The sequence below is a fragment of the Morus notabilis genome, unplaced genomic scaffold (assembly GCF_000414095.1).
Source record: "Morus notabilis unplaced genomic scaffold, ASM41409v2 Scaffold16, whole genome shotgun sequence".
Taxonomy (NCBI): Eukaryota; Viridiplantae; Streptophyta; class Magnoliopsida; order Rosales; family Moraceae; genus Morus; species Morus notabilis.
Genome location: NW_010367452.1, coordinates 739,531 through 807,361, shown reverse-complemented (window position 1 = coordinate 807,361; position 67,831 = coordinate 739,531). Strand labels below are relative to the sequence as shown.

General features: G+C 35.7%; 4 protein-coding genes across 6 annotated transcripts; 1 reads left to right on the top strand and 3 right to left on the bottom strand.

The window, feature by feature from the left end:
- Positions 1-17,436: 17,436 nt before the first annotated feature.
- On the bottom strand, positions 17,437-19,032 carry LOC112094363. Its single transcript, XM_024175012.1, has 3 exons — positions 18,868-19,032; positions 18,411-18,693; positions 17,437-18,128 (listed from the first exon to the last, which is right to left on the bottom strand). Exons 1-3 carry the CDS (start codon positions 19,030-19,032, stop codon positions 17,437-17,439), a joined length of 1,140 nt encoding a protein of 379 aa, XP_024030780.1.
- A 2,301-nt stretch (positions 19,033-21,333) lies between these two features.
- Positions 21,334-27,217, top strand: LOC21405124 (leucoanthocyanidin reductase). Its single transcript, XM_010112502.2, has 5 exons — positions 21,334-21,598; positions 22,735-22,869; positions 23,750-23,987; positions 25,682-25,885; positions 26,863-27,217. Exons 1-5 carry the CDS (start codon positions 21,413-21,415, stop codon positions 27,066-27,068), a joined length of 969 nt encoding a protein of 322 aa, XP_010110804.1. The 5' UTR covers positions 21,334-21,412; the 3' UTR covers positions 27,069-27,217.
- Positions 27,218-28,597: 1,380 nt separating this feature from the next.
- Positions 28,598-41,788, bottom strand: LOC21405123. 3 transcript variants are annotated; one of them, XR_002903489.1, is made up of 15 exons: positions 41,442-41,787; positions 40,286-40,376; positions 40,076-40,160; positions 39,693-39,777; positions 38,676-38,745; positions 37,371-37,440; positions 36,157-36,202; positions 35,807-36,056; positions 35,520-35,725; positions 35,229-35,303; positions 31,413-31,482; positions 31,157-31,237; positions 29,326-29,405; positions 28,983-29,214; positions 28,598-28,811 (listed from the first exon to the last, which is right to left on the bottom strand). XR_002903489.1 is itself a non-coding variant. In XM_024175003.1 (14 exons), the coding sequence occupies exons 1-14, from the start codon at positions 41,555-41,557 to the stop codon at positions 29,136-29,138; spliced, it is 1,389 nt and encodes a 462-aa protein (XP_024030771.1). In that variant the 5' UTR covers positions 41,558-41,788; the 3' UTR covers positions 28,598-29,135. The 3 variants fall into 3 exon arrangements, 2 of the variants coding, with proteins under 2 accessions (XP_024030771.1, XP_024030770.1); XM_024175003.1 differs by having other exon boundaries at positions 28,598-29,214; positions 39,693-39,762; positions 41,442-41,788; XM_024175002.1 differs by having other exon boundaries at positions 28,598-29,214.
- Positions 41,789-51,795: 10,007 nt separating this feature from the next.
- On the bottom strand, positions 51,796-63,198 carry LOC21405122 (DNA mismatch repair protein MSH2). The gene is made up of 13 exons (XM_024174999.1): positions 63,031-63,198; positions 62,853-62,902; positions 62,191-62,223; positions 60,353-61,426; positions 59,347-59,901; positions 59,163-59,273; positions 58,982-59,071; positions 58,808-58,879; positions 54,858-54,968; positions 54,101-54,227; positions 53,228-53,430; positions 52,827-52,979; positions 51,796-52,305 (listed from the first exon to the last, which is right to left on the bottom strand). The coding sequence occupies exons 1-13, from the start codon at positions 63,077-63,079 to the stop codon at positions 52,105-52,107; spliced, it is 2,829 nt and encodes a 942-aa protein (XP_024030767.1). The 5' UTR covers positions 63,080-63,198; the 3' UTR covers positions 51,796-52,104.
- Positions 63,199-67,831: the final 4,633 nt, after the last annotated feature.

Sequence of the window (67,831 nt, the reverse complement as noted above, 5' to 3'; positions counted from 1 at the left end):
ATATATATATATATATATATATATAGATAGATGATTTAGGGGGAAAAAAAGACTGTCTATTTACAATTGTGCATTATGTTTGTACCCCCGTTATCTTTCCTCCTTTTCTTTTTAGACTGAAATTCATGTGGATTATGCAATATGGCAATATCTATTTATATCGAACAAAATTCTCATAATTTTTCATCCGGTTCTTTTTACACTGAAATTGATGTGTTATATATGCAATTAACAAACTGTAGTCTAGTAGATTTATTCTTGAAGGAATTTTATGGTAACGTACAAAAACATATTCTAATGGTGCTACGTAATTCTGTACTATTAGATATCGTTAATAAGTTTCATTGCATTTTATACTATTTTTGTTCTAATATGATTTTGATAGTATTTGAAAGTAAAATAATAATAATACAACAACAATAATAATACAATATTAATAGAGTATTTTTTTTCTTTTCATATCCTACCACTTGATTACAATTGAATACAAGTAGCGTAAATAATTTGATGAAAAATGTCAAACTTACTGGAACAAGTTAAAAAACGTTAAAACAATGGTACATTTCAAATTAATTTTAAGATGTATCGTTCAAGCTAAACCTCAGTAAAAAAAAAAAAAAAAAAAAAAAAAAAAAAAAAAAAAACACAAAAAAAAAAAAAAAAAAAAAAAAAAAAAAAAAAAAAAAAAAAGAGACAATTTTAACCACAGCAGAGAGAAAAATTTATCAGTTTTTAACTGAGAAAAACTCAACAGAACTGAATTTTTTTTTTTTTTCATTCTCCTATGCTGCTTTTCTGTTGTTTTGATTTGAAATTTTGCATGGGCTTTTTCTGTGTTCTTGGCAGAGTGAATATTCTGGGTTCCATGCAAATTTTTTTAATAAAAAAAGGCATTTCCTCTCTATTGGTAATCTGCTTTCTATTGTGGTTGATTTATTGAATTTTTTTTAAATGCTTAAAATTTATTGTTATTTTGTATTAATTTTGGAATTTTTTTCTTTTACTAATGATTCTCGAATTTTCTATAAGTACTTTATTTCTTGCATCAGCTTATTCGTTTGTGCATAAAGAGATTTATATGTATATACTTGGATCTTCCCGTGGCTGATTTCTATAGGTAAATGTCAAATTTTTCTCCCCTCTAGAGATTTTTGTACGCACTGATTTCGTATATGAGTTTTGGCTAAATCAATCTCCTTTGCATTTACTGATTTGGTGATCTATAGTGATGATCTGTGATACCTAGGATGCTGATTTGTGCTCCTACATTGATTATTCGTATCGTTTTTTGTTGCAATGTTGGTGATTTTTTCCCCTTTTACTGTATGTAGAAAATCTGTGAAAAAAATGGATGTCTTTTTTTTTTTTTTTTTTCTTTTTTTAACTTTGTTTACTCTTCTCTTAACTGATTATCGTTTAGTTTTATTTTTTTTCCCGTCTTAACTTTAATCCTATACTACTTTTATCATTTTATTTAATTAAAATTTATTTCCCAGTCTTTGTGCACCGACTTTGAACTACTACACGTGATACTGTCATTGGTCATCTACTGTTCAGGTCTAATTTCTTGCTCTTTATATATATATATATATATATATATATATATATGAAATGTTGTTGTTGTCTATTAATTTGTTGTGAAAATTGTCCTTTTTTTTTCTTGCACTTGACATCTTTCCTTTTTTACTTCATCGTTGATCATTTACTGCTTTACTTTACCTTGGCCTATTTACTGCTCCATCATTTTAGCTCTATCTCTTTCACTTCTGTTTGGTTAGCTAATATTTCTTATTTAAGACAGTATTTACAGCATTTCAGGTACTATTAATAACTTTTGTCCAAATATTTTCAATATCCGTTGTTGATGTTGAATGTATTGGTTTATTGTAGTGCTATTACTTTGTGTTGTTTCTCATAGTGCTAGGAAAATTTTCTTTTCATTGTCAATAAATATTAGTAATCTACGATTATCTTTTTCTGTGTTGACATATTGACTTGTTGTTTATTTGTTTTATAGTGGTGTGTGTATATATATATATATATATACTTTTACTTAACATATTTTATCTTTATTTAGTTTGGGTACGTGGCAATGATGATTATAATCAGTTTTCACATGTTGAGTCTCATGTAATTTCTTCAAAAATTACTATGAATATATTTTCCTCATACTTTTACTTAACATATTTTATCTTTATTTAGTTTGGTACATGACAATGATGATTATAATCAGTTTTCACTTGTTTAGTCTCATGTAATTTCTTCAAAAATTACTATGAATATATTTTCCTTACTTGGACTCTGATTTTGTCTATACTTTTTGACTAAAACTATTTGAATATCTTCTTTTTTTTTTCTTTTTACTTACTCTAATATTTTTGGTTGGTCCACTTCATCTTGGCCTATTTACTGCTCGATCTTTTAAGCTCTCTCTCTTCACCTCTGTTTGATTGGTTGATATTCTCTATTTAAGGTTGTATTCACGGCGTTGTAGGTGCTATTAATAACTTTTGCCCATATCTTTTTAATATATGCTATTGATATTGAATGTATCGGTTTGTTGTGGTGCCATTATTTTGTGTTGTTTGTTATATATAGTGCTCAGATAAATTCTTTTTTATTGTTATGATTGTCTTAATCTGTGTTCTATTAGTACATAGTGATAACATATTGACATCATGTTCATTTGTTTCATAGTCATATATATATGCTTAGCATATTTTATTTTTACTTGGTTTTGGTATGTAGTAATGATTATAATCAGTTTTGAACTGTTGAGTTTCATGTAATTTGTCCAAAAATTGCCGTGAGTAAATTTTCTTTATTTGGATTCTGATTTTGTCTATCCTTTTTTACTAAAACTATTTGAATGTTTCTTTTTCCTTCTTTTAGTCCTTTTTAATTTAAGAGCATCGCATTTTAGATGCCTATTTGAGTTGAACTCAGATTTCATCTATCTCTCTTTACTAGGTTTTTTCACACTATTTTTCTCATGATCTTTTAAACTTGATTTTCAATACACAAACAACATGACTGTCACTATTTTGGTTTCTACTATTTCCTCTAATATTCATTTCTTTATTTTGAACTTCTGGTATTTCTGTTTTAACGATTTGATTCAAAATTTATTCCTCCATATAATATTTCTCATTATCTTACTTTTTCTTCATGTCTTAAGTTTTCAATTTAAACTGTCTTGTTTCCTTTTTTTTCCTGCACCATTTTTTCTCCTCTCTTTTTCCTATATTTTACAAGAGCTTTTGGGTTTTTTTTCCTGCTCTATGGTCTCACTGTACGTTTTTGTCCTTTATATTTCATTTCTTCCTTTGTTGTGAGCTTGAGCTTTTCTGGTCATTTTGATCCAAATGGAACCTCAGGATTCATTGGTTATTTGATGCCTACATTTTGCCCGCCTCTTCTACCTTATTTGGGTGAAGGTCTTAGGCTGATTGCTCATTTGATGTTGATGTTTTTTTTCTTCTCTTTTAATTCACCGGGTAATTTTTGGACAAGTTTATATTTTATTCCAATCATTTATTTTGTGTCACATATATATCATAATCTGTGTGGCGGATATAAAATCTGACTAATTTTTATACTTTTATGTAGTTGCCACTTATAGGCAGCCATAAAATGACTATAAAAACATAAGTCAGTTAATTTGCCACACATTACTAATAATATTTAATATCTGAGCCACAATCACTATATAAAAATATTACTATATTCATAATTTAATTTTTTCTACTGAATCTTTTTTATTCCTGATTTATTTATTTATATTTTTCCATTAGTTCACTTTTCGTTCTTTCCTTTTATGAAATTCATATAATAAAATTTTATTATAAAAAACTTTCAATCTGTTTGTTTATCTATGAAACAGGAAGCTGAAGATAGACAAATACAAACATGAATTTGTCTGTTTTGTATTATTTGTTCATGAATTTAATTCATGTATTATTCTAATCATATTAATTTGTTTTGTACATAATCATATTTAATATTGTAAATTCCAGATTTTTGTTATTGCAAATGTATGATCATTGTGGAAATTTTTATATTAGTTTATTTGGAATAAATTGTAACCGCAAATATGTAATTTCGTGAATTTGTTATTACAAAATCATTTATGTAATTATTTGTTGCCAATTTTAATATATTGTAAAAATGTACTGCAATTACAATAGAGTTTTATGTATGTATAGTTGGTTCAAGTTGCTGTTTTGTTTCCTTTTTTCCATTTCTCTCTTTACTTTTTGATCAAAAAATTTAAATGTTTATTTATGTGCTATAATTCATAATTTCTTCACATATTTTCTTTTTTTTTTCATTTTCTGTGGTTTCGTTAGTTATGTGAATATTCATCAATCTATATTTATATAGTTTTCTTAATAAAAAAATTAATTGAAGATATATAGAATATACTTTTCATAATTTATAAAAATAATAATACTGTTAAAATAAGAATTAATTAAGTAAAGTAAAAATAGTAGTAGAAAAGATGGATTTAAAGAAAATTTAGATTAAATTTATGTAGACAATTTATAACAAAACTAATACAAAATATCCTTAAAAAAAAGACTATTCTTCTTCATAATTAAAAAATTTTATGATCTTTTCATATAATTACTTTTACTTTTACCTAAACAGGTTTTCCCACCAAAGTCAACAAATTGAGTTCCTACCAGCATCAAGAACATCAATGCAAATGATTGAAGAACAAAAAACAAAAAACAGAAGAACGATCAATGAACTAAAAACATTGGATCCACAAAGTAACCAAGTTAGTATTATCCAATTTTTCCCCTCTTTTTTTAATCTCACTATTCAAACTAACAACTTTTCTTTATTCATTTAGGGTACCAAATTCACATTAAAAGCTGCAATAACTAGATTCTCAACGGATCAAGGCTGTTATTATAACTATTATCCTAGATGTTATCAGCAATTAAAATAAGCAGGTAGCGGTTGGTGATATGACCCGTCTCCATGGTAAAAATTACTAATAAATGATTATAAAATCTATTTACCCTTATTAGTTACAAGAAATAAATTAATGCATTAATTAACTATATAACAGGTACAAATTAAACACAGAAATTGAAGATAACACTGGAAACAAGAACATCATGATATTTGAAAAATCATCACAAGCATTGATTAAAAAACCGTGCTCCACATTAACAATTGATGAAGGATTTACTGATCTATCTGTAATTCCACCAACCATTGATCAATTAAAAAGACAAACAAAAATCTTACAGATTTATTTTTAATAAAGAGGAGCACAAATGTCTACAATTGTTTCCAAAATATTTGAAGATGTCCTCACAAACACCAATTGCGACAACAATAGATCCAAAACCATCAGATCTAAAAAGATTGACCGGCCAGTAAGATATATTTACAATTAAAATCTAATATTTTAAATGCATATCTTACCAACCCTTCATCATTTTAGTTCCGAATCTAAAACAACATATCCGTCCAGAAAACGTGGAAGAACCTTTAATATAACTACTTCTAATTTCTTTAATTTAGACTATATATAATTAAAGCTTTTTCAACCTCCCTAATCATTATCACTAATTTAAAAAAAAAAAATTGTATTTTGCAGTGACGAAGTCACTAATTTAAAAAAAAAAAATTGTATTTTGGGGAGAAAAAAAAAAAAAAAAAAAAAAAAAAAAAAAAAAAAAAAAAAACCAAGAAATGTAACACACTGTAAGAAACTTTTCACTAGAATTGTATATAAATATGTCTATATACATATGTATATATAAACTAATACTGCACCACAAAAATTTTAAACTTTTTATATAATATAATAATATTTTTCATAGCAACACACGGACACACGACTAGTTTTTACCTAAGCACATGTTCTGTCCGTTTAGCAAAGAGTTTTTACCATTTTTATCTTTAAAAGAAAAAAGAAAAAAACACTTTTCTTAGATAAATAAACCCACAAATCCACCACTCTTCGTCCTCAAATCCACTGCAAATTGGGAGAGTTTCTAGATTCGTCCTCTTATGTTTTTGCTGTTTCTATTTGGCTTTGGCACATATAATTGTTCTGGACAAATGATTTCTTTAGGAAGATTATTCATATGCAAATTCGTATATTTTTTGTGGCTGGGTTTCGAGTCTTGACCATGGTGCTTTGTTTCTAATGGAAGCAATAAAGTTCTTGATTGGAGACCGAGAAACAAAAAAAAAAAAAAAAAAAAAAAAAAAAAGCAACAAAAATTTCCCCTCTTAAGTTTTCCTGTAGATTAATGATTTCATTCGACCAAAACCCAGATCTGCACAAAAGGAGAGCAAAGCAGTCCGAAACCTATACAAAATAGGTGAACAACCAAATAGTCCAGACAAGATCCGGAGAAAAAAAAAGGTCCGCTAGTTTTAAAAAATGTTGTTGTCCTTAAAAGTAATTTTATTAATAACTAATTTCATAATACAAATTTTATTTAAAATGTGTGTAAAAAGTACGATGGTGCCAAGAAACACACTCAAAAATTAATTGGTTAATTAATATAAGTATTTCCTTTCTTCGTAGCCTCCTTAGTGGGAAAAAAAAAATTTATACTCTTAATGCATTTCCATGCCGAAGATATGTGTATTTTCATTTTTTCATATGGATTAGAGACATTCTCTCCTCCAAGATTTTTTTAACACGACACGTATTATAATCATAATATACCACTTTCTAGTTTTTGTTCTCGAATAATAATGGTTATTAGTGTTATCACATCCTCATTTTCTTCGTCATTTTAGAAATTTTGGGACCCATTAATAAAATGGGAAGAATCTAACTAAATTCTACTTGAAAGATAAATCTAATTCTATTAATATCACCGTACATTTAACACCACACAACACATTGATTGGGGAGGGATTTAAAATGGGCTATGAAATCACTTTCTAGTTTCTATAAAGAATGGTAAATTACCCTAGTTAGTACTACTGAAATAAGGAACTACAATTACGTCTATATTCTTCATCTGTCAAATTTATATTTTATATATATTTTAATTTTGATATGAAATCACTTTCTAGTTTCTACAAAGAATGGGTGTTCAAGATGATATATACGCGTGCAAACATCTAGACCTAATATGAATCGTGTAATGGAAGAGATATTAATTAACAAATAATAGAATAAGTCAATGAAATCCACAATATTGCCCGGCGTTAAACAATTTGGGTCCGTTTAGTTCGTTGATTTGAGTTTTTAATTCGAGACTTTATATGAGAATTTTTTACTGTAACACAAAAGTTAGATGTGACTGTTTCTGGGAGCTTTTTATTATAACAAAACTCAAATTTTAAACTCTAATCGGTGAAATGAATAAGGCCTTAATATCCTACAATCTTTTGATTAAATGTGCAAAATAATTTCAAAGTTTGAGTGCCTCATTTTCTAGCTGATCTAGCACGTAAGGTGGCGCTTTTGGTCGGGAAACAATTGCATTGACATCATCAACAGAGTTCTAGAAGGTAAATAGACTTTTGTTTACAATATATGAGAATTCTACGATACAAAATGGGAAGAAAAAAAATCCTAAAACGTCAAATTTATATTACGTTTTCTCCGTTTTATCTACTTTGTTATATATGTTTTAACATAATTTTGGCATGTGTAACATTTTAGAAACATGCATTATCTTTAATTTGAAAAAAACAAAAACATGCACTATTACTTAGGCCTTGTTGTGTTCGCCGATTCGAGTTTTCAATTCAAGTTGAGATGTTAATTTATATGAGAGCTTTTAACTGTAACAAAAAAGTTAGATGTGACTGTTTCTGAGAACTTTTAACTGTAGCAAAACTGAAATTGAAAACTAAAATCGGTGAAATAAATTAGGTTTTAGTAGAGAGCTCCTTATATATTATGCCATTTCTCACTATAGCTTAGTACATCAGTGCATTCATAAATATATATACACATATATACGTGGACATATTATGGTTATTATTGATGGTGTTTTTCTGACAACACGTTACTTACTTTCCAAAGACACTCTCAATAACACTCGCGATTTAACTGAAGATTAAAACTGGAAAATAATGTAAATGAGACAGATTTATAGTGATTCGGCAAGAACACTTTGCCTAATCCACTTGTGAATGCACTAATATCTTTTCAGATTACAAACCCTCTTGGAGTAATGAAATAGTGCGTAACCCCCTCTTCGATTTTCTTGGCTCTATTTATAGGCCTTTACATGTGATTATCCCTTCGCCGTTCCCAAGGAGGAAGCCATCTTCTGTCCCTCGATTTACGGGCGGGTAGGTGATTTTTCATGATGACAACCTCAGGAAATGCGGCTGATCCCTCTCATCTGCCGCCTGATTTCCTGACTTATGCAATGGCCGTTGGATCAATACGTCCTTCCCCGAGTTGATAAGACTGTTGATGGATTTAACTGGATACGCTGCCCCGACGCAGTGGCCTCCAGCAGTCGAGTCATGGTGGTCGACGCATCTCGTCGCATATGGTCTCTCGGCGTAAAGGCCACTTCAGCTACAGTCCACTCCCTCGACGCCAGCGACCGATCCTTGGCGGGGAATGCTTAGCGCTTGTCGTTTGATAGAGTGGTCGATTTCTCGACCATGGTGTAACAATTACCCCCTAGACTGGGACGTCATAGTGCGACTTTCCAGACTATACAACGTCGAGAGCGCCACGTGGGGAAAGCTTTTCGGCGGGTGAGTGCGGCCGCTTGTAGGTACAGTGCATCATTGCAGTTGGCTTCTTGGGCAGTGGAGCAGTCACGTCGATCGTGTCAACAGTCACATCCCCACTTCCCTGACACCACGTGGCACTGGAAGGATGAATCGTAGCCATCCGATTAAGCCCCTTTCCGTTGCTTTCTCCCTAACCGTCCGATCACGCCTTCTTGGATCCACCGTCGGATGGAACCGAATCGGATTCTACGGTTGAGATTTGGAGTCTTTTGGACTCCTCGAGGACCCCTGGGCTCCTCCTCAGGTGTATATATATGTGCTCATATCCGCAGCTCTCTGGTCACCAAGCCCTCAGGACGTCGTCACTCTGTCGGATTTTTGCTAAAACCTTTAGTCTATGTGCATCCTTCTGTGCCTCGCTCATTTTTGCTCTCCGATTCAAGCTCTCTTCGAATCCAGTAAGCCTTTATTCCCTTTGTTCTTTCTGCGGGTCTGGTTCCAGTGTCTGTAAAATCAGGCCCATACGCGTTATAAGGAGGGGAGATGCTTATGGCATAAATCTGCCTTTCTTTTGTATGGCTGTGAAGCCCGAGTGTCATATCATTGGCTCAGGGGCCTCTGGTCTAAACACTCATCTCTCCCCTTCATTCTGCACTGTTAGCCTCTCGACCACTAGGATCTGACCAAACCCCTCTTTCTTGTTTCCAGAACATGTTACCAAAACAGGTCAGGGGTCGAGAGGTCTCCACCTCCAGGGTAAGGGCCGACCCTGAAGAGATGGCCACATCCAGCTCATCCTCGGGTGACAGCAGGGATTCCTTACTCCGTCAAGTCGAGGACTACACCGAGGCTTCGGCCTCTGCCTCCCGGTCGGACGAGCTAATACTCCTTGATGACGAGGATATTGGCCTACAGGTCGGCCCTTCCGAAGGCCGCAGCCATGGGGTGGCGTCGACCAGTGGGCTAACAGGGATGGTCACGGATGTCAATCCGTCCAAGATTAGACCCCAGGCCGCGATGAGGGCCTTAATGACGCAGGAATCGACCCCCTGCATTTTTACCTGATTATCACGACTCCCAATGATCGGGTTCACGCGCCCCCACCCTGCCACATGACTGTATATACACGCTCTTTGAGCTTTGGACAGACCCTGCCCTTTCATCCCCTCGTGAAGGCCCTTTGCGGCCTTCACAGGATTTCTCCAGCACAGTTGTCTCCCAACTGCTGGATGACCATTAACTCCATGATAATTTTGTGGAGAAAATATTTGAACCTCGACCTAACCGTCGAGGATTTTTTGTACTGTTACGCCCTTAAGGCCTCCCCGAACCAACGGGGGTTTTTCTACTTGGCTGCCCATGCCAAGGCCAAGCCGCCTGTGCCCCCTGTGGTGGTCGAGAATACCTCCAGTTCGCACGGGTGGAAGCCCCAATTTTTCTTCGTCGAGGGCAATTTCAATTCCCACCCCCTCGACGGCAAGCGTCGTATGGGGACGCAGACAGTATTCAGCCAATGTTGTAGGTTATTCGCTCCCGCTAACCTGATAACGTTTGTTCTGCCTGTCGAGCCTTTCTCAAATTGTTGCTTCTTATTGTAAGTGACATCGTCCCTCGACCCCGACTCTCTGCGTCCGCCCTTGCGCACATCGAGGATATTCTTGTTCATCCTGAGGACCTCCGTCGAGCTTCGGTTCTCAACACAGCTGAGAACTGTCGACTATACGGCTTGTTTATGCTTCTCGACACCCCACTCTCCCCAGTTGTTCCTCTTGCTGATCTTCTCGGCCGTGAGTTGGGTTTTTCTCCCCCTCATTTTTTAAGCAAGAGTTAGGAAAAATGGGCGAGTAATCCTTAATTTAGCCTCTCTTTTCTTGCAGCCGCGCCGTCCGAAATGAGGTACACCATCCCGGGCAAGCAGAAGAAGAAGAGGAGGCGAGATCCCACCTTACTGCCGCTGAGCCAGCCGCGCGTCCAGGTCACTCCATCCCCTGGCATCACAGAGACTCCAGTCCGAGGGATGTTTGTAATCGAGCCCACGGTCAAGAGAGCAAGGGTCGAAGTGCCCCAGGCTCGTGCCGCCGTCGAGGGAACCTCGTCTGAGCCTTCCCGTAGCTCAGATAGGGGAAAAAGCATCGTGGCGTCTGTACTGGGGGATCCCTTGGTGATGCCAGGGTCGAAGATTAATGACCCTGACTTCGCCGCAGCTGACGTGGTCCCCCAGTACCTCGACGCTACTTTGCAGCTTCCTCCCCGCTTCAGCCTCCCGCTCCAGGCCATATATTCATACTTTGACCTGGATTCCTAGGGCCTCCATGCCGGGAAGGGCATCCTGGAGCATCAGCGCCTGACCGTGACGCGCCTGGTCTCGATAAGCTTGACTTGTTATCCCTCAACATTTACCGGTCGAGTGCCCAGTTTTAATGCCTTGGGACTTATTTTCCTGTTTGGGTTCTTCAGGCTCTTGAGATTGCGCTCCTAAACTACATGGAGCTGGAACCCCTGCTCGACCAGAACACAGCGTCGAGAACTTTAGCTGAGGAAGTTAAGGCCTTGCGCACTACTCGGGACGAGCTCTCCTTCAACCTGGACGCCGAGAAGGCCAAGGTCCAGTCCCTGGAAGAGATTATGGAGAAGGAGAAGGAGAAGAGCTTCCAGGCGGGGTGTTCCTTGGCAGTCCAGGAATACCTTGCATCTCCCGTCTTCGAGCAGAAGAAGGTGGAGGTGTTAGAGGAGTTCCTGAGGTCTGAGACGTACAATCGCGCCGTCGACACCCGCCTGGAGGCCTTCAAGTCGTCGTCAGAATTCCAACGTTTGGTCGACACACAGGTGGAGCAATTCAAGGCTTCAGGGGCTTTTGAAGGCCTCGTTACTCAGCGACTTGAGGCTTACAAGGCCTCCGCTGAGTTTGACGAGCTCCAATTGTCCTTGATGACATCTGCTGGTGACCAGATCCTCAACCGCTTCCGCAGAAAACGTCCAGATGTCAACCTGTCCTTCCTCGATGAGTCTGACAGTGAGGAGGTGGAGGTGGTCGATCTCAACCTAGAGGCTGGGAGCATTAATCAGATACAAGCAGACGCTGAGCAAACGCCCGGGAACGCTGAGCAGGCACCAGGAGATGGCGGCGAGTCGGCGCTGGGAGGAGGTGGCGAGAAGGCATCGGGGGATGGGGCTGAGCAGTGATGAGACCATCTGCTTTTCTTACATTTTCTTTTACTTTTTGAATGGCCATAAGGCCGAGACATTATTTGCTAGTCTATAACGACCATAAGGTCGAGACAAATATTTTTATTTATTTTTATACATATTCATGCTTGTTTTGCTCATTGTGTGCGTGGAGAATTTTTGGCTAAGTGTGGTTGGGATCTAGCTCGACCACCTTTGCAAGTTTTTTTTGGTGGTGGCGTCCCCACTTGCCAGAGCTCGACGTAGGCAATTTCTATTTATTCATTGCTTTAAGTACGGTTGGGCCAGAGCCCACCGACTTTGCAGGTTTTGGGGGGCCCTATTACCCCCTCGTCAAAAACAAAGTCTTGGACTTGTTTTTGACGCACCGTGGTCGACGTATCGACAACATTTAGTCGACGTATCGACATTTTTAGGTTGACGTATTGACATTTTTTTGGTCGACGTATCGACATTTTTTAGGTCGACGTATCGACATTTTGGTCGACGTATCGACATTTTTTGGTCGACGTATCGACACTTTGGTCGACGTATCGACATTGACAGCGGATGAGTGAACCCGTATGAGAATCAGTCGAGACGCAAAATAGAGTTGGCTAAGTAAACAATGCAATTTACTTCTATTTATGTAGGATTTACAAATCGATGCTCTTCACAAGGATAGGGAACACGCGGAAAGTGCTTAACTTAGCCTCCTTTTTTTTTTGGTTTGGTCGACGTACCTCGCAATCATTAGTAGTAGACCTTCAGCTGGTCCGCATTCCAAGTGTGCTTGAGGTCTCGACCACCAGGCTCTGCCGGTCAATACGGCCCGTTGGCCACAACTTCCTTTATTCTGTAGGGTCCTTCCCTAGTCGACCCCAAGGCACCAGAGTTCTTGGGCTTGGTGTTCGGGGTTACCACCCGCAGGACCAGATCTCCAACCCTGAAGCGCCTCGGATTGACTTTTTTTATTGTAGTACCTAGCAGTTCTGGCTTGGTACGCGGCGAGCCTCAGCTGCGCATCCGTGTGTCTTTCTTCCAGAAGGTCGAGCTCTAGGTTCATCAGCTCGGCGTTCCTGTCTTTCTCGTATCAAGCCATTCGGCAAGTCGGGATAGAGACCTCGACAGGGAGAACTACTTCGGCTCCATAGGCCATTGAGAAGGGGGTTTCCCCCGTGGTGGTCCTACTCGTTGTTCTGTAGGCCCACAAGACTTTCGGCAGCTCGTCTGCCCATTTTCCTTTATAGACGTCGAGCCTTCGATTAAGCGTTACCTTTATAATTTTGTTGACCACCTCGACCTGCCCGTTGAACTGTGGGTATACAACAGAGAAGAAGTTCTTATGAATTCCCAATAGTTCGTAAAATTTATTGGTGTTGTCGTTGTTGAACTGTCTCCCGTTGTCAGACACGAGAGAATGCGGTACACCAAACTGGCAAACTATGTTGTTCCATATGAAGTTAGTGCATTTCTCTTTTGAGATAGTCGTTAGTGGCTTGGCTTCCACCCATTTGGTAAAGTAGTCGACGGCGACAATGGCGAACTTATATCCTCCGGGGGTTTTGTGCAGGGGGCCAATAAGGTCAATCCCCTATTTAGCGAAAGGCCAGGGGGACACTATCGATGTGAAGTCCTCTGAGTGTAGTCGAGGGGTTGGGGCGTACCTTTGGCAGCTTTCACACTTCTTCGCATACTCGGCTGCATCCTTCTTGAGACTTGGCCAATAGTATCCCTGCCGTAGTATTTTGTATGCTAGGGACTGTCCCCTTGCGTGGTTTCCGCATATCTCATCGTGCACCTCCAAAAGCACCCTCATTGATTCTCCCTCGCCGAGGCACCTGAGCAGGGGCGTCGAGTACCCCCTTCGATAAAGAAGATTATCATGCATTGTGTATCTCGCCGCTTGATACTTCATCTTTTTTGCTGCTGCCTATCCTCGGGGAGTTCGCCGTCGACCAAGTATCGGATGATCGGGTCCATCTAGCCTGGCTGGTGGTCCACTGGCACGACCTCAGGCCTCTTCTCTGTGGTCGGGGCTTTCAAGACTTCTACGGGTACTAAGTTCAAGAGCTCGGCATCTTTCGATGTTGCCAACCTGGCGAGTGCGTCGACATTACTATTCTCTGCTCTCGGGACTTGCTGTAGATCATAGGCCATGAACTTCCCTATGGCCTCTTTGACCTTCTTTAGATAGGCAGCCATTTTCTCATCCCGGGTTTGGTACTGGCCCTTTACTTGGTTCACAATCAGCTATGAATCACTAAAGATATCTAACCTCCCTACTTTTAAGTACTCCGCCAACCGGAGTCCGGCCAGCAGTGCCTCGTATTCGGCTTCGTTATTGGACGCAGGGAATTCGAACCTAATGGCCGAAGTGATCTTGTGTCCCTCATGAGTGTGCAATACCAATCCTGCTCCACTACCGTTGTCGTTGGAGCTCCCGTCGACGTAAAGCTTTCATCGTGTTGGTGCATTAGCCTCCTCGGCTCCATCCGGCAACCCCGCGAACTCTGCCACGAAGTCCACTAGGGCTTGGCCTTTAATGGCAGCCCGCGGTTTGTAGTCAATATCAAATTGGCTAAGCTCTATGGACCATTTTAGAAGTTGGCCAGAAGTGTCGGGCTTTTGTAACACTTGCCTGAGAGGGTGATTGGTCAAGACCTGAACACTATGGGCCTGGAAGTAATGGCGCAACTTCCTCACTGTCACGACCAGCGCGAGGGCGAGCTTTTCTATCTGGGGATACCTCGTGTCAGCATCGAGTAGGCACTTGCTTGCATAATACACTTGTAATTGCACCTTATTCTCTTTGCGAATCAACACTGAGCTAACGGCGTGTTCCGAGACCGCCAGATACAGGCTCAGCACCTCTCTAGTCACCAGTTTGGATAGCAGAGGCGGTTTCCCAAGGTGTTCCTTCAATTGTAGGAACGCATGTTCACATTCCTCCGTCCATTGGAATGGCTTGCTTCCTCTCAGGGTGTCGAAGAATGGCATGCACTTATTCGTAGACTTCGAACTAAACCTGTTAAGCGCGGCCACACAGCTTGTCAGCTTTTGGACTTCCTTGGGCTTCCTTGGCGATTTCATGTCGAGGAGGGCCTAAATCTTTCCCAAATTGGCCTCAATCCCTCGACTATTCACCATGAAACCCAGGAATTTTCCCGACGCGACGCCGAACGCACACTTGTGGAGATTTAGCTTCATTTTGTATGTTCTGAGGACGCCGAACATTCTCCTGAGGTCCTCGACGTGGTCCTCAGCTTTCCTGCTCTTTACCAACATGTCGTTCACGTATACCTCTATTGATTTTCCTAATTGTCCCGCGAACATTTTATTGACGAGGCGTTGATAAGTTGCTCCCGCATTTTTTAGGCCGAAGGGCATGACTTTGTAACAGTAGAGGCCCCTGTCGGTGACAAATGTCATGTGCACTTCATCGTGGTCGAGCATAGGAATCTGGTTGTACCCGGAGTATGCATCCATGAAGCTCAGTAGTTCATGCCCCGCTGTGGCGTCGACCATCTGATCGATTCTTGGCAGCGGGAAGCTGTCCTTGGGACATGCTTTGTTCAGATCACTGAAGTCAACGCATGTTCGCCAATCCCCGTTGGGTTTCCGCACCAACACGGGATTTGACACCCATTCGGGGTATAGGACTTCTCGGATGAAGTTGTTCCTAATTAGCTTGTCGACGCTTTTGTCTTTTAGGCGGGCACTTCTCGTCGATGTTTAACATGTGACACATTATGTCGGGGTTTATCCCTTCCATATCTTCGTGCGTCCAAGCGAACACATCAAGGTTGCTTCTTAGGAACTCAACCAATCCTTTACGGGTCTGCCCCTCTAGCCCCGAGCCCACCTTCAGCCTCCTTGAAGGCTCTCTCTCATTGATGGGGACTTCGGTATATTCCTCAACCGGTCCCGATCCAGGCTCTTCCGTTGGGAGCCTCGGATCCAGGTCGAACCCTTCCGCTCTGGTCTCCACCATCCTCAATTCTCTTCGTACCTGTGTCGACTCCGCATAGTGGTGGACCGTCTCTGAATAAGTGAGCCTCGACTCGTACTAGTTTCCGTGGACCCTTCCGATCCCCATGGGAGTCAGAAACTTCATGGTTTGGTGGTTGATTAGTGTATGAAAATGCACCCTAAATACTGCTTTTGATTTATATAATATTAAAATATGTAAGCTTTAATTAAGCAATTCCATTATTTTTATTCATAATATTTTAATTGGAATTTGTCTAGTTTTTGCTTAATTATTTACAGATAAAAAGTAGTATAAAAAGCTACACTAAAATAAGCCATGAAAGCCATATTTTCAACAACACAGAGCCAAGCCGTTCAGCTAAGCCGAGTCAAAGCAGCCGAGCCAAGCCGCTACATCACTTTTCTCCATGTGGGCCCCAGCTCTTCCGCGCTTCCTGAATTTTCCTCGCGCGCGTCACTCGCACCGCCAGGCCACTAGAGCGCGTCATGTGCACGCACTATCTCTAGCGCATTCCAACTCAAATTCCGCGTGGCTCCCACACCTGCGACGCCAGCCTGCTTCTCCTTTCTGCAAGCACCAGCTGTCCTAGCGGGTCCCAGCTGTCCCCGCGATAGCCTTCTGCCAGCACACGCCAGCCACTCCGAGCGCGACACGTGGCGGCTCAATTCCCTGCCTCCAACCAAGCTTCGACACGTGTCCAGATGATGTGCTGAATCCGGATTTCTTCTCCTCAAATTACCAGATTTCTTCCCCAAATCAAATATATGATTTCTCCTAATTTATGTGTAATTTTATTTTATTTCCTTTTCTTTTATAATTTTCTAGTTTTACTATTTATTTCCTTATTTAACAGGCAACCTCTGAACACTATAAGTAGAGGGGTTAGCCTAAGGTTTTCAGGAGCTTTTAATATTCAGTTTTCTGTCGTCTTGCTGTCAGTCTCATATTTTCTCTCTAGAACTTGTGAGAATGTTTTGCAAGATAGGCTAGAGTTTTCTTAGTGAGGTTAGAGATGAACTTCTGTTGAGTGACCCAATTCGGGGTTTTGATTCCTTGTGTTGTAAAGTCCAACATCTGAATGAATTAAATCTCATCTATTTTTCTATTACTTTTTAAAATATTGTGTGCTAATTTTTATATAAGTTCAGTCACGCTTTTCTTATGTAATTATGTCACGCATTGTTTTGTCATTCAAATTATTTTACGAATTGTCTTTTACTGCAATATTATCGGATTGATATATTGTCAATTTTAGATAACTTGTAATAATAATATTTCTGGAGTCAACATACAGATTTAATTTATTCGGTTATTTAATATTGTGAATCAAAACTTGGATTGGTGAACGAAACATTAGGGATTCTCGACACCTTACCGTTTTTATTATTGAATTTTCTTCATACAAATTTCTTCCTTTTTATTTTATTTGCAACAAAATCTCAAAAACTCTTCATATTTCTTTAATTCACTTTTCTCTAACGCTCTTATTCTGTTAGTCATTCTTGTTATTTTGTTATCTCTCTGTGGATACGACCGCCCTTCTGTGCTACAATTGACCGCTTGTGAACATCACTTTTGGGCGTTAATCAGTGGTAAATGGATATGGCCGCCTTCAGTGCCCTCATCGTCGGGCGCCCTATGACCGCGTTGTATTGGTCACCTCCCTTCACTACTAAGAACTTCGACATGACAGTCGAGGTGTGTGGTTGGTCTCCAATGGTCATGGGCAGCTCTATCACCCCTTTAGGGATGACACTGTCCCCAGTGAAGCCATACAAGGGCTGTGCGCTGTTTTGCAGCCTTGCGCGGGGGATTCCCGTCTTGTCAAGGCAATCGGAGTACAAAATGTCCACCAAACTACCATTGTCGACCAGGATACGGCAAACCGTGTGGTTACCGATCATGGCCTCGACGACCAAAGCGTCACTTTGGGAGAAATGCACCCCATTCGCATTGGCCTCTGAGAAGGTGATCTCGGCCTCCTCGTATCGCGTTGTCTTGGCCTCACATCCGGAGACGTTCATGACCCTCCGGCTGAACTTTTCCTTTGCTTCTCGCACATAATCCTTCTGTGCACGATGAGAGGTGCCGCCGAGGTATGGCCCCCCAAATATCGTTCTTATGACGCTGACGGGCTCGGGCGGGTTGTCGTGCCTCTGCTCCTCTCGTCGGTTATTGTTGCGTCGGGTGTTGTTGTTCTGACGGTCGGCCTGGTACTCACTGAGCCTCCCTTCTCGGATCAACCTCTCAACCCCGTCCCTCAGGTCATAGCACTCAGCTGTAGTATGCCCACTCTCACTGTGAAACCGACAATACTTGTTTTGGTTTGTCCGCGCTGGGTCAGACTTCAGCGGAGTTGGTCGACGCAAGACTTAGAGGTGACTGATCTCGTGATAGACGTCCTCGATCCCCATAGTCAAGGGGGTATAGGCGTCATACCTCTGCGGCTTTGGTCGCTTATTTTCCCCCTGGCTCGTCGAGGCGCTACCACCCATGTTGCTTGGAGCGGGGTTATATCTCTATTCGGCTTGCACCGGAGGATGACCTCGACGCTTCTTACCGTTATTCTGATTGCTCGCCTGCCCTACCTCTTCCTTGACAGGGGCTGCCGCCTTACTCTTCAAGGCCTTCTTAGCCTCTTCGGTGTTGATGAATCCCTGTGCCCTTGTCAGGAATTCCTGGTAGGTATGGGGCGGTCTCCGATCGAGGTCTGTGCTGTAGGGGATATCCTTCTTCATGCTCAACAGTGCCCCCATCAGGGCTACCTCGTCGGATATTCCCTCTGTGGCGGTGACCTGTTCCCCGAACCGGGCTATCCAATCTTTCAGGGACTCGTTAGGCCCCTGGTACACACTTGACAGGTTTTGTTTAGGTGGGATATACTTTTTGATACCTATGAACTGAGTCAGGAAGGCGTTCTTCAAGTCATCCTAACTGGTGATGGAGTTCAGTTTTAAGGATCTGAACCATCTCCCGGCGGAATCTGAAAGGTGGTTCCTGAATGCTCGGCACATGACCTCCTCGGGGTATCCATGCAGGACCATATGCCCTGTGTAGACCTCCAGGTGGTCATCCGGGTCACTCCTCCCATCGTATAGCGGAATGGGGGGTGGTTTGTACCTATCTGGCAGTGGCACCCGAATAATGTTTTCTGTGAACGGGTGATCGTGGGATGTGTACATCTTGGCGTCGACATTGACCGCCTCGGCGACCTTTCCCACAACTTGTTCGAAGTTGTTTAATCGGCTCCCTATCTATTTTTTGAGCCTGGATATCTTCTCATCCAGGGCTTTATTCTCGGCCGTTAGCTCGTCTTCCCTGGCGCGATGGGCATCTCGGTCACGCCGAGCATTTAACTTTCCCCTGAGGTCTCTTCCGCATGCGGACGAGGATTCCACGGGGACGGCGTTCCTCCTGTTAGCATCGACCCGGGGCCGAGGAGGCGCGTCCTGGGTATTCACAGCTTGGGTTGCAACCCTCTCCTGAGGCGCGCCCTGATTATTCACGGCTTGGCCGTAGTCCTCTCCTGTGCTCTTCGCACGGATGAGGATTCCACGGGGACGGTGTTCCTCCTGTTAGCGTCAACCCGGGGCCGAGGAGGCGCGTCCTGGGTATTCACGGCTTAGGTTGCAGCCCTCTCCTGAGGCGCGCCCTGATTATTCACGGCTTGGGCCGTAGCCCTCTCTTGGGCTCTTCTCCTGGCCGCCCGCTGCCGGCTTCCCACAGACCTGTTTGACCTGGCTGGGCGGGGGCTGTTGGCCCCACTATCACCGACCCCATCGGCGTCACCACGTTGGTCACCAATCACTTGGTTCCCAACGGCGGCGTTCACCGGGTTCATCGGCGCATCCTCCAGCGGGGGCATCGAGTTTTGCCATTGGTGCCGCTCGGCGAGGGCTGTAGCCATCCTTTCCACGGCTGCAGCCAGTGTTTCGACCTGCTTCTGGAGCTGGTCAATACGGTCTGGGGGATTCCTAGCAGGCGACAGGGGTGGAGTCGTTGAGGTTCCTGCGGCGGCGGGAGCCTATCTTTCTGATTAGCTATCGTGCTGCGAGTGTTCTTCAAAGCCATGATTGTTGTTTCTCACTGGATTTGATTTCTGGGTTCAGCGGGCCCTCTTTCTAGTGCCAATTGTTGACGGTGTTTTTTCGACAACGCGTTACTTACTCTCCAAAGACACTCTCAATAACACTCGCGATTTAACTGAAGATTAAAATCGGGAAATAATGTAAATGAGACAGATTTATAGTGGTTCGGCAAGAACTCTTTGCATAATCTACTTGTGAATGCACTAATATCTTTTTAGATTACAAACCCTCTTGGAGTAATGAAATAGTGCGTAACCCCTTCTTCGGTTTTCTTGGCTATATTTATAGGCCTTTACATGTGATTATCCCTTCGCCATTCCCAAGGAGGAAGCCATCTTCCGTCCCTCGATTTACGGGTGGGTAGGTGAGTTTTCATGATAACAACCTCAGGAAATGCGGCTGATCCCTCTCATCTGCTGCCTGATTTCCTGACTCCTGCAGTGGCCGTTGGATCAATACGTCCTTCCCCGAGTTGATAAGACTGCTGATGGATTTGACTGGATACGCTGCCTCGACGCAGTGGCCTCCAGCAGTCGAGTCATGGTGGTCGACGCATCTCGTCGCATATGGTCTCTCGGCGTAAAGGCCACTTCAGCTGCAGTCCGCTCCCTCGACGCCAGAGACCGATCCTTGGCGGGGAGTGCTCGGCGCTTGTCGTTTGATAGAGTGGTCGATTCCTCGACCTAGTGTAACAGTTATTACTTAATTATATGCCGGCATAATCGATGTTTTTACTCTAAATCACTAATTAGCAAATCTATATTCTCTCGCTTTGTATATTCTCATTGTTCAAATTAATTTGGGCTTCTAGACGTTTTTTTCTTCATCATCTTCTAGACGATTTTAGTCGACGTTGTGAGAGTATGGTCGACTTGTACACATATAGAACTAGTCAATTTGGACTAAAACTCAATAGGCTTGACCCTTCTCTGCCACTAGATGGAGTGGGCGTATCAAAACTAAGCACGTACACCATCAAACCTAGCAGCCATGGTAATATTCAACACCTCATAAAGAAAAAAAATAAATTTTGACGGCATAAAATTCTCCTCTAAAATAGGAAAAGTACTAAGGACGTGACGCTACACAATAATAAATATGATTTACAGATGGGATCATTTTTAATTGAAAAATATTTGAGAACACTAGTAATGTTTAACAGCATAATTAATAAAAAATAAATTATCATATCTCTTAATAGTCAAGCGTTAGCATAGGTCATAACTCCATAAGATACAAAATCCCTTCTTTTCTTATTTGTTGGTTAGTTAAAGTGCCGGACAAGTCCAAACCAGCCCTTTTTTTCTTTTAGCCGCCTTCTCTTTCTACTTCTTTTATTCCCTCTGCATGTTCTGTTTATATTGACCACAAGCAAGTGTGAGTATAAATATAACTCAATATTGAAGGGAGGGAACAACACGCAAAGAAAGAGTGAAAGCAAACCAAAAGAAAAAAAAAAAAAAAAAGAGCAAACATGAGTGGCTTAGCTTCAACTCCTCGGACCTTGATCATCGGAGCCGGGTGCATGGGCCAGTTTGTTGCCGAAGCCTGCCTCGACGCCGGCATCCCCACCTATATTCTGATTCGGTCGACTCGTAACCCCCCTTCTAAAACGGAAACCATCAAGGCTTTGCAAAACAAAGGAGCTGTTATTGTACACGTACGTATGTCTAGTTCTTGTCATACATGCTCAATCTAATCTAATTATGTGTAAAAAAAGATGCAAAACATCTCATATTTTGTCTAAGTGAATTACATTGGTACCTAAAAATATCCTCTCACCCCGTTTGGTACGCATGATAGGACAATATTGAATAGAATAATTTTAAGGTAATGAATTGGAATATATAGGAAAGGATAGGATTAAATTTTAGTTTAATCCAATCCCATGTTTGGTGTTATTAGGATAGGGACTTTTTGTAAAAACTTTAATTAGAATTAAATTGCAATGTTTTTAAAATTTTAGGGGCAAAACTATAATTTTTGTAAAACATTTTAGACATATAAAATTGCATTTTGACCTCTAAATTTTTGAAAAATTACAATTGGATCCCAAATTTTATAAAAATTAGCAAATAGGTCCCTAATATTTTTGACAATAGCAACACCGTCTTCTAAAGGGATTTGAGCATGAGCTGGACAAAAGTTTATCCAATCCAGTCCTTTAAAAGGTTTACCAAACACAATATTAAAATTTAATTCTATCCAATCTTAAGCTCGAGGGAAACTGCCCCAAAGGCTCCTTACACTTTCACCCCTAATAAAAAAAAAAAAACTAGTTTTAAAAATCGGTCTCAGAGTACCGAAAGAAAGTTTCTTTAAAAGTGAAGGTATCATTTAAATATTATTAAAAATACGGGATACCAACGATATGTTTTGCTATAATAAAGGATACCAAAATGATTTTATCCCCAAAAAAGGGTTAATTTTAAAAATTCTTTTCTAATAATTAGTGTGTCACCCCAAATTCAAATTTCTTAATTACAGTTTCAATGTAAATTTTTTGGTAAAAACTTTAAAATGGAAATTAAGTTCTTTCTGTGATAACTTTAGTTTAATCAGAAGAAGAAAATAGAAATATATATATAAAATAAAAAATAAAAAATAAAAAATAAAAATAAAAAAACATCAATATGAAAAGAGAGAAAAATAATAGAAGCTCGTTGTGATTCTATTAGCTCAAAATTTTGGTTTAATTAAAGAAAATTTTCTTGAGTTCGTTGTTGTATATTTATATCTATATATTATATAATAATTTTATCATATGATTGCTTATAAATTGTAAATTATATTCAGGGTTGCATTGAAGACCAACCATTGCTGGAGAAAATTCTGAGAGAGCACAAGATTGAAGTAGTGATATCAACTGTTGTTTGCTTTTTGGAGCAGCTTCATTTAGTGGAAGCTATCAAAGCTGTGGGAACTGTTAAGGTATAACTATTAACTAGTGTGGCCTAGCCATTATTTGGAAAAAGGCAAAGTTTGTCATTAAAGTGCAATATTTTGGGGACAAAAAAGAACAAAAGATTTCCAAGGCTAGTATTTTTTTTCTTCTACTACTTTTTTTTTTTTTTTTTTTTTTGCTCTGGAAAAACAAATATGTCCAAGTTGGCTAGTTAATTAAGAGGAAAAGTTAGACAAAATCATGCTGAAATATAGAAAAAAAAATACAAATAGCAAAAGTTAAAATCATTAAAGAAATATTACTAGGTAATTTTACAGTATAGAACACAAATATCATTAAATTTTACGTATCATTATAGTTATTACTATGTAATTTTGCTATACCCAAAATATTTATAAAAAAAAATGTTATACTTCAACTCCACTCTTATAAACTTATATGACATGTAATTTGTACTTATTAAATACTCCCTATGGAAAAGTTCTCTTCTACCTTTTTGCAACTGAAAAGGGTAAATGCTATGTAAAACTTACTATTTGTGAGTCAACATGCATCTGTAAGGCCCAGTTTTTTGAGAAAGAAAATTGAAAATAAAATGTTTTAATCTATTAAAAGTTGACATATCACAGTGGGATTAAAACTCCATAGAAATGCTCTGTAAGAGATAGTCACGTACGTAGATTATATTTCTTACAAGAAACATTATTTTATCATTACTTTCTGTATTTATCGTCCTAGCTAGTAATTATTATCCGTAAAACACACAACATTCACATACATATATACATATTTCTATGTATATTTTTACATATAGGACGACTAATGTATATAACATATTTCTATATATATATATATATATATATATGAGAGGAGGTTTGTTTTTTTTTTTCCTGAAAATATGAGCAGAGGTTTTTACCATCCGAGTTTGGGCACGACGTAGACAGAGTGGATCCAGTGGAGCCGGCACTATCATTGTACAAGATAAAAAAGAAGGTGAGAACAGAAACCGAGAAGGCAGGAATCCCCTACACTTACATATGCTGCAACTCTATTGCTGGTTGGCCCTACCATGACAACGTCCATCCAAGTGAAGTTCTCCCACCCTTGGACGCGTTCAAAATCTACGGTGATGGCACTGTCAAAGGTAAAATTACCCTAGTTAGTACTACTGAAATAAGAAACTACAGATACGTCTACGTTTTTCAGCTATTAAATTTATATTTTATATATATTTTTTAATTTTGATATAATTTTGACCATATTCATCGATTATAAACGTGTACTAAGAAAAAACCTAATTGTAGGAGACAGATTGAGACAATCTATATTTAAAAATTTAAAGTCCTAAACATATGGTGCTATCTCTGAGGAAATTTCTGTGGTGTAAGTTATACAATAATGTTGGCCCACTTGTAAATATCCTTGGACTGAGAGCTACAATCCAATGGTTGCTAGAGTACTGCAGAAATGGGTGACCCTTCTTGTCTGATAAGTGACGAATAATTAAGGTGGAAAGTAGATTTTGGTATTTTATTTGGTCTTAATTAAAAAAAAAAAAAATACTTGAGACTATTCATAGAAGATAGATTCTATTTTTAAACCTATACTGTGGAATCCATTTTCTTTTTATTTTGTTGTACTCAACACCATTAGTACCCTCTTAACATTGTTTTATCCCAAAGTTTCTTAGGATCATTAATCATATCTATTGGATTTACATTATGATGCAGCATGTAAACTGGTATATTTACATTCAAATTTTAAGATGATTTGCTATTTGATAATTTTTTTTTTTTTCAGATTAGATTTGATTCTTTATTCAAATTAGATTTGATTTCGAAATTAGAATAGGGTTATTTTAAATTTCTATTTTAAAATTGGCTTAGTTTCCTTTATTTTAGTTTCTAAAATTAGATTGGGTTAGTTTCATTTATTTTGATGTTTGTATTGTCTATTTAAAGAGGATTGTAGCATTGTCATTTGCAGTTGATTGATTAGTAAAATTTCAGAAATTATTATCTTGCTTTGCTTATTTTTTTGCCTCGTTCATTTCACCGATTCGAGTTTTCAGTTTTAGGTTTCTACAGTAAAAAGTTCTCAGAAAACTTCACATCTAACTTTTTCTGATATATTAAAAAGCTCTTAAAAAATGTCACATCTCAGCTCGAATTGAAAACTTGAATCCGCGAAGTAAAAAGGCCTTTGTATTCTTTGAATCAACAAACTACTCGTACTCTCGTTTTTAGTATTGTCTACGCTTCTGCTACATCACATAAAATGTGGTCAGATATCAAAAAAGAATTATGCTGTTATACCTACTTATATACACCATCCAATTTATGTCATTCGGTTAAAGTCAACGGTAGAATTTTACTTTTAAATATCATTATTGATCAATTCCTTTGGTTTTTACTAAGCTGCCTTTTGTTTCAATTACATATTGCATGTAATACATTATTGCATAAACGATTTGATATCATAACGATGACATTATGTGATTGGACTAAAGTCGGTGATAATCACAACTCAACATGATGATACTTAAAATTGCTTTTGACCAAAGTTTTTCTTTATTATGTAAAAGTCATTTCATTCAGACATTAATGCTAGGGAAAACGGAAAAAGAAATTTGCTAATCACTAATCAATTAGATTGATTTAAGATAGTAATTAGATTGGTTTGGGACACACATTACGTTAGTTTCATCTCATTCTTGTTGTTGAGTTGTTACAAGTTACAAACTAGTACAGTTTTTCTTTTCCATTTATTTGGCTCATAAAATATGTTTGGCAAGTAATGATTTGTATTTTTATTATTATTATTATTATTTGAGCACAGCTTACTTCATTACGGGTTCTGACATTGGAAAGTTTACTGCAAAGGCGATAACGGATGAACGAGCAGTAAACAAAACAATTCATTTTCGACCGAAAAGCAACATGTTTAATGTGAACGAGCTTGCATCTTTGTGGGAGAAGAAGATTGGACGAACTCTCCCTAGAAAATTTATGACTGAGGAAGACCTTCTCACTGCTGTTAAAGGTCTCAAATCTCAACTTTATCAGTTTATCTTTACTTTATACATGCGTGTGTGTCGGTATGAGGTCCAATTTCTAAAATGGAGGGAAAAAAAAAAAACACCCATTGAAAAGCACAAATGAGAAAGTTAAAGCAGTAATTTTACTTTACGAAACTTAAAAATTTTGAAGCTAAACACACAAGTTAATTGTAGTAGGGTATATAAAGAAAAGTTTACGAGTAAGATACGGTTCTAAATCGTTAAATCACGTGAGAATCATATCAAATTAATAAGAGTATGATAAATTAATATAAATTGATAAAGATCTAACAGTTACAAAATGGAACTTACCGACAAAGTATTATTGCACGTCGTAGTACCTGAAAGTTCTCCCATTTTGAACAGTGCATCTTATTGTTCTATTTGACACAAACATAGATATTTGGTAGTTTAATTGAACAATGATTATAATGTAGCAAGTACATCAAAAGCAGGAGTGTCTTTTAAAACTTTAGTTCCTCTGATTCTTGCTACAAACATTTGCAACAAATGGCAAATCTAACTGTACACATCTCTATATTACCTTGAAAGGACAATTAACATTTCAAAATCTTAAAGACGTATATTTGTAATTTACACTCCAAATTTTAGCTGAAGAACCAAACACAAATGCCAATGTCATCAGAGCACAAGCCGACACTGATTAGCATATAACTACTTATATGTCTTTAGGACTTGAATTTGAATTTTTTTTTTTTTAGAGAAAACACTACAGTAAAAAATCTTAGGTTGTGAAAAGAATAAGGTTGAGAGCCCGTTTGTTTGATATACTTAAACTTAAATTATTGATTTTATTTTCCTCTCATAAAAAATTTAAATTTCAAATGTCAGAATCAATAATTATGATCAAATGTTAGAATCAAAAATCATAGTTTGAGTAGACCTTCTAAAACAAGCCCTGAGAAACTAATTCCTTTTTTCTGGCTTTCCAATTTTACAGAGCTACCACTTCCTGGAAACGTCGTTTCAGCTCTTACTCATGACATTTTCATCAAGGGTTGCCAAGTTAGATATTCATTGGACAAGCCCGCTGACATCGACGTGTGTTCTCTCTACCCGGACACGCCATTTCAATCCATGGATGAGTGCTTCGATGAGTTCATCGCAAAGTTTCCTGAAGCTTTGAGAGCTCCTTCTCACAACTAGACCAGAACTGGTCATAACATGAAGACTTTGAACACTAATTTGCTCGTACGAACAAATGAGGTTTCTATGTCTGTCTTGAATAAATTCACATGATGTATTTGCAGCTAATAGATAATTCTGTAACTCAAGTTTGAGTTAACCTTTCTTTAGCATGATTGAATCTCTAGTTTGGGATATTTAGCACAAGAGGAAAGACAATATAGGGGAGCTGCTGTGTGGAACAATTCCCCATATCCTAGGAAAATTAAAGAAACAAAGAAAGAAAAGACTCTTTCCTCAAAAGAGAATAATATTAATAACAAAAAAATTCGGCTCTTTGTAGTTTTGAGATGTTATTGTTGATGGAATACGGGAGGTACTTGTATTTCCTGTATCGTTTAAATACCAGCAGAATATTAATGGAATGGAAACCATCATGCTCTTACCATGTTATTTTTTCCATTACTCATCGTGTCCAAGTTCAAGGTAAACAAAAATTTAAAAAAAAAAAAAAAAAAAAAAAAAACAATTATATTAAGTACTAATACCCATGGCTGTTGAATTAGGGATTAAAAAAAAAATTGACCAAATTAGGAATCTGACTTTTTAACAGTCTAACCCTTGAACTCACTTATTTACTTTCGTGCCATTCTCACTTATTCACTTATTTACTTTTGGGTGTTATAGTGTTCAGGAAAAAGTATAGTTTGGCATTCCTCTAGATTTCCCGCTTTTTTAGTTTTGAAAAAAGAGAGAAATAAGTCAAGACTTGAGATAAATTAAAATTAATAGGCCAATAGTTTACATAAATTAATAAATAGGTCAAATTACTGTTTTCGTCCATAATTTATCTGGTTATGAACCATAACTTAATAAGTTATTACCCATAATTGTTCATAACTTGTCTGGCTATGAACTATAACTTAAAAAATTTATCCATAATTTATCTGTTTATAAACAATAACTTAACAAGTTATGGTCTATTAATTTCTATAACTAAAAATTAACCTATATACTTTCTTAAACTTTTCATATTGGCCTATTTTCTACTATTTCCCTTTTAATTTTATACAAATCTCAGCGTCAGCATGTTATGAGGATTATTGCTGTGTTCACCATGAAGCAAAAACAGAAGACACTGTCATTGTCATTTATGCAAAGACCATTCTCAAACCGTAAATTGCAAACTACAAATTCCAAATTTCTACCCTATTTCAAATGCCATCCTATAAATAATTCTGAAAAACCAATTTTCTTTAAAGTAGATCCCAGTCTGTGTCGTATAAGAAAAATACGTACGAGGCATAAGACTTTAATGTAGATTCAAAATTAGCATATGACAAATACTAGAACAAGCTTTGCTACGAAATTTGAATGAAACATTAGTTGGATGTATGAGAATATAATACAATGGTATGTGATGCAATGTCATCCGTACTGCTGTTTGATCTAACACATGTTTAGTACAAGTGAAGTTAACATGTTGGAGCAAAATGTCAAGTATATAATGTAGTCCACAAATAAAGTTAACTAAGAACATAGAAAAAACGGTGAGAAAATAAGTGCCCGTTGGGCTCATAGATTTGAATAGAAATTCAATTTTTTATGAGACAAACAATGTAGCATAAAGGTTTGAACTGTGGTTCAAACCCACAAAACAAACAGCATATAAGAAATGTGTATCCATGGAACAACTGATATCACTGCCTGGTACTCTCTACATCACCTCTCTGAAATTAGAGAATCAAAAACTTGCAGAGAAACCTAGAGATAAATCGTCATATAAACATAAAGATAGTTAATTGCATGGAAAAAACTTGCAACCTGCTATCAAATTACTTTACTTTCGTAATAGTTTAGATTATTTACAAATTATACTTTAAACGAGACAAAATCTACATCCTTTGTCCCCGACATAGTCAAAGCAACTGTTACCTGTACTTCCCATCCTTTGTCAATTTGTTCGAATAAGCAGTACTCATCACCATCACACAAGTATAGATGAACTATACCAAAACTTGTTCCATGTAAGGTTATTATACTCTTTGCACCAAAATCCTCGTCTCACAAAGCAGAGGTAGTTAAAACTTAAACATCATATACAGGTAATCTTTCCTCGATCGAAATACGGCATATTGGACACTTCTTACACTTCTCACAGCAGGTACTGCAACAACAAGGAAACTCAATAAGCATCACAGCGAAAGGGAAAAAACGGTGGCAAATTGAATGCCTGAGCTTCATAGCAGGTGCACTAAAATATAATACTAAATTGTACCTGCAAAGTACACGATGCCTACAAGGCAGCAGGACCACACTAATCTCTCTCTCAAAGCAAACCCTACACAAAACCTTTTCCTGACCAGCACAAAAGAGAGCATTTAGGAAGGATAGTTAATTTTTTACAGATGAGAATTAATTTAGGCGACAAAAGATCTCAAGCAAAGTTTAAGCCATCTTATCCAGTTTCTGTACAAAAGCAGACTGGCACTGGGCAAAAGGAAAAAGAAAATGACTGGTCAAAAACTGCTCAATTCCAAACTAAAACAGGCCCTCAAGATATTTAAGAATTTATAATTCTATATGCTTGTGTTTTGATTTTCACATGAGCACGGTATCGACCAACATACTAATGCATGTGAAGCTCGATGAATTACAAGAACTTTAAAATCTAACTCAAAAACGGAATAAACCTTTGCAGATGTTATTTTTATTGTTGTGCTGGGTTAAGTATCGATCTATACAAGCTGTGCTAGATAACATAGAGCCTTGTATTGTGCGATTTCTGTCAAACAGTAAAACCCTGATAATTTAACCACATTCCATCTCTTTTACCTACTAGTAGTTTTATATATCAAAAAGAGAAATAAATAAACACTTGCAGTCCTGCCGAAAAGATCCCAACTAACATGGTCCTACAGGCAAGCTAAAGCCTAGATTACAAAACTCCTAGTATGTTAATCATTGCTTCCACTATCACAACTACATTGTGTTAGACTCTAGACTTAATTAGTAAATTGTCATCCGTCCAGGATGTCATTCATGCGAATGTTTGTTATTATAGTTTTATATATCAAAAAGAGAAAAATAAATAAAAACTTGCAGTCCTGCCGAAAAGATCCCAACTAACATGGTCCTACAGGCAAGCTAAAGCCTAGATTACAAAACTCCTAGTATGTTAATCATTGCTTCCACTATCACAACTACATTGTGTTAGACTATAGACTTAATTAGTTAATTGTCATCCGTCCAGGATGTCATACATGCGAATGTTTGTTATTATAGTTTTATATATCAAAAAGAGAAAAATAAATAAAAACTTGCAGTCCTGCCGAAAAGATCCCAACTAACATGGTCCTACAGGCAAGCTAAAGCCTAGATTACAAAACTCCTAGTATGTTAATCATTGCTTCCACTATCACAACTACATTGTGTTAGACTATAGACTTAATTAGTTAATTGTCATCCGTCCAGGATGTCATTCATGCGAATGTTTGTTATTACTCTTCTAAGAGCCTATATCAATAATTATACAGCTCTAATGCTCCAACTTTTTCAGCAACTCCAGCTTTGTGTCTATGGAGTATGCACCAACATATCCAAGAAATGGATTCTAATAAATTAATGAAGTTCATAGTTTAGGTAAATCCTTTTAAAAGGTTTATAACTGAAATTATACCATCCAAAATTATTTGAAAACTCAGTTCTGAAAGATCCAGAATTCAAATTAAACCCTCCAAAGAGTCAAAAAAAAAAAAAAAAAAAAAACACTAAACTGGAGGAGCGTCTTGTCAGCGACTCAGGAAATCAAAGTAAATTGGTAATTACCATGTTAAACTAAGAGTCCTAGGTTTAGTTGGACTGACTGAAAATCGAATTACTCCGCAAAAGATTAAGTTTAAAACAAAACTCTCGACTATTTGACTTTGAACTAACCACGTGCCACGTGCAATTCAAAATAAAAATCAAAACAGCAATATTAAATTGAGAAACACAGCAACCAGGAGCAACAGCTTCCAACACAAGGTTGTTTAACTTGCAAATTCATAGATATATCCATGACAAGAAGAACAACTAGTAACAGATGAGAAATGATGAAAAAGAATTACATTTTGGAGTCTTTCAAACTCCTGCTGGCTGTATTTGGTGATTTCTGTCTGTTCCCCAAGAGCTGCTTGAAGTCTCCAGACCTGAGATATTAGATATTGTAGAAATACAATTGTTAACATATAAGATATTCTAGCATAACGGTTGTATAGCTTTTGAAAGCGGCCCACGCAGAATCTGAAGAAAAGAATAAACAACTAGAATCTTCAATAAGAACCAATAAACACAACATAAATGAAATAGAAAAAGTATAATCACCTCCTCAGCTAGATCCTTTTTAGGCATTTTCTTTACTATCTCAGGTGGATAACCACAGAAAGTGTTATATCTGCACGGTAGAAACCAAATATTAAAAAATTAACAAAATGCTTCTGCTAGGAACTTCTGATGATTTGCAAGATGCTGATGAGAGTGCTAGATCCTAAAAGCTAAAAAGTCACTGCTGACAGGTCTAACAACACCAACTATAAGATTAAGGTTGCGTTTGGTATGAGGGTTTAAATCAGGGTGGTTTTGATTTTAGAACCAAAACCATGATTCATGATTTGAACATGTGGTCCAAACCATGGTTCTGGAACCGGAATCAGAACTAGGGGTTTGAACCATTCAAAATCAAGAGGAGGGGGGTGGTTTTATTTTTGCGGTGGTTTTAGTTTAAAACATCACATCAGCGTCCAAAGCTTGAACCAGAACCATCCAAACTAAATAATGGCTTTCAAGAACCATTTTTTACTTTTTGCAAACAAACAAAGGTTGGAACTAGAATCATGGACTCCGGTTCTAGAACCCTCATACCAAACGCAACCTAAAGTTTTAAATTGCATATAAACCAATGAAGAAACATGCAAATTTCATATTAGTTCAACGAATCATTTACAAAAATGGAATTGATATTAAGTGTAAACTAAAAATATATATAATTCTTTTGATCAATACACAATGAACACAAATTGCTAACATCGATTAATGCATCACAACAGATAAAGCTTGCACAACATTCCAAGATGGTCTAGACTTGCTGCAAAAAGGCAACAATATTAAGTGATGAAATGATTACTTAAAAGCATTGTTTTTAATTGCATTCTTTTTTTTTTTTTTTTTTGGCATCAAGGCTTAAACCTCGGGGCCTTTTTTTAAAGGCTATGCCTCATTGCATTATCAGTTTTTGTGCTGGAAAAAAAATGCCCAAACCTGCTATAGTTTTTGACAATAGAAGTCCAAAACAACCACTATCAATTTCTAAGTAGAAACCAAAAAGAAAACCCATTTTTATGTTTCCGCTTTCCGTCCAGACTGCTCCTCTTGTTTCTGTTTTCTCTGCATCCTTCCATGCTGTTGCCTTCCATGCTTCTCCTCCTTGGGATTATATTGGTTATAAATTTTAGACTTTTCAAGTCTTGCCATTATGAGACTTATTCACGTTGGACTTTTGCCTTTTATTTAGTGCTAATATGAATTTTTATGAAGTTAAGACACCAATAATAGAAATCGTAAGAATTTAATGCTACTTTATGGTGGATAAACAAAAATGGTAAGTAAGGAACTTTAAGTCAAACACAATGACCAACTAAGTAGAATTAAAAGTTTAAAACAAGGATCACTTCAGAGGTTTATTAGATAAAAAGAACTCAAAAATTGCCCACAGGTAGGGAAAATGTGTTAGGAACCTAATATTTAGAAGTCTTTTTGAATAGTCTTAAGGAGAGTATAAATAGGGGGTGTTTAGTGGCTAGGGATGGGATAATCAGATTTGTAAAGAGTGTCTAGTGCTGTGCACTATTTTGGAGGTCGGGGGTCCTCGAAATCGCCCATCTATCTTGTAATTTTCCATTTCTAGTATTGTGAATGAAGCATAGATTTTCAGGATCCTAACAATGGTATCAGAGCATCTACGATCCATGGAGCTTTTTGAGTTAAGAGAGAAACTTAGGGCTGTTCTAAGAGCTAATCTCAAGGTTTCCGGAGGGAGTATGGGGGCTCCGGGACCAGGTGGGGAAGGTTCGGACTCAGATGGAAGACGTGCAGGCGGTGCTGCGGAGGATGGAGGCACTGCTAGCGGCGCGGCCGATGGCCAGGAAGGCCGAGTTGGGTCGCGACAGCGATCGACGAGATGGGCAGAGGCGAGATCACGCGCCTCGGGGCGAGGAGAGCCCAGATCGCGTCGACCCAGGCAGAGTGGAGGTGCCAAATCGGGCGGATCTTCGCCGGGAAGCGCCGATTCGCGAAGATCGAGGCCGCGCGAGGGAGTTCCGACGCCAGAGAGGCGTGGGTCTCATGGAGGACCGCGAGATCCGTCGTGATCTGGGGCTGGGTGGTCCGGATCTGCAGCGTGAGGGGTTGTTTGACGACTGGAGGAGGGCGGATGGAGGTCGCGACCGTCGGGAGAGGGCGGCGGAGCTTGTTCGGCGACGGGAATAGGAGTGGGAACCGGAGTTAGAGGAGGAGAGGCTTGCTCCGGGGCTGGGATGACATGGGTACCCTCGGAACAGGGAACCCATCCCTGTTTCAGTCGCGGTTGGGGCTGATTCCGGACCGATTGGGACCGGGCCTCGCGATTCCGGCGTGAAAGGGGCTGAATCCGGTTCTACGGAGACAGATCCCGGCGCAACGGAGGCTGGGCTCGACGATTTGGCTGCTGTTTGGACCGGGCCTCGCGATTCCGGCATGAAAGGGGCTGGTTCCGGTGCTATGGAGGAAGATTCCGGCGGAATTGGAGTGGGGTCCATGAATTCCGACGCCCTTAAGGCTAGGTTTTGTGATTTTGACGCCATTGGGGCTAGCTCCGGCGAGATGATGGCTAGGACGGGGAATTTCGATGCGAAATCCGGCGATTTTGGGGCTGAATCCCAAAATTATGTTCGGAAGTGGGCTGGGTTTAGTGTTTTTGGTATGGGTAGAGTCAATTTTGGGGTTGGGCCTACTAATTACAATATTAGTAGGGCCTAATTCTGGTGCAATGGCAGTCGAGCCTCAAAACTTTAACACGTTTGGGGCTGGGAATGGTACGATTGCATATGGGAATGAAGAAATTGGTGAGAGGGAGGCTGAAAAGTTGATGTCCTGGTTGGCTAAGAAGGAAACTCCCTTAGTGAGGATCGATTTGCCAATATTTTTTGTGACCATTGATGAGCTTGCGCAGAGAGTTTCAAATGAATTGATAGACTTTGTGGTTGCTTTCCAAGATACAAAGAAGATGGTGAAAAAAGTAATTGATTGGCTCCAATTTGAAGATATGACTTACGAGGACAACATCAATTTGGTTACTCAAATCAAGGAACTAACAAAGCCTTTTATTCTTAATCATTTAGATGTTATTTTTCAATTTTATTTCTTGATTTTCACCTTGAGGACAAGGTGATTCTTTGGGGCGGGGGTAATGTTAGGAACCTAATATTTAGAAGTCTTTTTGAATAGTCTTAAGAGAGTATAAATAGGGGGTTTAGTGGCTAGGGATGGGATAATCAGATTTGTAGAGAGTGTCTAGTGCTGTGCACTATTTTGGACGTCGGGGGTCCTCAAAACCGCCCATCTATCTTGTAATTTTTCATTTCTAGTATTGTGAATGAAGCATAGATTTTCAGGTCCTAACAAAATGCTTCGACCAGATTTAATGTTCAACAAATATGACTTAATGCGTAGCCTGTCACCTAATATTGGACACCACACTCCACCAAACACCAAATACTTTTTGTTGACCCGAATTGTAAATAGCATGACTTGAAACATTTTACTTTTGCATGATTATCATTACCTCTGAAAGATTACTTTCTATATAGAAACTGTTCGTATAGGAAGTTCAAGCAGTAATCTACCTTATTCTTAAAGATTTTGTATCTACAACTCATTTTCCTTACCCTTTTCTCTTAGCAAATACACAGCAAGATAGTAGAAAATATCAAATTACTTTCTCACAATAATCACAATGAACAACATATTAAACCACTTTTTTTTTTAATAAGAAACTGGTAGGAATTTTAAGAAATGCTAAACTGCATTTATGGATAGTGCAAATTTCAGAAACTACAATCAATCTGGGAAAAAAATAATAATAATAAAATAAAATAAACTACTAACCCTGAAGCACCCTCATGAAATAGTCGGGCCTGCTCTTCACGACTTCCTTCATCAATAGACCACCATCCAAGTAGCCTACATTTAAAATATAAAAAGAAGAATTAGTTCAAAGTACTTGCACTATACTTGATGCTTAACAGAATACAAAGCTAAAGATCTTCCCCGTTTCAAGGTCTTCCAATTCAAAGTACAGATGATTGGACAGTGGGGAAAAAAAACAAAAAAAAACAAAAACAAAAAACAAAACAAAACAACTGAAGATGGGATGGGGTGAGAAGGGGGAACTCTTACCTCGATCCATGGTGTAAGAACCCCAAGCAATCATGAACTCTAAAAGAAAATCTAAAATATGTTCCTGTGTTGGCTCCACTACGAAGTAAGAGAACAATTTTTTCCACCAACCTACATGCAGCAGCAAGTACACCAATACCTTGGAGTAAGAGAAGAGGAGAAAAGAGAATAGGCAGTGGGATTCTCCTTGCACTATCAGGGGTTCCCTGAAATTTGAAACCACAGCAACTCGGTTAATAGGATTCCCAAAACAGAAACAATAAAAAAAACTAAGAAAATGGCATTACCTCAAGACGCATACAGAGGAGAACTTGAAAACCAATTACAGGAATTTTCATAATATGCCCACCAATGTCTTGTAGGCCACACAATCTATCCTGATCTTGATCCTCCTCTGCAGAAACTACTAATCCACTGTTCCAGTCAAGATATCTAATAGCTGTAGAAGATGAACTGGCTTCTCTTGTATGAGAACTTCTATGAATCACTGGATTAGACCACTTTGTACAGACAAGAAAGGCAAAGCACTCCGCAATACTGTAGAAAGGAAAAATTATCAGCTTTTCATAATCCAAAGTCATAGACACAGTTTTAAACTATTTAAGCAACCCCCATTACAAAAATGAATAAACAGTACCCAAAATTTATGAACAAGTCCCACCATCCAAGAGCCCCTACATCACCTGCAACAAATTTAAAAAAAAAAAATAGATTAGCCTACCAATAGCCACGAATATAGAACATCAGATATTTAGCATAAACCATCCACAGTATACGATCAGGAATATAAAGGACCAAATAAATAATGCATAATCCTGCCTTTAGACTTTTGCACCCAAAACCTATCATCTTAGTCCCGACAAACTCCCCTACCTATACTTGAGGAGGTCAAAGACAAACGTTCAAAACAATTTAGCAACCATGTTTTTATTCTTTTATTTTATTCTAGTTCATTATTTATTATTATTTTTAATGTTGAGTAGTGCAAATCTCAGTAAGTTACTAATATGATGGATTCAAGTACCCTTCCAAAAGCACTAGGATTAAGAGAGAAGTTGAGAATTTGATAGATAACCGTTTCGATAGAAAATCCACTTCAAGACTAATCCAAAATAAATAATGCACAAAAGAAGCAAATCTTTCCAGGCATTCAGCTAAATAAAGGTACAAGTAACTGAATTGAGCTTCTTCTAAGGGCATGTTTGTTCCATATACTCAAACTCAAATCATTGATTCAACTACAGTGTTTTTTTCTCACAAAAAATTTAAATTTTAAACATTAGAATCAAGAATCATGGTTTGAGTATACCTTCCAAACGGGCCCTAATTGGCTTGAGCCATACACACCACAGTTCAAGTTAGACTAAAGACCAAAGATTAAGTTGTAACCGATGTCAAATGTGGAACTTTCTCTTATCGGAAAATTCAGGAGCCATAAGTCTCGCAATGGAGAAAAAAAATACAAGAAGAAGAAGAAGTCACAGTGAACCATTGCAGAGACCCTCTAAACATCCATGAGCCAAGAGGCTGTCAACCTACATTTTTCAATTCTGATGTTGGGTCAAACTTAGTTCGCCAGTATGAATAGAAAGCCCACTTAAGCAAGGCGCTTGAGAGCAATTTATATAAGGTTCATCAAGATATTGCTCAAATTGCTATAAAACGTCATGCCAATGTTCCATTGTTTGCACGGTTAGGGCTACATAACAAGGAAAAAGGCTACGCGAGTGTACAATCCAGGAAAACGACAATAATAGGGGTTCACATTACTCATCGGATAAGAAGTTGCATTTAATAATATTGAAAAAAATATTTGTAATCATTTCACAAGTGTAGGAGAAGAGAAGTTACCACATAGCTTTAGCAGGGTGAAGATTGTAGCAGCAACAAAGAAGACCATGGAAATTGCAACCCAAAAGTGCTACATACAATCAAAGAGGATATTAATGAAGAGTAATTAAAAAAAAAGTAATTCTATCACCTTCACTTTTTAAAAAAAAAAAAAAAAAACAAAGGAAGTAGTTCTGGTTTATACAAGTATATAGATATTAATTATACTCGGAATGAAGGCAAGCCTAAGGAAATCAGTCCAACTCTGTTCCAAAGAAAAGCTTTATCGAATCAAATCACATCCCAAATGTCATATTCTAATGAATCTTTTTCTTTTTTTTGCCCCTTCAAATAGTGAATCCTCAAACGCGCTCAAGTTGTTGTTTTTCTTCTTTTTTTCCCCCTTCAAATAATGAATCTTCAAACGTGCTCAAGTTGGTGAGTTGTAGACAGAAATGTTAAATTACCAACTGGCAACAGATGTTTTAAAACTTGCAGCAACTTACGCTACTGTTTTTAAACAAGATTGTGTGTCCTTGAAAACTATTTCAAACAAAAAAAAAAAAAAAGCTAAAGGAGAGACAAAAAGAAATACATACTAAAAACAATTAAAAGCAACTAGGATAATTTTAGGAACCCAAACATGTAGCAAAAGAGCAAAAAGAATAAATAACATGGTTCATAATTCCTCAACACCAAGTACATTGCTCTTCAGTTTCAGTCCTTCCAGATACACCAGAAATTAATTCCTGGTAATAAGTTATCGTGTTAACTTACGTACAGAATTTAAGACGACAATTTTTTCATGAGGCCTAATGTTATCATCTCACAATTGTTTCCAACTTGTTAGATAAAACTGCAGTCATGAACCAAAATAAAGAATAAAATTCAATCTCTTTTCCAATCAAACCAAGTCGACTAGCCCCACAAAGTAAACTTTATAGTAATATCGAACTTCCAGCAAGAGTAGAAAAATGCACACAATGATTAAATTCTAAATCCTAATGGACCTGACCCCAAAAAAAAAAACAATAGGTAAGGTAGAAACTACTGAGTTTTTGCTAACTAAAGAAATTTAATACAAAGCTAAAACTATAAGTATACAACAGATAGAACATATATTCTAATGGAGAAAACAATTGCTCATTGACTGGCATATACGTGTAACTCCTATTAGTAGATTCACGTCCAAATTCAAAACTTTGCATGGATTCGACAACAATACAAAAAAAGGGAGTCTGGGCACTCGTTGCTCAGGTGGAAACTAACTTAGTTAAGTATGGAAATTGGAAATATCAAATTGATCTTAAACTTAATATGACTTACTGGAAGTGTCTCCCATATAGCCTCATCGCTCATGTTTTCATCGTCACCCGGCATTAAAGCCCTACACATTCTGTAAAAGAAAATGGCAGATAAAATACCAATCATAACGTTTGCAGCAAATGATAAAGAGGGAAGGGATGGGGAAAGGTCAAAATTTGTAAGGTACTGTATGCTGCTCAAAAATGACACAACGATCTCTATTTCAAAAAATAATAATAAAAAATAGTTATAGCAAGGACTCACAGAACAGGAGTATTGACAATTATTTAATGAAGCAGGATGGTCGTGCCTAGGTGGACACCCAAACATTCGTATAAGTATCAGAAATGTAGGTGGAAACGTGAAATCTACCTTTTCAAGCATGACTAAAATTTCTAAGCAGAGCATATGTTACAATATTACTCTTTTGCTACTGAAGATGATGAAGACATATTCCATTAAGAAAAGTATACAGATCTATTTTGTTTCTGAATATAAAGGTTTCTCAAACACGTTTAAGTTGTTAGTTATGATAGAAGCAAAATTGCCTGCATGGGATGCCAACAACCAGAAGAGAAAAAGGAAAGGTGATAAAGTCAAAAAGAAAGGGAGAAAAAAACCAGGAAACAGTGGAACTTGATGCGTACTGAAAAAAATTCTGTTCATGGTTAATCATAGAGGTTAATCATCTATGATCATAATAGCTATAAAATGGAAGAATAAAATAATAAAACAATTATAAAGTTCATCATATCAAATGTTACCATTCCAAATAAAATCAATAGGAAATGGGGACAGAAAAATGGTACTTAGAGGCCAATCAGCTATCATAATGAATAACTTTTGCAAGTTACAACTATTCAGTAAATAAAAATGAAGAAAATGTTTCAGATGCAAGACTATAGTGACAAGTGCTGAAAGTAAAATCCTCTATTTAGAACCAATAAGCTAAGCACTATGATAAAGATATATGACTTAATGAATTATGAACCCAAGGAGAAAGAAATGAAAGAAAGCGTAATATACCAAATTGATTACCTGAAATTGTCAATTAGAATAATTATTTCAAATGCCAGTAAGGGGGAAAAGACAATCTTCAAATTTACAGCTGCAGAATGATGAACTGCAATTAAATAAAATGAAAAATGAATAAATAAATAATTACAACAATTAAGCCCCAATATTAGCGCACACATATAACACAAAATCCTTCTAACGAGCGACAAATGTATTTTCAATCCAGGTTGGTAAAACACAAGTGTTCACTTAGAGAATTGAAACCGTCATTAAGCTAAGCTAACAATAATTATTTTGGTGAAAATTTCAATGAGTGAACAGGAAATTAGTTATTAGGAATAATATAAAAGCTCTAAAAATGACATTGCCCATCAACAACAAAACAATGTAGAATTAGGTCATACCATTAACGCCCTCAAGATACATACAAACGAGCAATTCAAATGCAATTAGCAATGGTGTCGCAACAACAGCATGACATGGTGCCCACTGTCAAGAAAAAATAAATTGACGCTAATATTCACATCCTCAATGACAATGTAACATCATCCACAAAAGTTAAATAGACAATAATTCTTGTGAACGCTTCAAACAGGAACACAGAAAAGTACTACATGACGATTATGAGGAATTGATGGAGCGGGCAATGAGAATCTTCCGCGTGCAACAACTGCATGGAATACCCAAATTGGAAAGAAAATTATCCTGCACATGAAGGAAATGCATTCAGAAACTAATCCACTAAAGGGAACTGTAACATAAGAAAGATACATGCATCAGTGAAAAAATTGTTCTCTTGAATATAACGAATTATCAATTATGCACGAGAAGAGGGATCTACAAACGCAACGGTCAATATGAGCAGAATCAAACGTTATACACAATTTGAGGCCATAGATTCCATTAGACCTGAATGTTTACTACTATCTTAACATGCCTATTTCAACCTGAAATAAGTTTCAAACAGTTACTTATCGCTCTCCATTCCGAGTCATCCAAGTTCTCGCCAAATGAGAAGTTTATAAACTAGATTAGAAGATAACAAATCCAATTGAGACATGCAAGGAAAACAACTGAGTTCCAAATCCAATCCAGCATACATACTATTTCATAGATAGTTTCGAAAACCTATCACCGAAGAGTGGCCAGTGACTTCTAGAATTCGCTCAAAGCACTCACATTCAATAATTAACCTCTATGTGCTAGAAGCACTTAGTTCACATTTGTATTGGAATTTGCTCTTCACCACTATTTAGATTATTGTGGTACCTCCAATTAAATAAATCATAAAAATTTGCACTTCTTATTCTGTTTATTAATTATAACATAAACTTTTGAAAACATTTCTTTAGCACAAACGAAACCAATAATTAGGTACCAAAGAAATTTAAACCGCATAACCTTTTCATTACAGAATGATACTGTTTCGCCTTTAAGAACAGTCTTTAATTGCCGAATAAACAGAATTATGTCCGTAATCCCTTTAAAGACCCCATCTTCATCAATTTCCCCCATAACCGGAAAGCAAAATCCCCAAAACCAATCATTTTTCCGTTCTTATTCCATGATGTGACCTCGATACTTTCCTCGCCCACACAATAATCAACACAGAAACCAATAATTTTCCCCCAAAAAAAAAGTTTCAAAAAACAATACACAACCAAAACCGCATCAAACACAAAACGAAATCATCAATAACCTAATTCCATCCGAAATTAGAACATGCACGAAATAAATATACGGAAAATTTGAAAAAGAGAGATAACAGACCACCAAGAGTAGGAGACGACGTGATCGAGCTTGAGAACGAGCAAAACCGTGAAGGAGAAGAGAAGGCTGTGCGCGGCCAGGGCCTGTACGGAGTTCAACACTCGCCGCCAGTTCATCCTCAAATCCCGACGAAAAAAGAGTTTTTTCTATATCTATATATGTAAATATAAATATATATCTATATATGTACCTATATATGTATCTATATTCCTAATTTTCTCTCGATTCTGGTTTTGTGCACTCTAGGATTTTGGAAAATTCGGTCTGAGTCTGGGAAAAATAGTGGGTTTTTCTTTTCAGTGGGCGCCATTGAAAGGGTAAAGAAGAAGAAGAATATTAGAGACACTTTTCACTTTCTCTCTCTTCGATGAATAAAAACGAAACAAAAAGCATTTACTCTCTTTCTCTCTCTAAAGAATTTGTTTATCCTTTTTTCTCTCTCTTCCTTTCCAAAACTTCACGTCGACGGCAAACGCAAACTGACGCTCGCCTAAAGTATGTGGTCGTACAGTACTTCTCGTTTTCTGGGCGCCCACGAAGATATTGAGTATGTTTAGTAATTTTTAGAATTTAAAATAGGATATTTGATACGAGAATATTAAATTATAGTTCGTGATTTATTAAAATATTTTTTTTATAAAAAAATATATGTAAATTGAGAATAATTTTGAATTATAATTTTGAATTTGTGAATTAAACGTCTAATCTTTAGTCATTTACAGTTGAAATTTATGTTTAGTAAAAATTATAAAAAATGATTCTTACATAATTTTTAAATAATTTACAGTCAAAATCAAAAGTAGTCTAAAAACAATTTTAATTTTTAAATTGTGCGGTAATTATCTTAAAGTACAATTAATGAAATTTTTATAATACCCATAATACCTTGAAATTAATACTTATATAATTACAATTTACTAAATACTCAAATATTTTTTATAACAATTATTTTTTTAGCACAATTAATAATAATTTTTTTAAAATCTACCGCACTGCCTCATTCTATAATTGTTTCTTTTCTTATTTATTAATTGAGTGGTGAAATGACATTTTTGTGCTTTTCATTATTGAAGCATTATTTTTTTTAAGTAAAATATTGAAAGATTATTTCAGGGAAAAATACTAAAACATGATGTTCCTTTCAAGTACTTTGTTTATAAGAATAGCAAAACAAGTACTATAAAAATATGATTAGTGTTGTGTGGGAAATGTGGATGACGCATGAAAGAATAACAGTGTAACACGTGGTATTGCTTTTCCTCAAAAGGCAACAACCTTCGACGCTGGGGACTCTCTTTCCTTCTGCTGAAAAGGAAGCCCAACTTAGGACGCTGACTCCTCATGACGACGACAGGTCGTACTGTCGACCTTACGACGGAAATCCTTCAGGAGAAAATCAATTGCCAAGAAAGACAACTAGGCTGAGCAAACAAAGACGGTGAGAGGAATGCCCCAAAAGGGGAAAGGCTGACATCGCAAGTTGCGTGCAGAAATGGGGGATGTCTGCAGTGCAGGCATTAATTGCAAACCCTTAAACCACCCTACAGGGGACAGAAAAGGGTTACAGGTACGCACAGAGCCGTAATAGGAGACTAATTGGCTGAGTGAACGGTTCGCAAAGTGATTAGTGGACTACGGTCTGGGCCTAGAAAGGCAGACCACTTGAGTGCTTCTGCCTACAAAGGAGACCCACCCAACGAAGGAAGCTCGGCTATAAAAGGGGCAAAGCCCCATACAGGAAAAAGGTTCGCTTCCTGAGAGAGAAAAAACGTGAAAACAACATTTGATGTAAATTGTAACAATCTCAAAAGAAATATAAAACTACAGTGGATGTAGCTCGTCATTAACAAAGTGAACCACTATAAATTCTGTGTGTTCTTTTACTTCAAGCATTTTTTTTCTCATATTGCTCACCATTCTAAAAATACAACAAACACTTCATTGCATAAACTGAGTATACAGTTAATATCAAGCCGGTAATCCAACGGGATACCTAGAGGTGACCCGGCCTATTTCTATTGACGAGATTTCACCGTCAACAATTAGCAACAAAAAAAAAAGTACTATAAAAATATAATGTTTATGTGTTATATTTTTTGATACAAAAATCAAAATTAAAATTATCGCTAATGTCGTGTATATTTCTTTAATATAATTGTTATTGAATTTCTCATGTCATCTGATCACATTAAATCAGTCTCTAAAATAAAAAATAGTGATGAACCTTTTGAATATTAAAGTCATATAAATTTATCCTAGACGATATCTGACTTAAAAACAGAGAGTTGCCCAACACTTAAAAAGAGAGTAAACTAAGTAGAAGATTTACATTTAAAAGAAGTATATAATTTAGAAGAAATAGGTACAAATTATTGCTACAAGATAAAAAGTATTTTTAGTTTTGACACTAGTGACATAAAAGAGGAATTTATCCCGTCTCTTTTTCACACTAAACCAGTCCATAAATAAACAACGGTAATTAACGCGCCTTGAAATTTAAGTCACGTAAGTTAATCCTAAACAATTTTTAACCTGTGACATGCACATAACCTGCCATTGTGACATGCATATGACTTGCCATTGAAAGTTTATTGATATATGGTCGTTTTCATTTATCTTTGATTCAAATTTATTTTTTAAAATTTGAACTTAGATCAAATTTCACTATTTTGAACACGATTAATTAAAAAAATACGTTTGCTTTTACTAAAAAAATTATATTTTTAATGAGATAAAAATAAAATCAACTCAAAATTTATCTTTTTAAAATTCTAACAAAGCTTGACTAGTTTATCAGAGAAAAAAGAGAAAAAAGATGATCAAGATAATTGGGAGAATATAACAACCGAGCCTCTTCAATACAATACTAAATAAATGTGTTTATGCCAAACTTTAGTATTTGAACTGAAAAATCACTCTAAGTTATTTTTATGTTAAATTTAACATATGTTATATATTTTGTGGTAAATTAGGCACCAAATATAACATATATCAAATCTTAACATTTAATTGCTATTGGTTGATTTATTTACTTATTTCATTTAATCATTACAACATTGATATTTTCAAATTATATTAAAAAATAAAAATTTACTCTTACAACTTTTAAAACTTAGGCCCCGTTTATTTCACCGATTCGAGTTTAAAATTTGAGTTTTGTTATAATAAAAAGCTCTCAGAAAGAGTCACATATAATTTTTTTACTACAGTAAAAGACTTTCACATAAAGTCACATCTCAACTTGGATCAGCGAACTAAACGGGTCTTAATGATTATAACAAAAAGATATTATAGTATTTGAAATAACATTTATATATTAGAGGACACATTAAAATGATATATCGAATAAGTTATTTTCACACTTTTTGATCTCCAATGTACCATTGGAATTAGTATTTGTACTGGAAATGATACCATGTTTTATATGAAAATCGGTGGTGAAGATACCAAGAAAAACGCATTATATTTTGATTCAAAGAAAAAAAATTAAGAGCTCGTTTGAGAGCATTTAGGAAATAATTTCGTTTCTTGTATAAAAACAAAAAGAGAATTTTGTGCAAATAGTATTGAGATCATTTATAAAATTGTATATGGTTGTGTTTCTATAGACATTGATTTGAGTATAAGAAAAAAGTGAAAATCAATGTGTTTTTAAAAATGTTTCTCACTTTTTTAACAAAATATGAAAACAATTTTCTTTTTCATTTCTGTTTTCCAATGAAAACAAATGTTATTCCAGAACCATTTTCAAAAGGCATTTCTTGAAAACGTGTTAAAACTTTTCCAAAACAAAACCAAAGTAACATAGTTTTATTTATAGTTTTTGCAACAATCTACTTCCTTCACATGGCACAATCATATACATTTCATACTAAGATATTATTTGATTGCTTAAAACCCCCCACTAAGAAATCAAACAAGCTTTTATTGGCACCATTTGATCCTCAAATTTGTTTAGTAGATGATAAAATGATTGTCATTTTTATAATTATGGAAAATAATACTCCCGAACTGTAGTAATTAAGGGAAAATCTAAAATCCACCAAAACATCCAAAATGTCTTCATCTTTTTTTTTTCTTAATCCGATAAAGAGATACCACCAACCATTAAAAAAAACAAAAAAACAAGAACAAAAACCACCAAAAGAGAAACCTAGCGGCAACGATAAGATCTAGCCGGGGCCGCAAATCTAATGGAAAAGGGCGGCACTACGACCTCGAGTTTCAAAAGGAGAGGGATTGTTGCAATGTTGAGATCTAGCAAAGGAGGGGTATATGGCAAAGGTCGGATTCAGCGAAAGAGTGGCCAAGATCTGGCAAGGTGGGGTATGGCAACCATGGTTTTTATTGCTTTGATTTGGTGAAAAGGTTGTAAACACAACATAATGGATTTCAAAAATTTTATAAATCTGTTTACCTCTCATGATGTCTATTGGAAAAATTAATTAGTTGGTGCAACGGAATTTAAACATTTTCATAAATTACTAAAATACTAACTCATGTTATTATGAACAATAAAGAGAATTGCTTAAGAGCTTCAATTAACTAGTCTTTTATGCTATTTCCGTACCCTACGTTATATATAAAATTGCTATGGAAAATTAATTTTTAAAGGTAAATAATTAATTCTCTCTCTAGGTGTACTTAAGCAGACTAAAAATAAATGAGGACCCAATTCCCTTATTTATACTATTAGTAGAAGAATTTTGAGTCGTACTAGAAAATTATATAAATCGCCTATCACGGGGTTGCCATGGGCTTATCCTCTTTTTAGGTTCAAACTTGCCAATAAATTTATGATTTCCACTAAACTTCTTAATTTTGTGATATTTTGAATTAAACTAGGATTTAAATTAATTAAAAATTAAACATCATCAATATTACTTTAAATTATTCTTCAAAATATCCACAGGTAGTATAATTATCATGATTTAAATTTGAATTAATAATTACTATATTTATAATAATTTTTTAATTTATATTTTTTTAAAATTATTAATTAATTAGCTAATTCGTTTTTCGAGATCTAAGAGGATTGTGCCTACATTGTCGGAGGGACTGATCGATGCCCAATCCCTCATCAATCCATCCCAGTGGTTAGACTCGCATGTTATTTTACCGTCCGGGTTATATCTAAATTATTTGTGTCTGAAGTTGTTTTTATTTTTATTTTTCACGACATTTAGTATAATTAAAGACAAAAAATGAATTTAATTTTTTGGTTTAATATAAAATGAGAGAGAAATGAAAAATAACTTTTAGTTGTTTTTTATTTTTTGTTTCCATTTTCTCCTCTCTTAGGAAGAGAGAAACATTAATAGATTTTTTTATACTGAAAATAATATATTGATAAAACTACCAAACGTATTTTCAAAAATGATTTCTGTCTGAGATTGAAAACGTTTTCATTTCCATTTTCATACAAAAAACAAAATCATTTCAAAACGAGTTTTAAACGCACTCATTACGTTTCACTTATTGAAAATTTGTGAGCTACCATAGGGATTCAATGCACATATATAATTCAAGTTACAATAATAACAGATAAATTAATAATATCAATTTATTCATTTAATTATTAATTTTAGAGCCACTCCACTGAAAGCAAGCATGTAGCTGAACTCTTGAATATATGCCATATTACAAAAACTCTAAATAGTTTTGCCTGTGATATCTCATATATGTAATATCTTCATAAGTTATTCATAATCAACTTGAGATTAACTTCTGATTTATTTCTTAATTATTTTATCTCAACATTACATTATTTAAAATCCTATTCGTAAATGCATATAAATAGAATAGTATTCAATTAGTAATATAACCAAATGACCGAAGTCTTTTATGTTGTTTTTTTTTTTTTTTTTCAACTTCAGAATAATACCTTTGTGAAGATACATTAACACTTCTTAAAAGAGTTACAGATTTTACACATGTGAATCATGTCCTCATCGTTTACAAGTCATACCTCTAACATACTCATATCAGAATTTTCAATCATCAGAATTCTTATTTTTGGTATTTAGAAGGCACAAATCATTAAAATGATTATCGAACATGAAAGGACAGGTTGTGCAAAATTTTATCCATCAAAGGCCAAAAGATTGTGCTAATGATATATAATATGTTGGTCTTTTAATTAGCGAGTAAAGGGTGAACGTGCCAAGAATTGGAAGAGGACAAAAAGGTGATACTATTACTTTTTGATAATCTCCTCGAAAGAGTGCCGAAAGATATAAAAAATGTAGCAATAATACAACAAGATTCATAAAGTGAATGTGGGGACTTGGCAATTGTGCAATAATTCATCCAATTATATATATATATATATATAAAAAAGAGATTATGGAATAATGCACGCAACAAAACATTCTCTGAACATTTCCTCGTTAGGTACATTCATTGAATAAACGTATTTTTGCAAACAATTTCTTATTTACAAAAAATAAATACAAAGGGATGATTTCTTAAGGAGTTTTTCAAGACAGAGACCCTATCAGTAACACATATTTCTGAACATTGAATTTAATAAAAGCATACTAAAATAATTAAAATAAATATACAAAATAAATTCAGTATTTTTAGAATTCTCAAATGATTGAACGCATTTTTCTAGTGGATTCTACAAAGGAAACCGATTAACCTCATCAAGGCTATGGGTGCTCTTAACATAAGATAAAAGTGCCTCAATCAAATCACATATGTGAATAAGACATTATATTTTATACAGTTTTTTTTTTTTTTTTTTTTTTTCGCGCAACTATATACATAGTGATATTTATTAACTGAAGAACAATCTAATTACAGTATTGCCCATGAAAAGACATCCGTGATGGCCGGAAGAAGGAAACGCCCATTTTGGTCATTTTCGACGGCGTCGTTTCTGTATATCTTGGTTGTTTTTGATAAGTTCCGTGATACCTTGCTTGTTCCACACAAATGTTCAATAGCCGTTAACTCAAAGCTGGAGTAATTGATAGCAATCTCACATTCTTTGAGGAGAGAGAGACGTTCCTTTTGGATAATGTCAAAATCTGACAGCTACATGCAATATTTGCTTAAGAACGTCGAATAAGCACGAGACACGTGTAACAATGTAGTTTCTTCTTGTGCAGTGGCACCATTTGAGTGGCTGGTGATAATTCTTTACAAAAACCCCCCGTGAGTGGATCACTGACGGGACATATCAAACCTGACAAGTGGAATCTTGTCACCTTGGCGAGGAAATCCAAGAACTCGACAGTTGGATTTTTTTTTTTTTAACTTTGCGTTGGACGGTTCACACAGAGCTGAAACACGGTTCTTAAAGATAATTCCTTTTTAAAAAGGTCATTATCATTATTACATACACACGTCACCAGATAATTTAGTCCCATAACAAAAATAAATAAATAAATAAGATAATGACATAGAATGCCCTAACCACCGGTTATGAAACTAATAACGGTATTTTAGATCTATTTAGTTCACTGATTTAAGTTTTTAATTTGAGTTAAAATGTGACTTTATATTAAAATTTTTTACTGTAATAAAAAAGTTAGATGCGACTATTTCTGAGAGCTTTTTACTGTAACAAAACTCAAATTTTAAACTCGAATCGGTAAAATAAACGGGACCTTTATCTACAGTACAGGGTGAATTCTACGATCAATTTGGTCTGAGGACCAATAACCGAATTGGGCATAAACTGAGTCACCAATCGATTGTCTTAAGTTGATGGATGTGTCAATGAGAAAGTAAAGTGTGAAAGATGAACTATAACATAAAAATTTAAGGTGCGTTTGATAGATAGATCTAAAATTATAATTCTGAATTCTAATTCATAATCAGTGTTTGTTTAAAGTAATTTTAAATCATGATTCATAATCAGTGTTTAGTTTGATGATTATAATTCATGATTCAAAATCTGATGTTATGTTTTAAATTAGCTCAAATCACGATTCTAAAACCACTCATCTCTTGATTCAAGGTGATTCAAACTCTTAATTCTGAATCATAATTTCAGAATCATGATTTAAACCCAAAATCATGAATATGATTAGCTTTATCTACAGTGAGAGACTCCTATAAAAACCCATCAATAGAACACCATATTTTGACCGTTATATTACTTTTTTAACGATCAAATCTGTAGAGGAAGTAGTTCTATACGTCGCGTTATAAATTTTTAATATGAACTTAATTAAATCTGACGGTTAAAAACTTAATCCAACGATCAAAATAGAGTATTCAACTTGTGAATATTTTTTTTTAAGAAGTCTCACTGTAAAAGCTCCTAAAAATTTATAGTGATTTTATTCCCCGTGAAGATTGTATTTTTGTCTCTATAATGGAGAAAAATTACAAACATACCTGAATTGAAGAATGGGAGAAGTTGTAGAGAGGATTATTTTGTCGAAAAAATGCAAAAGACGATGATATCTATGATATCAAATTTTGAGTTGATTTTATTTTTATCTCATTAAATGGTCTTTTAAGTCACCAACAAATCCTAAATGAGATGGACAGTAGAGATGCACTACCGCGTCTTGTTGAGATCTGCCCCACCTGAGGGTGTCAACAACCACACCAACAACAAGAATTGAGGTCCTTACAAACCCATTTTGTGCCCTTGTTCATATCATCAATCACTTAATAGATGTTTGATTCATAAATTAAAAATTATTTTATTTTACGTATATTTTTTATGAAAAAAAATATTATAACAAGTCACGAATCATAATTTAAATTATAATACGAATCTCCCTTCCAATCTTGATTCTTAAATGTTGTCTCCAGGATGGAGCTTATAATAGAACGTTCATCCAAAAGACCCTAATTTGACTAAGGATAAAGCCTACCTAATAATCTACGCTCGTTGACTATATGGCATTCCATTATTGGTTCTTTAAGGGTCCGTTTAGTTCGCTGTTTCGAGTTTTTAATTCGAGTTGAGATGTGATTTTATGTGAAAGCTTTTTACTGTAGTAAAAAAGTTAGATGTGATTATTTGTGAAAGCTTTTTACTGTAGCAAAACTCGAATTCTAAACTCGAATCAGCGAAATGAACGGGGCCCCAATTTTCATGCACGATATTGCCAACAGTTGAAATAGTTTTTAAATTGGCAAAACAATTTTTTTTTTTTGGTTGGTTGGTTAATAGTCAAACAATAAGTTATATTATCTGTTAGACATCTGGGCCACTGAATTTAATTTTCCTTTCTATTTCTTGATTGATGGTGATCAATTCTATGAATGAATTAGTAATACAATTTTATGTTTGTGGGGTCATGGAGACATAATCCAGGTTTGAATATCCCCATCAACTAATACAATAGTATTTAATAGTTACACAAGTACTTTATCAAAAAAAAAAAAAAGGCAAAAGAATAAAGTTCTTTATCTAAGACTTAAAATATGTTTGGTTAAAGAGTTAAAAGTAATTATTGTTAAAAAAATAATGTAATAATATAAGGATATGAATTAAATTTGTAATATGCTATTTATAAATAAAAAGTTAAAAATTAAATAAAAAAGCTTTTCGTAAGTTGTTTTTCTCGAAGAGCTCATAAAAATTATAAGCATTTTAAAAATATTTATTCAAACAGACTCAAAAACGGCTTTTTTTAAAACCAATCCAAAACAGGCTCTGCGTAATCTTGAAATTCTTTACACAAATTCTTTAGTGGAAAACAAGCAGACCTTCACATAGTTATTGCACTGTTTCATAAATAGGGGTGGTTTTTGCAATTTAATTACCTCATTCATTTGAAGCTTAGGACCAATAAATAAATCTATGTTATTGAAACATTTTCAAGACATAAACATTCCAAAATCACTAACCATGAAATATTTTAGTACATTGAGAGTTCAGCTAAGCGCTAATGGAGTTGCAAACCCCAATGAATGATCAATAAGCACTGCCTTTTCAGTTTAGTTTTGACATGTCGATTTTGTTACTCACACTACTGGTATGTGATCGAACGATTAGGATTGGCAGTTAAATATTTGACCTTGACCCTTGGGTATATTTTCAATATGACTTGTCACGCTTTGTGTATAAATTTTTTCTTAGAAAATTAAAATAAAGGAGGCAACATGATAAAGCACTTAAAAGCATAGAACTAGCAGCAAATAAAATAAATACAATAAGATAAAAGCATTGAACATGGCATTCCGAATTAACTTTTATAAGTTTTCTTTATACCTAAGGTTGGAATGGTGTAACAAAAAATTTTAGTTATCCCAAACCACTGTTACACTTGTATAATATCAATATTACGCTGAATAAATATTGTATAGTACTTCTCACTTTCATATATGAAGAGCAGCCTTACAATGCCAGCTGACCAAAAACTAAGACCTAGTTAGCTTTAGTAGGTCGCAGTTGCATGTGAATTCTTTTTAGCCGCAAAATGGGGGAAAGTTTACGACTCGTCTGTCTGGTATATGGGTTCAAATTAAGATTCTTGATTATGATTTTTAACATTCAAAATTTTTATAAGAGAAAAATATTATAACAGAACCAAAATCATGGGTTTACACTGCAGTAGAACCCATATACCAAACATTCACTTCATATTAGATGTCACTTCCATTAACAAGCTCATTTACAAGACAAGCTTTACAAAATGTCTGAAGTCACAAAAAGGGTGAACTCCACTTTAAATTAGAGAAGCTAGAATCAGATGAACTGCTGGAGCCACTGAGAGTTTACTGCATCTTTTTGCATGTCGTCATTCAACATGCTTATTTTTTCCATTATCTGCTTTCGATCCATTTTCTCCAACGGCAACTCGGAGAATTCCTTCAAGAACTGATGTGCCCGGGCTGCACCCCGAGAGATATCGTCAGGATCACACTCTCTCTTGCGCTTCGACCCCGCCTGTCAATTGTGATAAAGAAAGTAAAAATTACCTCCTAATATAAAAAAACCACGTGTTGGACCTTCCAATACAAAATTATCATGCATTTGGTTCAGTCTCTCATTGAGAAATCATGTAAAGATCATCCTATATATGCCTATCCACACAAATGCTCACATATAAAAAGGATCTGTTATAACATACAACTAGTGATGGTCCAACTCCAAAAACCTTGCAACTTTTAGGTAAGCGGTTCACAAAAAATTTGCTGGTAGTAAATTTAGACTTAAAAGTAGTAACAAGATCCATGGACTTTTCTATCTGTAGTATAATCTAACATATGTCTACCGAGTTCAATTATATGGATAATCCTACTTGCAATGCATTTGAAGTTTTTCTTTTTGGTTATTGAATGACGTTGTTTTTTTTTGAGAAGTTGATTCAAGTTTATCCAAGTGAAAGACAGGTTTATATTTAAAGATGAAGTTGATCATTGGTAGTGCCCTTGTTGTGAACTTTGCAAGAATACCGTAGAATGTACCTCATGTTTAAAACCATTTGAGATAATTGTGTTGGGTGAGAAATCTTCCAATTCAGAAGCCTTTTCTCTGGCAAGGGCCACGACCGTCTCGGGAAAATTTGCGAATTCTGCTACATGGATACCGAAACTTTGATCACAAGCCCCTGGCTCGACCTGGAAAAGTTGGTGACACGAAGGTGAACAAGTGTGCAGTTTTTTTGACAAATATACAGGCAGTAGGCCTCACCAAGCAAATTAACATGATGGAAGACAACATGTAAAAAACTCAATCAGGAAATAAGATTTTAGTTTCTTCCAAACTTCTTAAATGATGTAAATCATGATTCATCAAAGATTTTTGAAATTTGAAATGAACCTTAGCATGATAATACTAAAAAGATATGGCTAAATAAGAGATCTACCTTGTACAGCATGGTCAGCTTGCGAGTTGACGTGTCAATATGTGCACTAACATGATAGTTTGCTACACCAACAATATGCTTGCTGTTGGGCTTATGGTCGGGATTTCCATGAGCTAGTGCAGTCAGTTCATGAAAATGGGTCGCAAACAAAGTAGGTGCTTTAATCACTGCAACAAGGTGCTCACAGAGGGCCCAAGCTAAACCTGAGAATTGGGGTAGACTTGATGAGACAGCCAAAAAATTCGTTTTTTTAATTATTTTATTATTTTTACTTTTTTTTTAATAAAAAACTTAGGGTGTCCAGGCCTCTTTTAGCACCTTACTAATCTCTAAAGACCTCCTATCGGAACACACCGGGACCAACTAAGGGAGGTACCCCAAGGGGACTCTAACTCAAGACCTCCCACTTGTAAGGTGAGGTCCTGAGCCACTTAGCCCTTGGGGTCCAAAAAGATTCTTTTTAACTATATATTATTTTTCTTTTCTTTTTTAATGATTCCCCAACAATGTTTCTGGTTCTTGATTTGGTCGCAGGTCTTAATAGACAAGTGTATCACGTTTTTAAACTTCAAATTATTTCCTAGTTTCCAATAAACATTTTTAACAATAAAGCATCATCATCTATTGTCTTGGTTAAACAATGCACTACAGTGTTCTTTCTTTTTGACTGTAGTAAATATAGAAATCAACTTTCAGCAAAAACCAATATGTATGATTGCCAAATCAACATATCAACGGATATAAGTTATAGGAATATCTAAATATAAAGAAGCTGAGCTAATTAAAGGTACCGATATACGTTGTCTCACCTATGAAGTGATCTAAAAGTGGGTATAAGTGGAAAAACAGAGGGAGGGGGGGAAGTAAACTAACCAAAGCCATCATAAGTTGAGGTTCCACGGCCCAGCTCGTCAATGATTATCAATGACTTATCTGTAGCACCTTTCACAATCGATGCAGTCTCGAGCATCTCTTGCATAAAGGTAGAAACCCCGCGTAGCTAACAGGATAAGGGAACACATATTTAATCATAGTTCGTAGCAAAATAAGATGTATACTCTTTTCATGAAGGCAACAAAGGAATCATTTTGAGACAAGTTGAAAAATAAAGCAGTTCTCTAACAGACCCTTAACAATGAAGATTAAGGTAGCAAGATTGAGGATTTCCTGGTTCTTTATTCCTTGAGGATTTTATATTCCTCTTTTGTTGTAATCTTTTCTCTCTTCTTCATTAATAAATTTTGTTCTCGTTTCATTTCAAAATAAATAACTAAATAAATAAGTAAAATAAAAGGTAGCAAAATTAAGGATTGAAGAAATCAGCAATCACTAATAGCAATGCCTAAGCATTTGGCTAGATACGTTCCTTGTAAATCACACCAAAAAGATGGTTGTGATTAGGGACATGAACGGGCCAAAGAACAAAAATTAAGTTATTTCCAATGCAAAGCTTTTGATCCTGAAAATGATAGATTCAGGCAAAATAACGAACATTCAATCTAATATATAGGACATCAGTTGGAATCTAAGCCATGATTTTTTTTCCCAAAATGCTGAGTAAATTTTTACTGAAAATGCGAGTATACTTTTACGATGTCCAAACTTTAAGAGAACATTCTGTGGTACTTACTTGGCAGTCACCAGCACCAACTCGAGCAAAAATGCAATCACGAACAGAAATGGTAGCTTTGTCACATGGAACGAAACAACCAACTTGTGCCATCAGAATGTTCACACCAACCTTCAAACACACACAAGAAGTGGTAAACAATGTTCACCATAAGTACAGATTATAGGATCTTCCTACATCCAACAATATAAAAAAGAATCATCCATTGTAGCATTTGAGAACTAGTAGAATCTGAGACGAACGCGGAATCTGGCATGATATGAGGTGTCCATTATGGTAAAGCTAAAACTAAGATAGGTCATTTGTCTAGTTGGTATCAATCATGGTTTTTAAAAGTGCCCAAGGCGTACGCCTCGGGGCGTGCCTCGTGGCGAGGCATTTCTTCACTGCCTCAAAGCTTACACTTTGAGGGGTGGGGGATGAGGCGCACGCCTCATCCATGTGAGGCGCACGCCTCCAAGCTGCACCTCACGCGTTAATAGAGGCGTGCGCCTCTCTGCTTCTGTGTTTTTGTGGGGTTTTCAAAACACAATAAACTTGGGCCCAAAATTTTAAAGCCAGCCCGAATTTAATAGGCCTAGAAAACATAAAAAAAACTCTAAGGGTACATTTAGTTGCAGTGGGGGAATGGTAATGGTAATGAGAATGGTAATGATAATAGAATGAAAAAGAAAATTGATTTATTTGTTTGGATGTAATTTTAGGAATACTATAGAATAGAACATGAATATTTTCATGTTGACAAAATTACTCTTATGTTACATATAACACTTATATTTTACATATCAATATAATTAATATAATATATAAAATGTAATATAATATAATAAAATTATTATTATATGGAGATGCGCTAAATTGTAACAACTATAGGGACATAAAGCTGATAAGTCACACTGTGAAGCTTTGGGAGAGAGTTATTGAAAAGATATTAAGGGCCACAACTACCATCTCAGGTAACCAATTTGGGTTCATGCCCGGTAGATCAACCATGGAGGCTATTTTTCTTCTTAGGATGTTGATTGAAAGGTATAAAATAGCTAAGAAAGATTTGCATATGGTCTTCATAGATTTAGAAAAGGCATATGATAGGGTACCAAGAGAAGTGTTATGATGGGTACTCGAGAAGAGAGGAGTGCATATGAGGTATATCAAGGTAATAAAGAATATGTACGATGGAGTTGTCGCAAGTGTGATAATTACTGGAGGCTACACGGAAGAGTTTCTCATTCAGATTGGCCTTCATCAAGGTTCCGCTCTTAGTCTTTATCTTTTCACTATCGTGAAGGACGAGCTAACAAGAAAAATTCAAGATGAGATTCCTTGGTGTATGCTTTTTGCAGACGATATAGTTTTAGTTGATGAACATCGAGGGAATTAACCGTAAGTTAAAACTATGTAGACAAACCCTTGAGACGAAGGGATTTAAGTTAAGTAGAATGAAAATTGAGTACATGCATTGTAGGTTTAGTAATTTGAGAGATCAGAGTGATAGAATTTCTTTAGATGGTGTGGTAATTGGGGCTTCTAAGAAATTTAAGTATCTTGGGTCCATAGTGAAGTGTGAAGGGGATATAGATGAGGATATTAGGCATAGGATTAAGGCGGGGTGGGTTAAGTGAAAAAATGTCACGAGAGCTTTATGTGATGATAAGATGCCTATTAAGTTGAAAGAAAAATTGTACAAGACAGCAATTCGCCCAACTATGTTATATGGTAGTAAATGATGTGCCATCAAGAGACAACAAATATACAAGATGAGTGTGGCAGAGATGCGTATGTTAAGATAGATGAGTGGCCATACGATGATGGATCGCATACAGAATGAAGTTATTCATAATAAAGTAGGTGTAGCACCAATAGAAGATAAAGTGCGGAAAAATCGTCTGAAGTGGTACGAGCATGTACAGCGTAAATTGTTAGATGCACCTGTTAATTTGGGCTGACGTAATTAAGCACGACTTTCAAGATCTAGAGCTTCAAGAAAGTCTCGCGTTTAATAGAGCAGACTGAAAACAAGAAATTCATATAGCCAACCTCAATTAATTTAGGATTAAGACTTGTATTTGTTGTTGTAATTTGATATTATATAATTATAATATAGAATATAATAATATTATTAAAATAATTAATATAATTATAATATTATTAAATACATTATAAGATTATATAATAAATAATAATATTTCAATTATAATATAATTAAAATTACAATTTACAACTATAGTATATAATACTATAATATAATTATAATATTATAAAACATATTATAGTATTATATAAGAAACAATAGTGTTTTATAATATAATTAAAATTACAATTTACAACTATAGTATATAATACTATAATATAATGAACTCGTTCCAAAATGATTTTGTTTTTTTGTATGAAAATGAAATTGAAAACGTTTTCAATCTCAAACAGAAATCATTTTTAAAAATGCATTTAGTAGTTTTATCAAGAGATTGTTTTCAGTGTATAAAAAATCATTAATGTCTCTCTTTCTCTCTCTACTCGAGAGAGGAAAAAACGAAAACAAAAAATGCAAGACGACTAAAAGTCGTTTTTCATTTCTCTCTCATTTTATACTAAACTAAAAAATCGTTTTCATTTCCCTTTTTTGTATTTATTGCGCCAAACACCGTTTTGGAAACGTTTTTATTTTTTCTTTCTCGAAAAACATGAAAAATAAAAACATAATCAATTCCAAACACGGCCAATATATCTAATTATAATATATTATATTATTATAATATATTATATTATAATATTTTTATTATATATTATATTATATTACATATTATAAGATATAACAACTATATAATATATTGTGATTATATTAAAATATTCAAGAGTAATTATGGAAAAAAAAGGAAAAAAAAGAGCTTAGAATTGCTATTCCTCACATGTGATGGAGGAATGATAATTCAATCAAAATGAGTGAATGGCCATTCTTTTTGAATGACCATTCCTTTCTTATAAATCCAACCAAACATCAAACTTGGATTCCATTCCATTCTATTCCTTTCATTTCCGCCCAACCAAATGCACCCTAAGAAATCAGTACAACCGACAATCATTAGAAGTTCAAAACAACCGACTAGCTAACTATCTCTCCTTCGCATCAGCTTCTCTCCTTCAAGCTTTGACTCTTAAAAGCAACAAGATACCAAGTACCTTTCTTAACTTGGTTCTTTTTTTTCTTTTTTTTTTCTTCTCTTGGTGGATATGAGTTATCCACCAAAACAAAAATTATGGTTTGCTGATTTAATATTTTAGCTTAATTTGGTGGGGTTTTTTTTTGGCTAATTTATGAGTTAATAGTTTTCTTATATAACGTTAATTATAATTATCATATTAAAGATAGTAACTCCAGTATAATTTTGATTATTAGGTGTTAGAGGCAAGGAGACCATTAAGTGGATGAAGAAGAGTGGATAGACTTTGACTCTAGCAATGAAGAATTTGTGGACAATGACAAACAAAAATTGGCTGAAGCTTCTCTTAGTACTAGTAGTGATGAATCTGATGATGCTTGATGAGTTGGGAGAAATCTAGGCTCTTAGAGGTGCATTATGGACCTTATGATATTAGGATTTGGTGACTATTTACTCTTTTTTATGCGTTTAGTAGGGAAATAGACTTGTCTTTTCATGAATTGAGTGGTTAAATTTCTTGTTTTTAATGATTATTGAGTAGGGATTTAGTTTTTCATCACTATTATTTTTTTTCTAAATTTTTTGTTTTTTTGGCATTTTTTGAGGCTTATGCCTCAAAGCGCCTTAGGCTTACGCCTTGCCTTGTAAAAGGCAAAACGCCTCGAGGCCCAATTCCACCTTTTAAAACCTTGGTATCAATGACCAGCAGACAAAGGAGAAATATGCTTAAACAGGTTATTTAGAATACATAATCTTTAGAGGAGTAATGTAACAAATTTACCAAAATCATACCTGCCGTATAAAAGTGGATTTCCCACCCATATTAGGTCCTGTGATGATTTGGAACCAACTTTTACCCCTCACCTGATAAGTGAAATAAAAAAGAGCAAGGAATAAAACCATCTATTATTTGTAACACTAAAAACAAAAGCTACTTATATTTCATCGAATTGCATGAATACTCACAAGTTCACAATCATTTGGTATAAAGTTCATCCAGTCCTGAGCTTCAACACAAGGGTGTCTACTCCCTTGTAAAATGATATCTCCCTCATCCTGTTATGATGATAACGTTCATTTAATATTTTCCATGAAGGGGAGGGAAAAAAAAAAGTCAACAGCACAGAATAAACAAGTAATAATTTACCGATGAAGTGATATCTGGTCTAGTGTAAGGAGTTGGACAACTAGAAGCCAAATCAGCAAAACTAAGTAAGACATCTAATTCAGAAAGCAGACCTGCCAATGACCCGAATACCTGCACATTAAATGTTTGTCAATCTGAACTAGGAATAACAATTAAGCATAAGAAACTTAGATATAACTATTACCTCAGAGAAAGTTGCCGCTGTTTGAACTACTCGGTTAACCAGTTCTTTCTGACAATTCTTGTACTCCTCAAGCATCTTTTGATACTTGTCTCCCAACTTCTTAAGCTTTGTGTTCGTAAATTTCACTCCATCCTTTCTAGTTTCCAGGACAATGAATTGGGTGGTAAGCTTCTTTCTTATTTTTGGCTCTTCCTTCTTCGTAATCCTAAATACATGTCCGAATTGTGTGCCCTTATCCAATTTCAAACCCTTATCCACTGGTAGATCAAGATCCTTGGCAGTTTGTTTATGCAAATTGCTTATTTCGCGGTCTAGCGACTCTTGTTCATCTCTCAATAAAGATAACGCAGGGTCATAACTAGATGATATCATGTATTCTCCATTCTCGAGTTGATCAAGGTCAACAGAAGTTTCCACTAGACCAATGAACTTATTCACATGCTCTTCATCCGTCAAGATTTCAAGAGAATCCAAGTACCTTTCCTTTATCAGTGAGGAAAATTGACCATCGTACTGTTGTAGAGCACTCTTTATGTATGGAAGTCTTATACATGACTGCATTTTGAGGAAGATTCTAATCATATTATAGACAGAACTTTCAACTACAAGATACGTAGAAAAAATTAGAACAAAGTACCTATTTACAGAATTAAAACTACTAATAATGTAATTGACAAAGAAAAGCCGAGACTTTTGGTCATGCTAACAAGAAAACACACTGAATGTAGCATTAAAAATAAATACTTAAAAATTTCTTCCAATCAACTTTTGTACTTTTGAGAAAAAAATTCATCATTTAATCTTTAATATGACATATAATTTAAGATGTAGATTATTCTTCCGCTAGAAGGAACTTAAGTGTCTAAGAAACAGGCTAAGGAATAAGATTAATCAAGCCATTGTCATAGCTCTCATATATGTGCATACCTAAAACAGAACATCTAAAACAGCAGCAACTACAAAGCACTATTAAATTTGACCAAGATAATAAATCCATAGACTCAACCTGGTAGAGTTTTACAATATGCTGCAGACCAACCCTTTTCTTCTCAAGATTGTTCGTCAGCCGCTCAATATCTGAAATTCTTTTAAGATGCTGCCTTAAATCTTGACGAAGTGCAGGATCTTCCACAAATGCTTGTACTAAATCCAGTCTGGAATTGATTTCATTTACATCTAACAGAGGCTGTTTCAGCCACATGTTCAACAATCGCTTTCCCATTCCGGCAGTACATGTTCTATTCATAAGGCCAAATAGACTGAAATTTTTGTTTGCGTCCGTTTTGCTTTCCAGGACATTAAGCGCCCTAATTGCAGCAGAATCTAATCTCATGTAGCTGTTGAGATTGTATTTTCGGATAGTATAATTTCCATAATTGGTCTCATCTGCCAGTAGATCTGCATAAGAGAGTAGCGCCCCTAAAGCACAAGGTGCAAAATCAAGCCCAGAAACTAAATCCCGAACTGGCTCTATAGAACCTTTGACAAGTCTACCAAGATCTTGCACCAGATCCCTTGTCTTAAACTCAGCCTTCTTTCTGTGAGTTAACATTACGCCGCATCTGGTCAATGAATCATACAAAGTTCTATTTTCATTAGATTTTCCAGTCTCTGCAGGCAAAAGACATTCCTTGCAACCAAGAGCAACCAAAGCTGATTCCACGTTGGTAAAGTGGCTGTCATCAAGAAACTCTGCAAGCCCAAGCACTCTTTTCGTTAGATCAACATAACCTAACCCAATAGTGCAACTATTTTCACGAAAGTTGGGTACTAGTGCAACAACAACAGGGGTGTCCTGCATCTCGTTGTTGGCAAATAAAATATCTTGGAAACTGCTGATATTTCCAGGAGTTCCACTTTTCACCAGTGTCCAATTTGAGCCGCTACCCTCATAGAGCTCAACAACATGGTCGGTTCTCTCCAAAAGAAGATCACGGGCTATTGTTTCAAACATGTTTCTACTGACGCTCACACTAGAGAGGCTATTTGAACCACTACCCAATTGTCGCAAAGCTGTGGTTGTATGGTAGTAGGTCTTTGCAATGAAGGTTGCATTTTCTCCATGAACAGTATAGTAGTCCTGTATATGTTCTACAGTTTTAGAAATATGACAACTGAATGATGCATGGAGGAACTAGGAAAAAGTATAGGAACACGTAGAAAAAGAAAATCCTCACACGTATGTGACAAAATGTGAGTAGTAAACAAAGCAAGGAAATGGGAAACTACCAGCAATATTATTGGTCTAGTTTGAACAATTAAACCATAACATGACATGCCATCATTTGAGAGAAAACATGGCGTGACAAAGAATAATCATGCATGTAGTAATTAGCTATGCACAAAATACAATTAAAATTCGGAGGCATAAAGGAAAAGAAGCCAAACTCAATTGAACCATGGTCACATCACACACGCGCACACGTGTGCACACACACAAGTCATATTTGAAAATTTAAAACAAACCCCTTTAAGAAGAAGTGGAGAAGTTTGAAACATTGCATTTATGATACCACCATCAAAACATCAGAATACCTTTTTTTCCCAAAAAATTAGGAACACTTCATAAACCAAAAGAACATCCATAAACATTCAGGCGGAAGGGGAAAAAAAATACAGAAGAAGACCAAGAACCATTTAAAGAATAAAGTCCCACTATGAATTTTCTAACACGCACGGCAATAAGACAAGCATATCTTGAAATATACACGGTAGTAATAACAAGAACTTTGATTATCCAAATAGTAAAGAACTCGTGAACAACTGAAACAAGGAGCCAATAGTTACAATGAATGCCGGAACAGAAAGACGAATGATGCAATAGAAATTTGGAATGTAACTGACCCGGCGATCAAAGAATCTAATAGCTCTTGGGTCCTGAAACAACAACATTAAAGAATAGTCATCTGATGCACCACTTTCAAAATACTCAAAACAAAATATTAATGGCAGTTATGTCCAAAATCCTGACCTGACCCCAATCTTCATATGCTTTTTTTTTTTGTTTATTTTTTCTATACCTTTAGAAACCAAGGACAAGCTAGATTATTGTTTGATTATCACATATGCAATTCAAATAAACCGTATCAAAACCTGTATGTTTTGCCATCACAATTGATCCCAAACATCACTATATTGCGTTAACTCACTAAAGTTTTCAACATTGAGACAAAACAGGGGGAAAAAAGCCAAGTCGGTCAAAATAAATTCTCTACCATTTTTATCCAATTCCCAATTCTCTACAAGTCTTCAGCAAGAAGGACATGAAAATATTAGCTATTAGTACTAAGTGACATGACCGATCCTAGTAGTACCGTATCCTTCAACCAAAAACCAAAAAGAACAAACAACTACCCATTAACTCTCATGTCTAATCTCTTTTCGTTCCCTCCATTTTCTTAGAAACCAAACAGGCAACTAGGGTTTTCACTCAAATTTCTCAAAATCTCAACCCTGCCAGAGCCAGGGCCAAATATAAAAAGAGGAAAACGAGATAGAAAACTCACCTGGGGAAGTCTTTTGAAGAATGAGAGAAACCCTTGAGCTTGCTTGGCATCTACCGAAAGATAAAAGAAAAAAAGAAGCGATTTTAGGTTTCATAAATATAATCAAAATGACAATCAAGTTTCAGAGCACAAAAAAAAAAAGACGATCAAGTTAGGGTTTTGTTTTTGTGGGTCTGACCTAGTTTGAGCTCAGGAAGCTTGTTCTGCTCCTCAAAATTCTCGTCCATGGCTGGTTTCCTGCTTAGGGTTTCTTCTGTTGTGGCACGAAAACTTCTCTCTTTGCAGATTGAAACAGAACAAATTAGTGCGTGTCTCTGTGCGTGTTTGTATACATATATAATTATATATACTGATACACTCCCAAATGTAAAATGGCAGAGTGGCGGGGACATGGGCAATTGGCGCGTTGACAGCACGCGCCGCGAGGTCATTGATGGCTGCGATTGCGGGCAACGCGTCCGGGCGTGCTGATTAAGGATCGATTCAATTGGGCTTACTAAAGCCGGCCTACGCGTTTGGGCCTGATATTTTGAGCGAAGGGTTAACATATGGCCTAATTACATTTATGTAATTGAAATACAGCTTAAGTTTGAGAATATTTCATGCATAGCCTAATTGTATAATGATATTTAAATAATTGTATTACGATATTACTTTTTTTAACCTTTTAATGATATTAATTTTTCAGGTAATCATAATAGTGTTCTATTTTTTCCTACAAAAAATCTAAATCCCATGAAATAAGGAATTCATATATCATTAAATCACAAATTAATTAAATTGTGACGATATGATAATATGGATATGATAATATGAATATGATAAGTGAATTTGATCTTTTCTACAAGTGCAAGTGCCTAACAATACTATCAATCATGAGAATGAGACGAATAGGGGGAATGATCCAATGTATATGTTAGACTTTCAAAGATTTAATTCGTTTGATATTTAATGAATACGTCATTTTAATATGACACAATGAAGGTCCATCTATTTTGTTTAATAATACACTATATTGTATCATTAAAATACATGCTCATTAAATTAATGACATTATTTTGTTTAACAACACACATATTACATCATTAAAAAACAACTCATTAATGACATTATCATATGTTTTTAACTGTCATTATCTATGTTTGAACTTTTCGTTAAAAATATTTCAAACTAGTATTTATCATATGTTAGCTTTTTAATCGTAGACGCTCATTTACAATTTAAATAAACCTAAATTTCAGATTCTCTCCTAAAGATACTCTACCAGATCCGCGTCAATAAATTAAAGGAAAAATAGAGAAGTTAGTTAAAATTAGAAATGCGCAACAAAAATCTATATAAAAAAACTGTCAAACAAAATTAATTAAAGGGGTATTTTTCGGGTGCCAATAAATGTATTTCAAAAAAGAAGTCATCATGTGATATTTGTAAAAGTCAGCCACATTTTTAATTCAACCCTGAAAAAAGAGTTATGTTATGTAATTTTTACTTTGCAATAAATTTGGGAAAAGAAGGAAAGAATTTGAAGGAAAGTATGTACCCATCCTTTGTTTGGTAGGAGGGGTTGTGCTAGGGAAAGAAAAAAAGGAGGGGGTTGTCTTTCCATGGACCCCACTAAAAATTAGGGATTGTTCATTTACATTTTTTAAATTAAGGTGACTTAAGTTCAGAGTTTGATTTGAGTTAAAGTGTAGTTGAGTATGATTTGAGCTATGACTTTAATTTGAGTTTATGTTTGGATGTACACATTTTAAGTTTTGATTTGAATTGAAAATCTATTTGAGTTTGTATTTGGACAAGTCAAAACTTAAATTTGTATTTGGATAGTATTTTAATAAAAACTCAATGGTGATATAAAAATTTAATAAGGTATATTGGTGAGGTTTTATTCGTCTCTTCGTTGTGAATACATAGAAAAAAATCATCTAAATTGGAATTAAAACGAAAAAATTATGGCATTTTTAATAATTGAAATAATATTGTTTATTAACTTGAGTTTGGGTTTAGGAACTTGAGTTGAACGGGGAACTTGAACTCAAATTTTAACTCCAAACTCAAGTTATAACTCAAGTTCAAACATAAATTTTACAAAAGAATATGAACTTAAATAAAATTGTAACTTGAGTTCAAACTTTTTTTAAATTTGAGTGCAAATGTTTTTTTAATTACCAAAAATTAAAATTACAACTTTACCTTTTCTTAATTTAATATTAATATATAAAATATTTTACGCTTTTTTTATTTTTTTTCAACAATTTGTTTTACGTTTCTTTATATAACTTATTCGTATTTGTATCAAACGTAACTTTTTTCTTTCTTTTTTAAATTTTTTTTGAATAAAAACTTTCGTTGATAAAACTTATATAATTGTGAGGCAATTGTTTTATGAAAATAAATATAAGCAATAAGCATTTAACTTAACACTATAAATTATTGAAACATATTTAATATCTACAGTATGAATTAGTTACATTTAAATTAAATCATTTATAAACTAAATATGTGAGGTAATTTATTTAACATTTAGGTAATATAATAATTTTATAAATCAAACTAATTCTCTCCTTCTATTTTCTTTTCAATACCAAACAAGAGAGAAAAATAACAATAATTATTCCTTCTATTATGCCAAATAAATTTCAGAAAAACTATAATCCATCTCTTTTTTCTCACTCTTCTTCCTTTATATCTTATTCATCCTTCTACCAATCCATCTCTTCGGACCCTTAAACCTTAAAAAGGCCACCGATTAATCTTTCACGCCAACGGGAGTTCGCGCGTTGACACAAGCGCCACGAGTCATTCTTTGATGCGACTGACGTCATCTTGACCGCGCGTGTAAACTAAGGCTTCATTTGGGCCCAAAATATATGGGCCTGGTATTCCAACTCGAAACTTGAAAACAGCCCAGCCATTTCCTTTTCCCGCCACTTATCTATTTAGCGATTGATTACACGAACACACGTGATCTTTAATCTTTTCGCTTTCAGAGATTCCATGGCTGAAAAGTTTGTCCGTCCGTACAACCTATAAAAAGCAGAAGAAACCCTATCCATGGAAGAGAAAAACCGTCGATGGACGAGAATTTCTCGAGCAGAGAGCGGCGATTCCCGAGCTTAAACTAGGTAAAAACCTTAGCCCTAATTGATTCCGAATATGAAATTTGTTTTCCATTTCTGAAAATCGCGAAATGAATTTCTCTGGTAATAATAATAATAAGCGGAGTCAGGAAAAAAAAAAAATTTGTTCGGTCTCAATCGCGAGAAATCGAAAATTGAACGTAAATGAAATTAGTTCCATACTGAATTTAGTAATTATTGATGTTCGTGGGTGAACATAATTTCCTTCCATAATTTCGAGATCTGAGATTGAAGTTCACCAGAAAAGTTCGTTAATTTTGGCATATGTATGAAAATTTCTCTCATTTCCTTTCTACTGTGATTTTTCTTATTCTTTTTTTTTTTTTTTTATGTTCGGTAGCCTTTTTTCTTTGACCTTATTTTTATGGGTTCCGGTGACAAAATTTTGGTAGAAGTAAAGGTAAAGTGATGAATGTTCTTCAGGGAAGCAATGTCAGCCATTTCAGAAATTACTTCTTTATTTAATTATTTTATTTATTTTTTGAAAGGATTTATTTTAATATTAAACTCTTCATGGAGAGACAGAATGTCTTTTCATGAGCGCCTTGATGTAGAACGTCACGTCCTTTTACTTGCCACATACTATATAATTTTTTACTTTGTTTCGTTAGAAATTTAAACTTAAATGTTCATACTACTATGGCGTAAGTATATAGTATAATTTCCGTACACAGTTTTCTTCTCTGTTTTTCAACTTAATTGTAATATTTCTTGTTGGAAAAAAAAAAAAAAAGCTGCAGCCAAATAAGAGAATTCTATGCATTAATAATGCCCTAGAGCAGTATGATGGTACTTATGATCTCTTTGAAAAGGATCATTGCTCTTGTAGGAATTTCTAGCTTATTGAGAACAATAAATACATCGTGTAGTTCTAGTTGTGGGGTCCTAAAATATGCACTGAAAATCTAACTAGGGTAACGTATTAATCATTTTTCATAAACAAACTGTGAATTGTACTCTTGATCTCTGTCCGAATTAGACTTTAGAATTAGACCAAGGAACCTCATTTGGGTCATTAAGGAGGCGGCTTACAGCACAAGCCCTTGTTTTGAGAACGACCCATTTTTCTGATTACTATATAAACCTATTATTTACTGCAGAATATTTTCAGTAATAGTTCTTGGTTTGCACTTGAGTGTTGGACTTATTGTGAATCTAAACTGTACAGAGAGAAAATTGATTGTCTCATTTCCTGTGGTAAAAGCTAGCAATTTGTAACTCTCTCCAACTAATTAATTTTGACTTCGTTGAATTAAATCCTGCATTATATCGTCATCCAGAATAAAGATTGTGCGCCGTGTTATAGAATAAAAATTTAGAATTGTATTTCTTAATTTGCAGATCCTAGCTCCAATTGAATGGGATATTGAGTTTTGCTTATACATAATTAATGCGTTCTTCAACGACCAAGTTTAAGAATTGTTCTTCTGCAGCCATTTGGAAGAAGTTATCTTTACTTTTCCCACCCCAAAAATTGATCATGTTTACTGACATGTTAGGATGAATGTATTAAATCAGTTTAATTACTTGAATTATTCTAGCTCAAAACAAATTCATGAAGATTCATTGTTGTGTTTATTATGTCATTTTTCACCGTCACCAGCAAAAAGCAATGGGAGTATTTGATCAGAACAAGGGAGTAAAATGGCTTGATATGAACATCTATACACATTCAACTGGAAGTGAAATTGACAGTCATCAGTCAAAAGGAAAACGTAATTAATCATTGGCTTATTTTCATTTTTATTTTTTTTTTAACAAGAAAAGGTCGATTAGTTTAGTCCAGAACATAACTAGAAAACCTTCTGATGTTTTTTGCTTTCCTTTTTGTTGTTGTTG

Coding starts and splice junctions, on each gene's coding strand:
- LOC21405122 (XM_024174999.1), bottom strand. CDS start 63,079: ATGGACGAGAATTTTGAGGAGCAGAACAAGCTTCCTGAGCTCAAACTA. Junction 59,072..59,162: donor GACCAGATATCACTTCATCG/GTAAATTATTAC, acceptor TCATCATAACAG/GATGAGGGAGATATCATTTT. Junction 52,980..53,227: donor AGCTGACCATGCTGTACAAG/GTAGATCTCTTA, acceptor CAACTTTTCCAG/GTCGAGCCAGGGGCTTGTGA.
- LOC21405124 (XM_010112502.2), top strand. CDS start 21,413: ATGAGTGGCTTAGCTTCAACTCCTCGGACCTTGATCATCGGAGCCGGG. Junction 21,599..22,734: donor AAGGAGCTGTTATTGTACAC/GTACGTATGTCT, acceptor AATTATATTCAG/GGTTGCATTGAAGACCAACC. Junction 25,886..26,862: donor CCTTCTCACTGCTGTTAAAG/GTCTCAAATCTC, acceptor CCAATTTTACAG/AGCTACCACTTCCTGGAAAC.
- LOC21405123 (XM_024175002.1), bottom strand. CDS start 41,557: ATGAACTGGCGGCGAGTGTTGAACTCCGTACAGGCCCTGGCCGCGCAC. Junction 40,161..40,285: donor CAATTCCTCATAATCGTCAT/GTAGTACTTTTC, acceptor TTTTCTTGACAG/TGGGCACCATGTCATGCTGT. Junction 38,746..39,692: donor ATTCTAATTGACAATTTCAG/GTAATCAATTTG, acceptor TTTCTTTTACAG/AATGTGTAGGGCTTTAATGC.
- LOC112094363 (XM_024175012.1), bottom strand. CDS start 19,032: ATGTACACATCCCACGATCACCCGTTCACAGAAAACATTATTCGGGTG. Junction 18,694..18,867: donor TGCATGGATACCCCGAGGAG/GTCATGTGCCGA, acceptor AGTGTGTACCAG/GGGCCTAACGAGTCCCTGAA. Junction 18,129..18,410: donor GGCGAGCAATCAGAATAACG/GTAAGAAGCGTC, acceptor GGCATACTACAG/CTGAGTGCTATGACCTGAGG.